Source organism: Limanda limanda, chromosome 14 (assembly GCF_963576545.1).
Source record: "Limanda limanda chromosome 14, fLimLim1.1, whole genome shotgun sequence".
Lineage (NCBI taxonomy): Eukaryota > Metazoa > Chordata > Actinopteri > Pleuronectiformes > Pleuronectidae > Limanda > Limanda limanda.
In genome coordinates this window covers 1,219,818-1,290,842 of record NC_083649.1, presented here as the reverse complement: position 1 = coordinate 1,290,842, position 71,025 = coordinate 1,219,818, and the positions used below count along the sequence as shown (strand labels likewise).

At 41.2% G+C, this 71,025-nt stretch overlaps 5 protein-coding genes across 8 annotated transcripts in view; all 5 read left to right on the top strand.

The window, feature by feature from the left end:
• The window catches only part of LOC133020003 (hepatitis A virus cellular receptor 1 homolog), a 15,486-nt gene extending 7,353 nt beyond the window's left edge, over positions 1-8,133 (top strand). Inside the window, exon 7 of the mRNA XM_061086601.1 lies at positions 7,956-8,133. Coding sequence (XP_060942584.1) covers positions 7,956-7,959 — 4 coding nt within the window. The 3' untranslated portion in view covers positions 7,960-8,133. The remainder of the gene's footprint in view (positions 1-7,955) is intronic.
• A 3,765-nt stretch (positions 8,134-11,898) lies between these two features.
• Positions 11,899-30,599, top strand: LOC133019723 (T-cell immunoglobulin and mucin domain-containing protein 4-like). The gene is made up of 6 exons (XM_061086281.1): positions 11,899-11,932; positions 14,134-14,484; positions 14,959-15,125; positions 15,211-15,265; positions 15,563-15,590; positions 30,543-30,599. The coding sequence occupies exons 1-6, from the start codon at positions 11,899-11,901 to the stop codon at positions 30,544-30,546; spliced, it is 639 nt and encodes a 212-aa protein (XP_060942264.1). The 3' UTR covers positions 30,547-30,599.
• A 3,531-nt stretch (positions 30,600-34,130) lies between these two features.
• LOC133019060 (T-cell immunoglobulin and mucin domain-containing protein 4-like) lies at positions 34,131-40,329 on the top strand. The gene is made up of 7 exons (XM_061085410.1): positions 34,131-34,182; positions 36,709-37,059; positions 37,519-37,587; positions 37,690-37,745; positions 37,837-37,927; positions 38,212-38,239; positions 39,961-40,329. Exons 1-7 carry the CDS (start codon positions 34,149-34,151, stop codon positions 40,091-40,093), a joined length of 762 nt encoding a protein of 253 aa, XP_060941393.1. The 5' UTR covers positions 34,131-34,148; the 3' UTR covers positions 40,094-40,329.
• A 236-nt stretch (positions 40,330-40,565) lies between these two features.
• On the top strand, positions 40,566-43,249 carry LOC133019058 (interferon-induced transmembrane protein 3-like). Of its 2 annotated transcripts, none has more exons than XM_061085406.1 (4): positions 40,566-40,647; positions 41,695-41,742; positions 41,909-42,225; positions 42,913-43,249. In XM_061085406.1, the coding sequence occupies exons 3-4, from the start codon at positions 41,911-41,913 to the stop codon at positions 43,093-43,095; spliced, it is 498 nt and encodes a 165-aa protein (XP_060941389.1). In that variant the 5' UTR covers positions 40,566-40,647; positions 41,695-41,742; positions 41,909-41,910; the 3' UTR covers positions 43,096-43,249. The 2 variants fall into 2 exon arrangements, with proteins under 2 accessions (XP_060941389.1, XP_060941390.1); XM_061085407.1 differs by having other exon boundaries at positions 41,695-41,787.
• A 9,106-nt stretch (positions 43,250-52,355) lies between these two features.
• On the top strand, positions 52,356-55,404 carry LOC133019367 (interferon-induced transmembrane protein 3-like). 3 transcript variants are annotated; one of them, XM_061085818.1, is made up of 5 exons: positions 52,356-52,399; positions 53,598-53,645; positions 53,812-53,930; positions 53,967-54,182; positions 54,870-55,404. In XM_061085818.1, the coding sequence occupies exons 3-5, from the start codon at positions 53,814-53,816 to the stop codon at positions 55,050-55,052; spliced, it is 516 nt and encodes a 171-aa protein (XP_060941801.1). In that variant the 5' UTR covers positions 52,356-52,399; positions 53,598-53,645; positions 53,812-53,813; the 3' UTR covers positions 55,053-55,404. The 3 variants fall into 3 exon arrangements, with proteins under 3 accessions (XP_060941801.1, XP_060941799.1, XP_060941800.1); XM_061085816.1 differs by having other exon boundaries at positions 53,812-54,182; XM_061085817.1 differs by having other exon boundaries at positions 53,598-53,690; positions 53,812-54,182.
• Positions 55,405-71,025: the final 15,621 nt, after the last annotated feature.

Genomic DNA, 71,025 nt, shown 5'->3' with positions numbered 1-71,025 from the left:
TACAGGAGCGAGCTGTGCAGATTTCAGCTTTTTCAGATCTGCTCCAAGAACAAAATTATCAAGAATTGTCAGTGAGGCTTTTTCAGTCTTTAAGAGTCAATGATCTGGATCTTAGCCTTGTAAAGATCCTTTCGTGGAATTAATACTTGCCAACAGGCCATGTGTTTGAGCTTGCACTGTACCAAGCCAGGCGCAGGGCGTATTGTCGGTCGTGGTGGAGGAGGTGGAGTTAACACCGGATGGGAGTGAGTTGTGGAATTCATGAAGCCCAGTTCCCAGAGTTTGAAAGGAAGACAAACAGAAAAATTATTAATTTACTGCGATGCGTAATTGAGATTAAAGTAGATTATATATATTTATAATTAAATGAAACAAACAAAATAATCGAATCAAAACATACATACCCTCTTTTGGTATTCAACAATTTCATAAAACTTTTGAGGTGTGGTCGGCCAAATCAGTGGACATTAAAAATAAAAGGTTAAACAAGTTGAATTTCAATATGCAACATATATGACAGTGTTTGAGTATTTGAGTTCAAACCATTTTCCAAAATTCATTGACTGCTCCATAACACGATAATTCAGAAGCTTTGACGTCAAACTGTCCTGTGATAAAACAGGAATCACATACAAAATACAAATGTGTGAGAGATTAGATTCAATCAAACGTCTCAGAGTTGACAGCTGAAACAATTCAAAACAATTTAAAAGTTATTCTGCCACAATTTCCTTCATGATGAAATAAAAACAATAATTGGAGCTTAACATCACCTTTCAAATTAAGAGCCTTAGATGTTAAGATAACTGGTGAAACAAAACAACAAAATAAAAACCTTCTTTCCAGAGTTTGAAAGTTAAAGGGTCCAAAATAAATTGAAATCTAATTAAAGATATGACATTCTATAAACTGTGTAAACAGAGGGGCTTGTATTATGGCTTGTGCTTTTCATTTAAGATGAAACCGGCTATGAGTTAAAGTGTATTTGACCTTTAACTGGATTTTAATTTATTCTTCTTCAATGGTGAAACATATTTATTTTAGGACTCTCCAGCGTTACATGGGGGTTGAATCAAACTTCTAGTTTAAATTCCAACTGTAAATAGATTTGACATGTCTTGACTATTGAATTCTTAATGGATGATTTGAATATGGAATTAAAGCAACTACAGGTGAAAACAAAGAAATATCTAATTCTAGGCAGCACAGAATTTAGTTTAAAGTTAAGTTAGAATTTCTCATCCTAATATGATTGAGACAGCTCATATAGAAAGCACATTATTCAGCTCTAAGAAAATAAAATTCAATGAAACAGCATTTCAACAACCAACTACCTGTGTCAGGTAGAAACTAAAGAAAATATTTAAATGATTGGATTTCATGTAGAACTTTAGAGGACAAAACCTTTCTCCTTTCCTCTTATAGATATATTGGAAATATCTGAAAGAACAAATTTGTGCCAAAAAGTCTAATTTTAACAATTCCCTCTGGAATTCTTTACTTCTGAATGAAGCAATAGTAAAAACCAAACAAACAAACAACATAGAAACAAACAACCAAGACTCTTTGTGATCTTAACGCCAGTTGTAAGCTGTAAGGCTGCTGGCCTTCCACAGATGGTTTACCCGACTCCCAAACATTCTTATCTCCCCCTTTTCATCCTCTGATGTGCATGTACTAAATCTTTCTATTCCCACTTCTCTTCCCTACTTTCTTAACCACTCAAGCTTTACATTCTATTATCCATCTCAGAGCAAGATATCACTGGCCAGATTCATCTCACTCCTAAAGATCTTTCTTCCTCCTAAACTTTAACTTTCTTGTCTTACTTCATCTCTCAAACCTTCAGTCAACATCCTTAATCTTTCTTTGGCAAGTCCTAAACACATTTACCCCTCCTACCCATACATACAACATATATCAGATGGCAAGCGCATATACCACCTCTTTTTTAGGAAAAAGTCGTTTTCCAGTCAGTTTGTCGCTCCGTCAGTTTTTTCTGTGTCTTGTGTCAGCTAGCTGACCTTGACACATATTTTCTCTCGTTTCCACACACACAAACACTCCTACTCCCACACACATCTTGGAGTTATCTCCCTGCACACAAGCACACGAACATTCACAGCCCAAGCGCACTCTCTGCCACGTTTTTTTTTAAATTTCGGGCAGAGACCGCACTCCCTCTTTTGAGATACAACGGGCCACGACCCAACGTTTTCTACCAGTCACTCAGTCCAACAGCCACACACTTCCATTCATACTAGTTACTTCACATCCTCTCTATATTATATAATCTAAAGTAGTATAATAATTTTTATATAAGTAATTTCCTCTTTCAAATCCTTATTTGTAACAGCCTTCCGTTATTTGTGCGCAATTGAAACAATGGTGTGTCTGGTTTGTAAAGCTCCTGTTGCATTATTAAAATCAGTTCTTATTTCAGCCAATGGGCGGGAAGGTGAAGGTGCTGGGGTACAATGTGTCAGGTGGTGCCAAGGTGCGCCTGATTTACCTTTGACCTGGGCCGAGTGTGAAGTAACCTCCTTCACTTCGTACGGTCCAGTCCACCTGGGTTCTGGCCACTTTCTCTTTATCGTGAACCTTGACTCTTACCCAGTCACCAACTTTTACCTTCGGTTCTGCAGCTTCCTCCGGATCAGTCGCCAGGGCCCTGGTGACCTGATTGGAGAGAGCTGCAGTAAGAGCAGTTAAAATCTTCATATAACTTGACATTTCAATCTCAAAACATCCACAGGTGGCACGTGACCTCCATCCCTGGGTGGTGTCAGGGCTCCAACACTGATTGTCATATATATTGTCTTTTTAAGTGGGATACCGAATTTGAGTTAGCTACTGCTCACACAACAAACCTGCAGATCAGGCATAGTTATTTACAGTGTGTGTGTAAAATTTGAACTACTACTCAAACACAGACCTGGAGATCAGGCACAGTTATTTACAGTGTTTGTGTAAAATTTTATTTTAGAGTGAGAGACCTTATTGGTGTGAAAATTGAAACTAGTACTCAAACACAGACCTGGAGATCAGGCAGTTATTTACAGTGTTTGTGTAAAATTTGAACTAAAATACAACCGTCACCATTGCATAATACACAGCATTTTCAGACCATTTTAATTACTTTGTTAAATTTATCATATGTACTTGTATACACCTCAGTACTACTGATCAAAAATTTGGGTTTTCTATCACGACAATATGCAGATTTCAATTAAATAGGCTCTGCTCACCTTTTAATAGTACAGCGCTGTTTGATCAGTTTCCCAAGGCGATACAAGTCACTTCAGGACGGTTCTTTCCCGTCCGAGAGACGGCCTCCTCCCCGACCTGTTGTTTCCACTCCGCTCTTCCAATCGTCTTAAACCATCCTCTGCTACCATTTTGTTGCGGGTGGAAATCAAAGGCAGGAGGCGTCTTTCTCAAGTTCAAATTAAGCAGGTTTATTCAGAGGTCACAGGTCAGGAAACTGCGGTGTCTAGCAAATGATCATGCATGGTCCACTGATCCTGTACAGGAAAAAATGGCGCTGAGGCAGAGTACGCAGAAAGCTTATATATTGATACTGGGCATGACAGAGGTTCTTCTTGGATTGGGATTGGTCGGATCTCGTCGGGTCGTCCTCCTGGCGTCGTTTGGTCCTCCTCCTGGCGTTGCGTGATGACGTGCAAGCCGTGTTGCGGTTACTAAAGTTCATGAGCATATTGCCTCGCGTGTGCGCTTATTTTATGTGTGTGTGAAGTGAAGTGAGGTCATAGAAAACTGTGAGAAAGGCATGAAAACCTCTAGTCTAATCTGTCCGCTGTGTGTGTGTGAACTGAACTGATCTCAATCTGATCCTCTTATTTCAGTCAGTGAACATGTGTTGTTGGTGTGTTGGTGTGGACGGAGGAGGTTCTAATTTGAACTGTATCAGTGTGGGTGGAGCCTCAGTCTGTGTTACAGGCTTTTCTCCTCTCACAGTAAAGGTCTTTTCACACCAAGTCTGTATTCTTCAATTTCAAACCATCATCCAATAAAATCCTCGCACACTGAAACCTTGCACAGGGAGTCTGATGTGTTTTATTATTCTTTTTGTTCTAAGTGGATCAGCGACGAGGATTTTGTCGTCCTCTCACTTGCTGAAAAAGAAAAAGGAAACATTGGCTCCGTTTAATCCTGAGCAGTCAATTTCTTCTTCTGAACAACGAGCTGAGAAATGGTCCTGATGGTTTCCAAGTCTTTTTGAGTCGTCCAGTTTGATTTGCTTCCAGCTCAGACACCACACATCGAGGAGAAGAAAACTAATTTCTGTGGTCCAGTTGATTTCGGAGTCAGCATTTAAACGTGTTTGACGCAACTTGAGATTGTGTTATATTTTTTAACGTGTGACAATTTTGCACGCAAAATACTTAGACTTGCTTTGTAAATACAGTCGACTGGGACATGAATGATGGAACACGACACACATGAGCTCACCTTGATCGAGCAGATGAGAGCTGCCAGTCCGAGGCAACACATGTTTGCGTAGAAAAGACTGACTATGTGTAACCGGTCTTTCCTATGTGTCGTGAAACCTGAGTTGTGTCTTTGAATGATGACCGGCACTTGTTCTTTGGTAACAGGACTTTTATTTCTCGGTCTCTGTTCAGATAACAGCAAAACAGAAAACGGCGTCAGTCACAGGCCGGTCTCTGTCACTTCCAGAACATTCTGGTGAGACCGGTGAAAATAAATACAATGACCACTCGCGACCCATAGAGGTCGCCAAACACACGTAAAACACCCAATACAAAATCAATTATATACAAAAACAGAGGGATTTCAAGTGAAATGAAATAATAATTTTAATACCTGCTACATATGGACCAGATGATGTGGTCCCGGGAGGGCTCTGTTGTGATCTGCACAGTGGTATGGTCAACCACTACAGGTCCAACAGGCTGTCCAGGCTGTCCGCCCTGTCCAGGAGGGCCGAACTGTCCAGGAGGGCCGAACTGTCCAGAAGGGCCGAACTGTCCCGGCTGTTCAGGGTACGCATTAAACTTCCCCTCATACAGTGGAACAGCCTCACCTCTCTTACCATCAGGATCCATTTCTGTCAGATATCAATTCCTAAAAGAAATATATTTTTACATTTTTTTTAATTATTCCTAATTTTGCCTGTTTATTTATTCATACCCTGCAAACAAAAGGCACAACAAATCATGGTGCTATGCCTTGCTCTGAAACCAGTTATTAGGCTGGACCTTAAATTCTGTCATTTAAATTTATAAAATAAATAAGTGGACAGAGGACAAAACGTTTTCTAGGGGTTTTGTTTTATTTGTGTGTTGCAGCTACCTTTACAAAGTGGCTTCAGTTAAATAATGTAGGTTATATAATATTTAAAAAAAACATGAAATTAAAATGAAATGAAACATGTTTTGAAACATTTTTATCAAACAGCTCATGAGAGGTAGGTTGTTCACTTTTCAGACAAAGTCCTGAAATATATCTTATACAGCTGAACAAGTACTGATGACATTTGAGCATCAAAAACTCATTTTTAACTCTTTATACTGTAAACGGCACCGTGTAGAACTCAGGTTCCCCTCTGTTATGGGACTGACACTCAAAACTCTGAGTAAACAAACATGTTAACAATGTTCTTATCAAAGAATCACACACGCGTGCTTAGTCCACAGACTAGACTACTGCTTTTTACAATGGATCAACACATGACAAAAATAACTAAAAATTAGGTATCAGATGCAGATCAGAAGCTGGTTAGTCATTTTCTAAGATCTGTGGGCAAGGTTGTACTGGCCTGTGGTCAGTGGTGTATAAAGTACTTGAAAGCCATACTTGAGTAAAAGTACAGATATCTTACCTGAAAGGGACTTCTGTAAAAGTAAAAGTCGCCCGCCAGAAAATGACTTGAGTAAAAGTCTTAAAGTAGCTCATGTTAAATGTACTTAAGTATCAAAAGTTTCTGGTGTTGAAATGTTCTTAATAGGGCTGTCAGTTTAACGCGTTATTAACGGCGTTAACGCAAACCCATTTTAACGCCGTCAATTTTTTTAACTCGAGTTAAAGCAGAGCTGCAGCTGCAGCTTCAGTACCTGTGTTCGCCTCCAGTCTGACCTGCTCTCGCTTTTTGTTTTAATATTTCGCCACCTAAAATATATATTTTAAAGCTATTGTAGCGTCCCACAGGACACGGAACTTCTTCGTGGTTTAGTAACTGGTATTTTCCTCTACACGAACATGTGCACCTCTTGCTGTTACTCAGTCACTCGCAGACATCAACACTTCACTTCCTCAATGATCCCCGATCCCCCCATCCTATTGGTCCAAACAGTCACATGTCCCACCCAGACCCCTTCACTGACCGTCAGACATCAGAACGCTCCTTCAACAGTGTTTTACTGAGCATACGTCAAAACCAAACATAAACATAAACCCAGTCCGTTACACTATTAGGCTGCAGCTATATGTTTTTATTTATTTAAAAATAGGGTACTTCTTATTTCATACATTTTCCACAAATATGGGGAGGACTCAAATAGCCCTACAAAGTTCTGTGTTTCATTTATTTCAAAGTAGGCCGACACTTGCCTGTGTATTTTGTTTGTTTGTTATTTGTTGCTTGTCTGTTTGAGTAGCTGGCTTAAAGCAAAGAAGTAGAAGGCTTACCTTTTATTGGTAACTTAACTGTTATGGTTTTATTGTTTCTGAAATAAGAGGCCTGACTGCTATGTTCACAGCAAACTTGAAAAAAAGAAAATATTAAGCCATGGTTTAACTGCACTATAGGCTGAGTCCTTGTTTACCTGAAATGTGCACTTTATAATTTTATTTTGTACCGCCCTGTTTGGCAATGTTGTTTTTCAATAATATAAAACATTTGCATAAAGCAAGCCAATCCACTTTTCCATTTTGATAAGAGCATTAAAACGAAAGTAAAATTATGGAAAAATAATAAATGAAGGAACATTCAGAATAGATACAAATTTGCGATTAATTGCGATTAATCGCGAGTTAACTATGACAAAATGCGATTAATCGCGATTAAATATTTTAATCGTTTGACAGCTCTAGTTCTTAAGTATCAAAAGAAAATTAAAATGCAAAGTGCTTTTTATAGTAGACCTATACAGACACAAAACAACCCAAAATGTTTCTCCTCAAGATGTATTTCAACTGACTGAAAAATTATAACAACAATGTGCATATAATGTATATAATGTATAATTTTACAACTGTAGATGCTGGTGTTGAAATAGTAATGCACCAGTGCATCTGAACTTCTAGAGACAACAAAGAATTAACTATAAACAAGTGCCTCTTGTGTCTACCAAGAACATTAATAAACCACAGAATAACCACTAAAACATTCTGTAAATATCACTAAACATGGACCTCTCATCAGTAGCAGGAGTGATACACAATGCCCCTTATGATAACTCAGCAAATGGAATCAAGTTCTAGGCACACACAATAAGATAGTTTCTCTTTTGTTAACAACCTGCACAGTGCTAGTACAGAGAGAAAAAAACCACTGGACACAGTCTCGTTCTGCTGCCAAATTTCAGACAGAAAAATAATAAAATGATTAAGTTCCTGCCCACACACATCGCTACTACCCATCGGATTGGCCCTGGCGGAGCCGAGAGGACGATCAAACTGGACTCTAGAGGAAGTAAAACTCGTAACATAGTTTCTGAAGATAGAGAGAGAAAGGTGCACCGTGCGTGTCTCGGCCCAAAATCAGATTTTTTTTTTGCCGTGAGAAATTGTCGTCCTTCTTCATCCATTGTCTTTGGTCAAAGTGTTCAGACTCTGAGCTGCCCTCTACTGGTAGACGTCAGTACTGGGGCAGAAGCGACGCAATGACATCATCAACATTTCTCTGAAAATACACAAGTGAATCATCATATTATGTCGTTGACCGTTTGTTTGTTTTCACCTTTCTCCAGGTGACACAATACGATGCCTGACAGAGGAAGCAGGAAGTGAGGTCACCAACCCCACAGAGCCAATGGTGGCGCTGGTTCAGGTAGAAACCAGCAAGACGTGACCAGTATGATTCTCTTTAACCATCAGAGGCTCCTGTCAATAAATAGATTGATCGTTAAAGCTCCAAGACGTAAACCAACAAGAGCCTCACTGAGCATTGCTGATCCATATTTCACTGATGATAATCTACAGAGGAACAACAGTAAAAACTGAATAATATGATTCAACTCATGAAATTATAATCAATTTAATCAACGAGATGAATACAAGTATTTTACATTTAGACGTCAAACAAAGTTACATTGATTTGTTTAAAAAACAAGACGACCAACAAACGTCTGCTCGTCTTTGAAGCGTCACTCACTCTTCACTCAGAAGAGTAAACATGTTTGTTTGTTTGTTTGTTTGTTTGTTTCATTATTCATTTCTCCTGGTAATGTAAATAGCCATCTTGGCTTGACCTAGGTTACCTGCGTTACCTTGGTTACCTGAGTTACCTGTTACATGTTCTCTGTATTAATATATTGTATCTTCTATGTCTGTTGGTAAACTCATGTATAACAAGTAGAAACTGTGTTTTCAAACATTCAAACACCAGGGGGCGCTTTAAACCCTGAAATAAAGACCTCATGCAACAGCATCTGTTGAGTCCTGGTGATTGGTCATGTGACCGCTCTGTTTCTGGAAGTTCAGCGGAAATAAACTCTTCTAGTTCACCTGGGATTTACCTGAATATTAACATCTGATCTATAGCATAATAATAATAGTAGCAGTAATAATAACAATACAGTTCTGCTGTTGTTCTGAACATTACAGTCTATTATTTATCTATTTAATAACACCAGAAATCTCTGTCTGTCTGTGGAACACATGTTAAAAACTTCTCGACCTTTTCCTGGCTTGATATGGTGGAACCCGGTGGAACCTGATGGAACCTGGTGGAACCTGATGGAACCTGGTGGAACCTGATGGAACCTGGTGGAACCCGGTGGAACCCGGTGGAACCCCGTGGAACCCCGTGGAACCTGGTGGAACCTGGTGGAACCTGATAGAACCACGTGGAACCTGATGGAACCCGGTGGAACCCGGTGGAACCCCGTGGAACCTGGTGGAACCTGATGGAACCTGGTGGAACCTGATGGAACCCGGTGGAACCCGGTGGAACCCGGTGGAACCCGATGGAACCCGGTGGAACCCAGGGCTCTTCTTCAGTCGCTGAAGTCGAGGAAGAGACGGGTCTGAAGCGGTTAAGGCCCCAAAATGCTGTTTCTGGGAGAAGCATTACATCCGTCATGGTTTGGAACTACATTAGAGAATGAATCCTCAGCTCCCACCCGAGAAGAGGGCAAATCATTTGACTCTCCATATGGTTCTTAATCATTTCAAATGTGCCTATTAAATATTTTCTATCTTCTCTTGTCCTCATGAGCTTTAATATTAATTATATTAATATTAATGCTGCTGTCAGAAACCACAGAGGCTTTTGAGTTAGCATCCTAGCACCTGGGTAAAATAAAGAAAGACATAAAATTGAACGTATCCACAACAAGTGCAGGACAATTTCATTTTATCGTCACTTCAGCTGTCGTTCTACTGGTTGAAGAATTTTCACAGACAAGTTGCATGAAAAGGGAAGTAAGAGCAAAAAATAGAATCCGGGAGTAAATGTTTAACGAACACAGAAGCACGGTGAGGAGAAGAGCTGAAGCTGCAGCACAGGAACTCAACCCAGCAACAAAAGTGCAAGCACAACGTTTGAGCTCGAGCACAGGTCGGCGCTGTTTGAGTGTGAGAACGTGAAATCATCCTGATCTCAACCTGAAAAACCACACTGATAAAGAGAGGAAATCTCTCTCTCTCTATCCAAAAGAGCAGAAACAGGGGAAACTCATGTAATTCAGATGATGACAAAAATTAAGCATCAGCTTCATGATTCTTGATTTCTGAAAACACCTGCAAAAATGTCAGTTTGGGCCTTTTACAGTGTGAAGTTCAGTGGTTTTCTGTCAGGAAGTGAAACTCTGAGTCCGATCTGCAGCCACAGCAGGGTCGCCTGCTCGGATAGCAGGAAGCGCCCTGTCATGTCGACATGAGGAAGTCCGGTGTGGACCACAGCCGTCTGTCCTACATGTGATTAAAACATGAAGAAGTGAGGTGAAGAGTGAACATCCCTCAAGCGTCTGTTCTTCAGTCTCAAACTCCTGACGTTCATTCACCACATCGTTAAAACTACAACAGAACCAAGCAACACACTAATGTCTACACACTGGTTAGCATGCTACTAGCTGTTAGTTAGTTAGTTAGTTAGTTAGTTAGTTAGTTAGTTAGTTAGTTAGTTAGTTAGTTAGTTAGTTAGTTAGTTAGTTAGTTAGTTAGTTAGATGGATGGATATATAGATATATGGATGGATAGATAGATAGAGAGAGAGAGAGAGAGAGATTTTTTAGATTTTTAAATACCTACTTTATTCAGTTTTACAGAACAAGACTAGGGCAATCAATTATTCTTTTCCATCAAAGAAACAGAAATTAAAACTGATAAACAAACAACATTAAAATATATTATAGAATATGGCTAAAATGCAATTCATTTTCTTTTAGATCGCTTCTTTGACACACCATATATCCTTAAATGTTTTGAGATTTTGCATTAGCTCATAAAACCTGAAATCAACCACAACTCTCAGGCAGGAAACAGAGCGATGACATTAGTCACTGGTTGTTGCTCGACCTTATTTCTCCTGGTAATGTAAATAGCCATCTTGGCTTGAGCTAGGACGAGGTTCAACATTTTACATACATTTTATCTTTTCTTAACATGCTTAAAACTTAAAGAGAGAGAGAGAGAGAGAGAGAGAGAGAGAGAGAGAGAGAGAGAGAGAGAGAGAGAGAGAGAGAGAGAGAGAGAGAGAGAAAGAGATGATAGATAGATGGGTGGATAGAACAATATAAATATATATAAAAAGAGAGATAGATAGATATATAGATAGAGAGAGAGAGAGAGATAGAAATTTAGATAGATAGATAGATAGATAGATAGATAGATAGATAGAGAGAGAGAGAGAGAGAGAGAGAGAGAGAGAGAGAGAGAGAGAGAGAGAGAGAAAGAGATGATAGATAGATGGGTGGATAGAACAATATAAATATATATAAAAAGAGAGAGAGAGAGAGAGAGAGATAGAAATTTAGATAGATAGATAGATAGATAGATAGATAGATAGATAGATAGATAGATAGATAGATAGATAGATAGATAGATAGATAGATAGATAGATAGATAGATAGATAGATAGATAGATAGATAGATAGATAGATAGATAGATAGATAGATAGATAGATAGATAGATAGATAGAGAGAGAGATAGAGAGATAGAGAGATAGATAGATAGATAGATAGATAGATAGATAGATAGATAGATAGATAGATAGATAGAGAGAGAGAGAGAGAGAGAGAGAGAGAGAGAGAGAGAGAGAGAGAGATAGATAGATAGATAGATAGATAGATAGATAGATAGATAGATAGATAGATAGATAGATAGATAGATAGATAGATAGTTAGATAGATAGATAGATAGATAGATAGATAGATAGATAGATAGATAGATAGATAGATAGATAGATAGATAGATAGATAGATAGATAGATATGCCATTATACCACACTTGTATTATCCCTGCATTTTATTTCTCCTTGTGAAACCGTTAAGATGACATCAGAGCCACAACAGACAGACGGACAAAGTGACACACTGATAAGACAAGGTTTCTTCTTCTCTAGTTTATTTTCCTGCAGAGACTGTGGTGAGCTATCAGAGGAAACTTTTTACAGTGTGTGCAGCTGTGGTGACTCACAGCAGTTGTGTGTTTAAATGTGTGGAGTTAGTGTGCGATGCCACTTTGTCACCATGAAGCTGCTGCTGCTGCTCGCTCTGCTCTCAGGTTCGTGTTGTTTCACATCTTCCTCAGTCTCCTGTCGATCAGACGTCTGTTTTTAATAAAGTGTTAAAAAAGTTCATGTAATTTATTTGTAAAAGATTTTCTCCTCTGAATTTTCTTAGTTTGACTCAGTTTTCGTGTTCATGTGAATATGGGTCAGTATCATAATGATAGTTATTAGTTAATATTAGTTTGTATCATTACGTTAATATTATTTTTCATTATCATGTTGTGCAATAATTGTTAGGAATGATACTATAAGCTGGTGTGCCTTTAGGCGTTCAATAAATTTGGTTATCAAAATAAAATATAAAACATTAATATTTAAAATATTAATATTAAATCATAACTTTAGTTTGTTTTAGTTCTCGCGGGGCACCACCCTTCACAGAAGGGAAAGATAGCCAATTTATTGATTAAAATCAGTCTCATTTAGATCTAGTTCACTTAGAAATCTTAATATTTACTATGAAAGATTATATAATGAACAGTTAAGGTTTATAGAGTTCTTGACAGTGTAACGGTTCGCAAACTTCACTTATGCAACATTAATGAAAGGACAAGGTTAAAAGAAAACATTTATTATAAACATAAGTATTAAGTATAAAACACCAATTACTAAACAAAATACTAAGATGTGTATGTGTGTGTGTGTGTGTGTGAGAGAGGCTCTCAAAATGGTGGCTAACAAAGAGAGTCGCACCTTCCTGTGGTCTTTTAAGATGGTCTCTAAGATAACACCCCCCTTCTTCTGCAGAAGTGGTTTTACGACATGCAGTGGGGGTCTGAGCTAATGAGGTGAGGAGATATGCGTCTCTGTGTGGATGTTAAACAGATATCTGAAAGGGTCAGAGAAATCCTGTGAGGAGCGTATCTAACATTTAACTTTCATCTTACTTGTAACCACAATAACCCCACATATATCAAACTTATAAACACCACACAGAATCAAATAAACAGTCTTGCTTAGCGTAGTATAATTATTAAGCCCAGATTATGTTACCAGTCCAAGGACAGGGAGAAAGTTGCTGTGCGCTTCTCTATCCGGTTGTTGGATAGAGAATATTTGAGCTGGAGGAATCCGGTTCCTCCACTCGCCGATGCAGGAGGAATGGCCGGCAGCCTGTTGTCCTCAGTGGTGGCCGGTGGAGAAGAGAGCTGCTGGAGGAGGGATTGGAGAAAGAGAGAGACTCTGGAGGAGGCCTGCTCTTAAATAGGCCCAGTGGCCTCCAGGTCATGTGGCCAATGTGCCAATTGACCAATTGGCAGCTGATCCTGGTAGAAATTTGCACCTATGTGTGAAGATGCTGAAACAGAGGAACTTGTAGCCTCCTGGGAGACGGAGTTATTTGACCTTCTCAGGACAAAGAGAACACATTGCACTCTGGGAGATTGAGTTCGCTCCAGTCCATGCAGCGTGTGGCTTTTTCAAGACACAGACCATGTGCTTTCAGATTTTTGACTACACATATAGGCTTGAAAGAGAGGCCTGCTTTTTGCACAAAAACCATGTCCCAACAATCATGTGTATGTTTGTGATTATGATGTCATAGTGAAACTAAGAGATGTTATATTACAATTGGATAAATCCAACATCAGCTGACAATGAACCACAGAGCTGCAGGTTTTATTTTTATCTTCATCACAAACACAGAGACACAGAAACTTCTCTCAGTTCCCGAAAGGTTCTGAAGGAGCTGTTTGTGTGTTGCTCTGCACATTCCCTGCAAAATGTGTGGAAGCTTCACAGAGAGCGAGTGGACGTGTGGACGAGGTTTCTAACACGTGACGTGAAACTGGAAGAACACAAAGATCTCAGGATGAAGAAGAGGAGCCGGACACGTAGAAGACGAAGACGTCCACTTGGAAACACGAGGAGATTCCAGATCTTCTGGTGATGAGGCCGACGCCGGTGTGGAGGAGCTGGAAACAACAACACTGATCTTTCCACAGCAGAGTTTATACGTCATGTCCGGCCTCCTGCTGTTCTACAGGCTCCGCCCCTGCTGCTCTACAGGCTCCGCCCCTCGCCTGATGTTCCCACATGTTCCTGTTGGTGTGAACGAGTTGGACCCAGCAACCTGCTGCTGTTTCACAAACACTCACTACACAACATGTCCAGATACTGTTTTACTGAGTTCATGTCAGAAAGAAACTAATGAAATCTGCCACAGAGTGAATTCTGTCTCTGTCTGTGTCCTCAGTTGGTGAAGGTGTCAGAGGCAGCAGCGTTGCCGTCCGAGCCGGTGGCAACGTCACTCTGTCGTGTCGCTACGACATGAAGGATCAAAAGCAGCTGTCAGTTTGCTGGAATCGAGGAGACATACCATCGCGTATATGCGACAATGAGCTCATCGCCACAGACGGGCTCAGCGTGAGAGAGGACAGCAGAAGGTCCAGCAGGTATCAGCTGCTGGGACAACTGGACCGGGGGGACGTGTCCCTGACCATCCTGAACGTCACCGAGTCGGACGCTGGACGATACGGCTGCAGAGTGGACATCCCCGGCTTGTTCAATGATGCAAAACATCACTTTGACTTGACTGTTGACTCAGGTGAGACAGGAACCTCAGGGGTGGGGCTTGCAGCGTTGAAGATTCCTCATTGGTCGAACACATCATTGTTTTATTTCAGGTTTTTTTAATAAACTTTGTTACTTCATCTCTTTTCTGATCGACGGCAGCTCGATGTGAAACCCCATGTTGACTATAGCGTTCTACATTATGCCACCTGGAGGACTGGAGTGGAACAGCTGGTTTTAGCCGTCAGCTGTTGATGCATCAGCAGCGTCATACATCTGAGCTTTAAGTGATTCCACAGTGGTGTTTGGGTCTGAAGGAACCTTTAAGCTCCTGGGACTAAAGCTCCTGGGACTAAAGCTCCTGGGACTAAAGTTTGCATAATTCACGTCCAGCGACTGATCACGATGTCACATGACATTACAATAGGAAGATTTTTCTGGGTTTCAGACCAGGAGAGGACTTCTGTAATCCTATCCTGATTCTTCATGTTGTGTGTTGATGTTTCAGATCCACAGACGACCACATCAGTGACCTCAGAGACGTCCACACTGCAGACAACCGTCACACACACTGCAGGTCCTCCAACACACACACTAAATGATGGAGAAGCCTCATCGTTCCCCTCATTTCTTCGTCCTGCAGGTCACATGAACGCCACAGAAACCGTCATCAGAGTGAGAAATAAAGATTCACTGTCACTGCTAAGGCTAACAATAATCATTGCACAAGAAATTCAGTGTGTGTGTGTGTGTGTTACAGTGTGTCATGTTCGGGTTGATAGTGTTGGTCACAGCGGGCGGAGTCGTCGTCCTCGGTAAGTTCAGAGTCACCACACAGTCACAATTTAATAAAAACACTTTCATCCAGTGAAAATTAAATATTCAGTCAGTTGATTTATTACTATAAAAGAATCTCCACATTATCAGTTTAAGATAGATAAAGAACTTGAGACTGCAGACTGAAATCTATTCACATCCATGTTGATTATTTATTTATTTTTCTTTTAAAGTCTTCACGAGTGAATATTTAAATATTGCTAGAACAGTGAGTTTCTTCTTCATGGTTATGTAGTAAACACTTCCTGCTGTTTCTGCCTGTTTTGTTTCTGTAGTGAGAAAATGGATGCGACTTCACAAAGTGTAAGTTTCATCCCGACACTCAAAGTGAGAAGCAAACTTTCTGTTTCCTGTCCTGGAGGTTGTGTTTTAATAACAGCGGCTGGTGCTTCTCTCTGTTGTGAAGTGATGACTCAGCAGAGACTTCATTAATAGTCAGTTTGACCTCAAGGTGGAAACGCCTCATGTGTCATCACCACATGTGACCACGGCACCGGTCCGCTCAGCGTCGTCTTCACAAGAATCCCACGATTCCGTTTGTCAAAGTGAAACTCAGACATGAGAGGAAACCATGAGGCACATTATTGATGAAAAAACGCAGAGATGATTTCTTCTCTTGATTTGGCAACAACATGATGCAGAGCTGCCAACTTTTCAAAAAACCTTGGAGAGAGATTTTGTCGGGGGTGACAACATTTTTGCACGCGAATTTAAATCTAAATGTTAAATTTAAATCTAAATGTTAAATTTAAATCTAAATGTTAAATTTAAATCTAAATGTTAAATCTGAATCTAAATCTAAATGTTAAATCTAAATGTTAAATCTAAACCTAAATCTAAATTTTAAATCTAAATGTTTCGGGTAAAACTAAATATTTAACTAATATGCAAATTCAAATGCCGGTAACAGGAAGTAGTAACAAAATAAAAGCTCGAGGAGGTCAGATTGTGTTTATTGTGGCAAATAACGCATAAATCTTATCCGGGGAAATGGACTAGTCTTGGACATGGATTATCGTGATATTAACTACATAAAATAACAAACACGTTTGGAGAAGCTTTATTTGAAGAGTACTTTGAGTTTTTAGTGTCACTTTTATGAAGGATGCGGGGCTTATGACCTGTAGCCACTATAGCCAGCCACAAGGAGGTTACTTCCTGTTACCGGCATTTGAATTTGCATATTAGTTAAATATTTAGTTTCACCCGAAACATTTAGATTTAACATTTAGATTTAGATTTAACATTTAGATTTAACATTTAGATTTATATTTAACATTTAGATTTAACATTTAGATTTAGATTCAGATTTAACATTAAGATTTAGATTTAATTTAGTTTTAGATTCAGATTTAACATTTAGATTTAAAATTAACATTTAGATTTAGATTTAACATTTAGATTTAGATTTAGATTTAGATTTAGATTTTAGATTTAACATTTAGATTTAAATTTAACATTTAGTTTTAGATTTAGCATTTAGATTTAACATTTAAGTGTAACATTTAACATTTGGATTTAAATATTTAAAATATCTCTAAGTTGACAAATATTGTTGTAAATGTGCAAAAAAAGTGACTGTTATTTTCAGTGTGAGCTGCTTTACAAACGGCACCCCATACACTGTTGCAGTTAATGTTGGAGCAACAAGTAAGTATATGCTTGAAAAAAATGATTACATGAAGTTTTTACTGCAGGCTGATAACATCAAAAGTATTGATATTATTAGCGCTGCACTTCAGCCTCCGGTGTGAACAGCCAAGCTTTAGGCGCGCTAGGGATTATTGCTTTGGCGTGGCTTCGGCGTCCCGTGTGAACCCGGCATAACTCTTCTACCGTCGCTAACTTCGTGACTCCTATAATCTTTGGGGTAAATTGGATGTCTATGCAGCGAATAGGGCGCTCCGTAGCGGCATCTACCGTCGGGGAGATTGAACAGGAACCAATGTGTCTCGGCCCAAAATCAATTTTTGGCGTGAGAAATTGGGTGTGTGGCGTGAGTGCGTGTGAAAACATGCAAAAGCGTGAGAGGTGGCAGCTCTGTACCAGTGAGCTAACATTCACAGTGAGCTAACCACTGATGTTGTTTTATTTGTTGTGATGTTGGAATCTTCTTCAGGTCCAGCCTGGTCTTGATCCGCTCACTTCCTCCTCCAAGTTGCTCTGGACTCACATCCCCCTCTTCTTCTTCTCTTCCTTTCAGCTGCAGGGTTTTTATCAGCAGTTTCAGCTCTTTCACTGGTCACTTTGTGTTTACAGCTCCTGATCGGTGGAACCAGCTCCCCAATCACATCAGCACAGAAGGTCCACACATCTACTCAGACTTCACCTTGAATACAAGTTTAAACTAACTCTTTAGTAGCACTTTAATGTCACTTACTTATAGCACTTTGTAGTTTGGCTTTTTGAAGAAATTCTACTTTCTTGATTCTTGTTGTTCTGGGTTTGTTCCCTCACGGTTGATGCACTGATTGTGAGTCGCTCTGGTTTTAGTTTTCAAACGCTGGTTTAACATGAGCACGTGTCGTTGTGCGTTCAGTTGGTGAACGAGCGTCTGTGGCAGCTTTAAATCACTTGTCACTGATTTATTAACGTTGAATCTTCTCTCTCATAACTGTTCTTAGCTTTTTGCAGCTGTCGTCCTGTTTCAGATTTAAGTCTGAAATGTTCTGTAACAATTTGATCAAATCACACGGGTTAGGAAACTCTTTTATTGTCAAATAAAACAGTATAAACACACAAACACAAATCAGTCGTGTTCACATGTTTAAGGTATAAAATGTGTATGAAATGTGAATAAAATGTGCATAAAATGTGTATAAAATGTGACAGATCAAAGGAACGTAGCAGCAGACGACGTCTCTGCTCGTTCACAACCTGCTGCCCCAAAAGCCATAGATGAATAGTGAGATGTATGGTTGATAGATCAAGAGAATAATAGAAATGATGATGAAGACGATAACCAGAGATGCAACGACGATGTTGAGTGTGCGGGCGGTGGAGCCGTGGTGTCGGGCACCAACCATATCTCCAGCCATCTTCCGGTCTCTGGCCTGAAAAAACAAAAAGCATTTTCATGTTCAAAGTTGATTCATCATCAAACATAAAAATTACAAAAACTGAACTGATCTCAATCTGATCCTCTTATTTCAGTCAGTGAACATGTGTTGTTGGTGTGTTGGTGTGGACGGAGGAGGTTCTAATTTGAACTGTATCAGTGTGGGTGGAGCCTCAGTCTGTGTTACCTCTCACAGTAAAGGTCTTTTCACACCAAGTCTGTATTTTTCAATTTCAAACCATCATCCAATAAAATCCTCTCACACTGAAACCTTGCACAGGGAGTCTGATGTGTTTTATTATTCTTTTTGTTCTAAGTGGAGCAGCGACGAGGATTTTGTCGTCCTCTCACTTGCTGAAAAAGAAAAAGGAAACATTGGCTCCGTCCAATCCTGAGCAGTCAATTTCTGCTTCTGAACAACGAGCTGAGAAATGGTCCTGATGGATTCCAAGTCTATTTGAGTCGTCCAGTTTGATTTGCTTCCAGCTCGGACACCACACATCGAGGAGAGGAAAACTAATTTCTGTGGTCCAGTTGATTTCGGAGTCAGTATTTCAACGTGTTTGACGCAACTTGAGATTGTGTTATTTTTTTTAACGTGTGACAATTTTGCACGCAAAATACTTAGACTTGCTTTGTAAATACAGTCGACTGGGACATGAATGATGGAACACGTCACACATGAGCTCACCTTGATCGAGCAGATGAGAGCTGCCAGTCCGAGGCAACACATGTTTGCGTAGAAAAGACTGACTATGTGTAACCGGTCTTTCCTATGTGTCGTGAAACCTGCGTTGTGTCTTTGAATGATGACCGGCACTTGTTCTTTGGTAACAGGACTTTTATTTCTCGGTCTCTGTTCAGATAACAGCAAAACAGAAAACGGCGTCAGTCACAGGCCGGTCTCTGTCACTTCCAGAACATTCTGGTGAGACCGGTGAAAATAAATACAATGACCACTCGCGACCCATAGAGGTCGCCAAACACACGTAAAACACCCAATACAAAATCAATTATATACAAAAACAGAGGGATTTCTGGTGAAATGAAATAATAATTTTAATACCTGCTACATTCACCCCTCCTGAATTACACCAAAATCCTGATTGCGTACCTAACAGGATAAAACATGTACAAGGGAGACAACTGACTTCCTGTCAATACTGGAACGGGTCCACTTAAAGAATACAATCTTTATTTTCAGCTGCATAAGCTACCTGGTAACCAGGTTCAGAGAAATAAAAGGATGATCAAGCCTCACATCTCTCATAGAACAGTATGGTGCCGTATACACCAAACCACCCGACCTTCTGAGTCCCAAAGTGTACATGTTAGAGAAAAAGAAAAAAAAACACATTAATAACAGTATCTCAAACCAAGAAGATATACTGGAAAGATAAAAAAATAACCCCTCTAAAACAAGTTAAGAAGAGACTGTGATCTCTTACTGATGGAATTCGCCAACCCCCTTAAAGTGAATGGCGTCTGAGCCATTGTCTCCACCAAACGGTTAACCTTCTTAACAACTCTACCAGCACGTGTCCTAACTACACCCTGTGTGTCTAGTGCTGTGTCTGCTTGGCTATCTCGGTTGTGTTCGATGTCAACTGTCGGTACTGCAACATCAACGTCAGTCTGTAGTCTGAGAGAGTTGTGAGTGTCGCCGTCTTTGTGACTTATTCCTCCACACCCAACTTCAGCACCTTCCTGACATGATTGACTGATGTCTGTCTCTTCACTAACCAAGGATTTGCGACTAATGGCATCTCCTGTTCCACTCAGCACTAGGGATGAGTATTGATAAGATTTTAACGATTCCGATTCCTTATCGATTCCTGCTTATCGATTCGATTGCTTATCGATTCTCTTATCGATTCTTTTTGGGCAAGGGGGGGAAAAATGAGCACAAACGGGTTTATTTACATTAATTTTCTTTTATATAATTTTCTATAATGATGCACACCATATACAGTATGTATACATAAACATTTACATTTTTTAAATAACCAAAAACATTCACGTATTCCTCTTGAACTAAAGATAAACCTGACATTCTTCTGTAGAAATTACGATAAAATAAAACTTATATAACTTAAATAAAACTTACTGTTTAATTTAAACATGTTACTAGAAACTACAATGCTCCTTCCTTTTTTAAAAAGGGTATATGAAAACTGAGCTGCCAAAATTAAACTAGCAGTGGCAAATACCATCAAGTCTGCACCAGCAATTGTAATCAACAAAATCAACAATTCTTGTGCAGAAAAATAAGCATGTCTGCTTTCTCCGGAAGGATACGGGATCTCTCAGGACTAATTGTGTCTCCAGCCGTGGAGAACACTCTCTCAGATGGGACTCAGCTAGACCTGACAGCAGGGGTAAAGTGTGTCTCTGGTCCCACCACCAAAGGGTGGCGTTATTCGTAGAGGGGATGGAGGGCAGACTTCTGTACAGCTGGACCTCTTGATGCACTCTCTGGGCCATGGACTCAGGGAGCTGTTGTTGTTGCAGGGACTGCGACGTTACCGCCGAGCGAAGCTGGAGTAGCCGCCGAGCTACTGCGACGTTACCGACGAGCAAAGCCGCAGTAGCCGCCGAGCTACTGCGGGCTGCCGCCGAGCTACGCCGCAGTATCCGGCGAGCTACTGCGACGTTACTGCCGAGCGAAGCCGCAGTAGCCGGCGAGCTACTGCGGCTTCGCTCGGCAGTAGCTCGCCGGCAGTAGCTTCGCTCGGCAGCGGTCACTGGGAACCGTTAGCAGAATCGTTAAAGAATTTCGCTAACGATTCCAAGGAATTGGTTCACTGGGAACCGGTTCTAAACAAGAACCGGTTTTCGATTCCCATCCCTACTCAGCACCCAAGCACCTGTCCTACCCTCTGAACCCTCCTCCCCCAAAGAATTGACAAGATCCACTGAATTAGACTGCTCTTCAGAATCATCAAATGAGCTCTGAACTTCAGGTGTGTCTCCCTCAGCAGATTCGATGGGCAGGAAACTGATATCAAGGATAAGATTGCGATGTACTACTTTTGTGTTCCCCGCATCGTCTTCAAGCTTATATATGTGTGTCTATGGGTTTTTGTCTATGACGGTATATACCGTCGCCGCCCATTTATCTGCAAGCTTTTTCTTTCCTCTCTCACCTTTGTTGGCGAGAAGTACTCTATCACCCTTGTTCAGATAAGTTCCTTTGACTTTTTGATTATAACCACTGGCCTGTTTTTCCTGCTCTGTGATGCAATGTTTTTGCGCAATAGTTACTGCCTCTTGGAGATGGGACATGAGTGTATTCACATAGCTGCTATAGTCAACAACCACAGGGTCCTGTAACACCTGCCTGAACATGACATCAACAGGGAGTCTCGGAACACGGCCCAACATGAGATGGAAGGGAGCGTATCCAGTCGTTTCATGCACTGTTGCGTTATATCAAAAGTCTGTATTTGTTGTGGCCACTTAGCCTTCTCTCTCAATGGCAACGAACGAAGCATATTACCCAGGGTCCTATTGAATCTCTCAGTTCCTCCATTCCCCATTGGGTGGTATGCTGTAGTGTGCGACTTGGAGACTCCTGACAACCTGAGTAGTTCTGCTATAAGCTCACTTTCAAAATTGGCCCCTTGATCTGTGTGGATGCGCTCTGGAAACCCATAGACACAAAAGACATTATCCCACAATTTTTTAGCAACCTGCTTTGCTGTCTGATTTGCGCATGGAAATGCGTGAGCTAACTTTGTGAAGTGATCTGTCAAAACGAGAACATCAACTGAACACTGTTTGCTGTAGTTGAATTGTTCTTGCCTCTCCCTGATGTCCAGCTAGATCATGCACACCCTGCAAGGCCTTTTCTACCAGACATCGAGGTAAAACAAACTGGTGTCTCTTTTGTTTACTTAAGGGATCCTTGGTAATTTTAGATATGACCTCGACCTTTGACGGATCTACCGCCACCCCACTGCCATCTATGATATGACCCAAAAACTTAACAGACGCCTGCATTAAGTGGCACTTTTTAGGACTTAACTTGAGGTTGTGGTCTTGCAAACGTTGAAATACAATCTCCAGTTTCTGTAAAGCCTCCCCCTCAGTTGGTGCAAAAACGAGCAGGTCATCTAAATAGCATAAAAGGATGCTGAAGTTGAGATCACCGAATATACTCAGCATCATGCGCATGAAGGGCGCAGGACTATTGCACAGTCCCTGTGGCATCCTGTTGTACTCATGTAAGCCTATAAGCGTAGTGAAAGCTGTGTATTTTTTGTCCTCCTCAGCCATTGGGATGTTATAGAAGCCAGATGTCAAATCCATTGTGCTGAAAAAGGTGTTTCCTCCCAAAGCAGCTAAACAATCTGATTGATGTGGGAGCAGGTGGGCATCCTTTAAAGTTCTCGCATTCAGCCAACGAAAATCAGTGCAAATTCTCAAACCTCCGTCCTTTTTCCAAACCAACACCAATGGTGAGGCATAATCACTCACAGATTTCCGTATGATCCCCTGCTCTTCCATTTCTGTCAAAACCTGTCGTAGTGTCTGATAATGAGCAGGTGGAACTCTACGATAAGGAAGGCGAAACGGACGATCATCAGAAAGCCGGATCCGATGGACAAAGCCCTTTGTCTCCCCACAGTCCAATGCATGCTTTGAGAAGACGTCATTGTAGCGCTCAAGTAACTGAACTAACTTTTCTTTCCCCTTGTGGTCAGTATGATATGATTTTAAGTCAAAGTCCCTAAGACCAACATCTCGCAGTCTCTGCTCATTGTCTGAAAGATCGGTGAGAGCGACGTGTTCTTCAGGGGCAAATTTCTCAACTTTGCTAGAACCTTGAAAGACCTCAAAATCCTCAACAGCTAAGCAGGGGGACACGTCTGCAAGTTTACAGTTTCTTTTAAGCCTAATGGATCTATCAGACAGATTAGTGACCTTCATGGGGACCCACCTATCACCCCACAGCGGTGTCACAACGCGGCCAACCATGATGTTTCGCGGCATTGATTTGGATGAAGTGGGCTCAACAATAACAGTACTTCCTGGTGACATAGGTGTATCTTTAGGTAGCTTGCCCCAAACTAGGTGTTCTTGCATCGCGAGCAGAATGACAGACTGCCTGAGCTTGACTGTGCCAATCTTATTTGGCAGCTCCTCACCCCTCCAACGGGATGTGTTTGCCATGAGATCTAAGAACTGCTCACTCTCAGGAGATGATGCGGGACTGTTCTTGGTGATGAGACGCCAATAATCATCACTGTTTTTCAACTGGTGCATAAGGAACTTGATCACATTTGTCCCAATGATAAGGTCGTCTAGCTCAGGGGTTCCCAAACTTTTCAGCCCGGGACCTCCAAAATAACGGAGCCAGAGACTGGGGACCCCCAACGACACTGGAGGTGGTTTATAATGTTGCGCACAGCCACGCACATGCACTATGCGTGCGTGCGTGCGTGCGTGCATGCTTGTGCATGTCTGCTCAGGTAGCCTCTCCTTCTCCGCTAGCCTGTCCTGTTCCTGTGGCCTCCTCGATTTGGTTGGTATTAATCAACGTTTCATTGTGACTGTCAATCATTTTCAGCTGCTTTCCAAAAGAGTTTTGGCCAGCTACCGTGTGACTGGTGCTGCTGTAAATTGAACTGTCGCTAACCTGTGTCATAAGATAAAAAAAGGAAAAAAGGAAAAAAAGGGGAGAAAAAAGAAAAAAACTGATGGGAAATGTGTAAGCTATTTTACTTAGTGACTCTTATTTTGAAGAGGGGTTGTACCGGAAGGATGTGCTGTACTAAACAGCTGCTATGTCTCCTGTGTCTTCTTTAGGCTGAGGCCTTATTCAATACAACGACTAAACGCTCGGCTACAATTGCATGGTTTTATTCTAATATCAACTCATAGGTATATATTCTACAAAAATTTTTTTTTTTTTTTTTTTTTTATAAAAAAAATAAATAATTGTATTTTTTTTTAAATGCATTTCGCGACCCCGCCTCTGTGTCTCGCGACCCCCACTTTGGGAACCCCTGGTCTAGCTGACCTGGTACCACAAGAGCTAAAACAATGCAACTCTCCCCATACACTTTCAGTTCAACCTCGTACATACATTTTGGGTTGGTGAGTTTTCCTCCACAACCCACCAAAACCACTTCCTCATCCATTTGTTTAGGTTCTGACAATATGTTCTCTATGAGCATCTTTTTCTCTGCTTCCTCACTGAATGTACAAGCCATGGAACCTGAGTCTAGCATTCCTCTCATCTGGAATTTATTATTTACACTGACTGGAGCATAGAACAGATCATCGTATGGTTCAACTCTTTGTGTGTTCTGAGCTATCACTTTCACACCAGCTGGTGCTGTACTGCACGCCTTCACAAAACACTGTTCATGTCCATTGTCGCTTTTGAGGGTTTGTTTACTGTCACCCACACATCCCATCAAGTTTGCGACCTGATGCTCCTGTCTGAAATGGTTATTCGGACAGTTTCTCTTTATGTGGCCAGGCTTAAAACAAGACAAACACAAGCGCTCGTGTCTACAGTGAGCAAGAGTGGAGTGCTCAACAGATCTACAAACCCTGCAGAACCTCTTTTGTAACTGGTCAGGTGAGTGCTGTCTAACTTCTGCCTGATTGTTTTGAGCAAGTGTACGGTCGAGGAGGCCAATGAGAGTCTTAATGCAATTGTCATCAATCTGAGAGTTAGGTGTGGCACTAACTTCCAACTGGACAGGAGGCGACACTGCACAGCTGGCTGAAGCTGACACATCCACAGCAGTTGTTTGAGCGTGAGCTGTCACATTTCTAGCTGATATAAGGAAACTTGGCTCGGTAAACAACTTTTCCTTAAGTTCAATTTGATAACGATCAACATGCTCCTGTATCTCACTAGCGGTCCACTTGTCTGGTGCTTTGAACTTTAACACTGCAGCAAGAGAGGGATCTGGACAAAACTTTACGAACATCATGGTCACCTCTCGACTAGGATCCTCGATGTGTCGCCCTTGTCTCCTCAAGCCCTCCTCAGCTGCGTCGACAGCCTTGTTAAGGCGAATCCAATATTCCACTGGGTTCTCTCCTGATACAGGCACTGTGCTATAGAAGTCAGCAAGAGGCATACTTGAACATGTTGCATCACCAAAATGTTGTTTCAGAATGTTCATTATCGCTTTTGGGTTCTCCTGGGGTTTCAGTGATGGGTTGCTACGTAAAGTTATCTTCACTACGTCTTTAGCTTTACCCATTAGCTTGGATAGGATCTCTTCATACTGCACATCCAGTCGTACACCCCTCTTTCTCAAATATGTGTCCATAAGCTCCTCCCACTCATTTACAGAGTGCTTGTCTGAACCATCTCCTCTGAAAACAGGAGGCTCTCTCACATGGGACTGCATGACTAGCTTCACTCCAGTGAGGTTAAGAGAGTCAGTGAGTGTCTGGCCTGCACCTGAGTTCTGAACCTGTGCGCCCTCATCAGCCTCACCCCCCCCCCCCCCCCCTTTAACTGAGCTGAGAGAGTCTGCACCAATGTAACCGGTCTTTCCTATGTGTCGTGAAACCAGTGATAATTTTGGCAGCTATTTTTGATTTAGTCTTAGTCTTTAGACGAAAATGCATATTAGTTTTAGTCTAGTTTAGTCATTTTTATCCTTCTTAGTTTTAGTCAAGTTTTCGTCGACGAAAACTCAGAACATTTTAGTCTAGTTTTAGTCACATTTAATAGCCACATTAAACTCCTTATCTTCCCTTCTCAGGCCCAGGGAACCCCTGTGTTGTGTCTACAACTGCATACTAGTCTAGCTTGCAGTACTTAGGTTGTCCATTAGATGTCCCTCCTATAGGTCTATAGCAGGGGTCGGCAACCTTTACTATCAAAAGAGCCATTTTGCCCCCTCTTTCCCCAAATAAAATTTGTCTGGAGCCGCAAAACATATTTGATAACAAAGCTAATAAAGTTTTATATAAAGTTATACTATACTAATCTGTACATTATTGCTTTTATGAAATTATAGAACAACAATAAAGAAAACTGTTGACATTTTATTTATTTTTACCTGTTACAACAAAGGGAAACACCAAATGCTTATGAAGAGGAGAAGAAAATACACAGGCAAGTGTAGGCCTACTTTGAAATAAATTAAACGCAGAACTATGTAGGGTTATTTGAGTCATCCCCATATTTGTGGGAAATGTATGAAATAAGAAGTACCCTATTTTGAAATAAATAAAAACATATAGCTGCAGCCTATATATTTTAGTTGGCGAAATGTGAAAACAAAAAGTGAAAGCAGATCAGACCGGAGGAGGAAACTGAAGCTCGGTAGAAACCAGCTGCAGCTTCTGCTCTGATCCAGAAGCTGCAGCTGATCTCAGAGCAGCTGAGACCAGAGGAACTCTGTGTTTTCACTGTTTCCATAGTTAAGAAGCAGCCGGTGAGTCAGTGACCGGCTGCTTCACGTGAACGAGCTCTGATCTCACTGTCTCTCTGAGCGAGTGCGCGGGGGCGGAGCCTCGGGACCGGAGCGCTATCTGGGAGCACACACACACACACGCACACGCACACAGGCACACACACTCGCCGCTCCGGGTACTTCATGACGGCCTGATACGATTACGTTTTTAAAAATTGTTGTGACTTAGTCAACCGCCAACATTTTCGTTTCGTCTCGTCTCGTTAACGAAAATTAAAATAGATTTCGTCATAGTTTTTATTTTCAAAGATCCGTTTTCGTTACGTCTTCATCTCGTCTTAGTCATGGGAAAAGGGGCGTTAACGAATATTTTTCGTTATCGTTATCGTCAACGAAATTAACACTGCGTGAAACCTGCGTTGTGTCTTTGAATGATGACCGGCACTTGTTCTTTGGTAACAGGACTTTTATTTCTCGGTCTCTGTTCAGATAACAGCAAAACAGAAAACGGCGTCAGTCACAGGCCGGTCTCTGTCACTTCCAGAACATTCTGGTGAGACCGGTGAAAATAAATACAATGACCACTCGTGACCTATAGAGGTCGCGAAACACACGTATAACACCCAATACAAAATCAATTATATACAAAAACAGAGGGATTTCAAGTGAAATGAAATAATAATTTTAATACCTGCTACATATGGACCAGATGATGTGGTCCCGGGAGGGCTCTGTGGTGATCTGCACAGTGGTATGGTCAACCACTACAGGTCCAACAGGCTGTCCAGGCTGTCCAGGCTGTCCAGGAGGGCCGAACTGTCCATAAGGGCCGAACTGTCCCGGCTGTTCAGGGTACGCATTAAACTTCCCCTCATACAGTGGAACAGCCTCACCTCTCTTACCATCAGGATCCATTTCTGTCAGATATCAATTCCTAAAAGAAATATATTTTTACATTTTTTTTAATTATTCCTAATTTTGCCTGTTTATTTATTCATACCCTGCAAACAAAAGGCACAACAAATCATGGTGCTATGCCTTGCTCTGAAACCAGTTATTATGCTGGACCTTAAATTCTGTCATTTAAATTTATAAAATAAATAAGTGGACAGAGGACAAAACGTTTTCTAGGGGTTTTGTTTTATTTGTGTGTTGCACCTACCTTTACAAAGTGGCTTCAGTTAAATAATGTAGGCTATATAATATTTAAAAAAAACATGAAATTAAAATGAAATGAAACATGTTTTGAAACATTTTTATCAAACAGCTCATGAGAGGTAGGTTGTTCACTTTTCAGACAAAGTCCTGAAATATATCTTATACAGCTGAACAAGTACTGATGACATTTGAGCATCAAAAACTCATTTTTAACTCTTTATACTGTAAACGGCACCGTGTGGAACTCAGGTTCCCCTCTGTTATGGGACGGACACTCAAAACTCTGAGTGAACAAACATGTAAACAATGTTCTTATCAAAGAATCACACACGCGTGCTTAGTCCACAGACTAGACTACTGCTTTTTACAATGGATCAACACATGACAAAAATAACAAAAAATTAGGTATCAGATGCAGATCAGAAGCTGGTTAGTCATTTTCTAAGATCTGTGGGCAAGGTTGTACTGGCCTGTGGCCAGTGGTGTATAAAGTACTTGAAAGCCATACTCACCTCATTGAGTAAAAGTACAGATATCTTACCTGAAAGGGACTTCTGTAAAAGTAAAAGTCGCCCGCCAGAAAATGACTTGAGTAAAAGTCTTAAAGTAGCTCATGTTAAATGTACTTAAGTATCAAAAGTTTCTGGTGTTGAAATGTTCTTAATAGGGCTGTCAGTTTAACGCGTTATTAACGGCGTTAACGCAAACCCATTTTAACGCCGTCAATTTTTTTAACTGGAGTTAAAGCAGAGCTGCAGCTGCAGCTTCAGTATCTGTGTTCGCCTCCAGTCTGACCTGCTCTCGCTTTTTGTTTTAATATTTCGCCACCTAAAATATATATTTTAAAGCTATTGTAGCGTCCCACAGGACACGGAACTTCTTCGTGGTTTAGTAACTGGTATTTTCCTCTACACAAACATGTGCACCTCTTGCTGTTACTCAGTCACTCGCACACATCAACACTTCACTTCCTCAATGATCCCCGATCCCCCCATCCTATTGGTCCAAACAGTCACATGTCCCACCCAGACCCCTTCACTGACCCTCAGACATCAGAACGCTCCTTCAACAGTGTTTTACTGAGCATACGTCAAAACCAAACATAAACATAAACCCAGTCCGTTACACTATTAGGCTGCAGCTATATGTTTTTATTTATTTAAAAATAGGGTACTTCTTATTTCATACATTTTCCACAAATATGGGGAGGACTCAAATAGCCCTACAAAGTTCTGTGTTTCATTTATTTCAAAGTAGGCCGACACTTGCCTGTGTATTTTGTTTGTTTGTTATTTTGTTGCTTGTCTGTTTGAGTAGCTGGCTGAAAGCAAAGAAGTAGTAGGCTTACCTTTTATTGGTAACCAAACTGTTATGGTTCATTGTTTCTGAAATAAGAGGCCTGACTGCTATGTTCACAGCAAACTTGAAAAAAAGAAAATATTAAGCCATGGTTTAACTGCACTATAGGCTGAGTCCTTGCTCACCTGAAATGTGAACTTTATAATTTTATTTTGTACCGCCCTGTTTGGCAATGTTGTTTTTCAATAATATAAAACATTTGCATAAAGCAAGCCAATCCACTTTTCCATGTTGATAAGAGCATTAAAACAAAAGTAAAATTATGGAAAAATAATAAATGAAGGAACATTCAGAATAGATACAAATTTGCGATTAATTGCGATTAATCGCGAGTTAACTATGACAAAATGCGATTAATCGCGATTAAATATTTTAATCGTTTGACAGCTCTAGTTCTTAAGTATCAAAAGAAAATTAAAATGCAAAGTGCTTTTTATAGTAGACCTATACAGACACAAAACAACCCAAAATGTTTCTCCTCAAGATGTATTTCAACTGACTGAAAAATTATAACAACAATGTGCATATAATGTATATAATGTATAATTTTACAAATTTTGAACCCTACTGTAGATGCTGGTGTTGAAATAGTAATGCACCAGTGCATCTGAACTTCTAGAGACAACAAATAATCAACTATAAACAAGTGCCTCTTGTGTCTACCAAGAACATTAATAAACCACAGAATAACCACTAAAACATTCTGTAAATATCACTAAACATGGACCTCTCATCAGTAGCAGGAGTGATACACAATGCCCCTTATGATAACTCAGCAAATGGAATCAAGTTCTAGGCACACACAATAAGATAGTTTCTCTTTTGTTAACAACCTGCACAGTGCTAGTACAGATAGAAAAAAACCACTGGACACAGTCTCGTTCTGCTGCCAAATTTCAGACAGAAAAATAATAAAATGATTAAGTTCCTGCCCACACACATCGCTACTACCCATCGGATTGGCCCTGGCGGAGCCGAGAGGACGATCAAACTGGACTCTAGAGGAAGTAAAACTCGTAACATAGTTTCTGAAGATAGAGAGAGAGAGGTGCACCGTGCGCGTCTCGGCCCAAAATCAGATTTTTTTTTTGGCGTGAGAAATTGTCGTCCTTCTTCATCCATTGTCTTTGGTCAGAGTGTTCAGACTCTGAGCTGCCCTCTACTGGTAGACGTCAGTACTGGGGCAGAAGCGACGCAATGACATCATCAACATTTCTCTGAAAATACACAAGTGAATCATCATATTATGTCGTTGACCGTTTGTTTGTTTTCACCTTTCTCCAGGTGACACAATACGATGCCTGACAGAGGAAGCAGGAAGTGAGGTCACCAACCCCACAGATCCAATGGTGGCGCTGGTTCAGGTAGAAACCAGCAAGACGTGACCAGTATGATTCTCTTTAACCATCAGAGGCTCCTGTCAATAAATAGATTGATCGTTAAAGCTCCAAGACGTAAACCAACAAGAGCCTCACTGAGCATTGCTGATCCATATTTCACTGATAATAATCTACAGAGGAACAACAGTAAAAACTGAATAATATGATTCAACTCATGAAATTATAATCAATTTAATCAACGAGATGAATACAAGTATTTTACATTTAGACGTCAAACAAAGTTACATTGATTTGTTTAAAAAACAAGACGACCAACAAACGTCTGCTCGTCTTTGAAATGTCACTCACTCTTCACTCAGAAGAGTAAACATGTTTGTTTGTTTGTTTGTTTGTTTCATTATTCATTTCTCCTGGTAATGTAAATAGCCATCTTGGCTTGACCTAGGTTACCTGCGTTACCTTGGTTACCTGAGTTACCTGTTACATGTTCTCTGTATTAATATATTGTATCTTCTATGTCTGTTGGTAAACTCATGTATAACAAGTAGAAACTGTGTTTTCAAACATTCAAACACCAGGGGGCGCTTTAAACCCTGAAATAAAGACCTCATGCAACAGCATCTGTTGAGTCCTGGTGATTGGTCATGTGACCGCTCTGTTTCTGGAAGTTCAGCGGAAATAAACTCTTCTAGTTCACCTGGGATTTACCTGAAAATTAACATCTGATCTATAGCATAATAATAATAGTAGCAGTATTAATAATAACAATAATAAAGTCCTGCTGTTGTTCTGAACATTACAGTCTATTATTTATCTATTTAATAACTCCAGAAATCTCTGTCTGTCTGTGGAACACATGTTAAAAACTTCTCGACCTTTTCCTGGCTTGATATGGTGGAACCTGGTGGAACCTGATGGAACCTGATGGAACCCGGTGGAACCCCGTGGAACCCGGTGGAACCTGATGGAACCTGGTGGAACCCCGTGGAACCTGGTGGAACCTGATGGAACCCGGTGGAACCCGGTGGAACCTGGTGGAACCTGATAGAACCACGTGGAACCCGGTGGAACCCAGGGCTCTTCTTCAGTCGCTGAAGTCGAGGAAGAGACGGGTCTGAAGCGGTTAAGGCCCCAAAATGCTGTTTCTGGGAGAAGCATTACATCCGTCATGGTTTGGAACTACATTAGAGAATGAATCCTCAGCTCCCACCTGAGAAGAGGGCAAATCATTTGACTCTCCATATGGTTCTTAATCATTTCAAATGTGCGTATTAAATATTTTCTATCTTCTCTTGGCCTCATGAGCTTTAATATTAATTATATTAATATTAATGCTGCTGTCAGAAACCACAGAGGCTTATGAGTTAGCATCCTAGCACCTGGGTAAAATAAAGAAAGACATAAAATTGAACGTATCCACAACAAGTGCAGGACAATTTCATTTTATCGTCACTTCAGCTGTCGTTCTACTGGTTGGAGAATCTTCACAGACAAGTTCCATGAAAAGGGAAGTAAGAGCAAAAAATAGAATCCGGGAGTAAATGTTTAACAAACACAGAAGCACGGTGAGGAGAAGAGCTGAAGCTGCAGCACAGGAACTCAACCAAGCAACAAAAGTGCAAGCACAACGTTTGAGCTCGAGCACAGGTCGGCGCTGCTTGAGTGTGAGAACGTGAAATCATCCTGATCTCAACCTGAAAAACCACACTGATAAAGAGAGGAAATCTCTCTCTCTCTATCCAAAAGAGCAGAAACAGGGGAAACTCATGTAATTCAGATGATGACAAAAATGAAGCATCAGCTTCATGATTCTTGATTTCTGAAAACACCTGCAAAAATGTCAGTTTGGGCCTTTTACAGTGTGAAGTTCAGTGGTTTTCTGTCAGGAAGTGAAACTCTGAGTCCGATCTGCAGCCACAGCAGGGTCGCCTGCTCGGATATCAGGAAGCGCCCTGTCATGTCGACATGAGGAAGTCCGGTGTGGACCACAGCCGTCTGTCCTACATAAGATTAAAACATGAAGAAGTGAGGTGAAGAGTGAACATCCCTCAAGCGTCTGTTCTTCAGTCTCAAACTCCTGACGTTCATTCACCACATTGTTAAAACTACAACAGAACCAAGCAACACACTAATGTCTACACACTGGTTAGCATGCTGCTAGCTGTTTAGGAGGCTACTAGCTGTTAGTTGGTTAGTTAGTTAGTTAGTTAGTTAGTTAGTTAGTTAGTTAGTTAGTTAGTTAGTTAGTTAGTTAGTTAGTTAGTTAGTTAGTTAGTTAGTTAGATGGATGGATGGATGGATATATAGATATATGGATGGATAGATAGATAGAGAGAGAGAGAGAGAGAGAGAGAGAGAGAGATTTTTTAGATTTTTAAATACCTACTTTATTCAGTTTTACAGAACAAGACTAGGGCAATCAATTATTCTTTTCCATCAAAGAAACAGAAATTAAAACTGATAAACAAACAACATTAAAATATATTATAGAATATGACTAAAATGCAATTCATTTTCTTTTAGATTGCTTCTTTGACACACCATATATCCTTAAGTGTTTCGAGATTTTGCATTAGCTCATAAAACCTGAAATCAACCACAACTCTGGCTTTTACCGCAGGGCAGGAAACAGAGCGATGACATTAGTCCCTGGTTGTTGCTCGACCTTATTTCTCCTGGTGATGTAAATAGCCATCTTGGCTTGACCTAGGACGAAGTTCTAAATTTTACTTACATTTTATCTTTTCTTAACATGCTTAAAACTTAAAGAGAGAGAGAGAGCGAGAGAGAGAGAGAGAGAGAGAGAGAGAGAGAGAGAGAGAGAGAGAGAAAGAGATGATAGATAGATGGGTGGATAGAACAATATAAATATATATAAAAAGAGAGATAGATAGATATATAGATAGAGAGAGAGCGAGAGATAGAAATTTAGATAGATAGATAGATAGATAGAGAGAGAGAGAGAGAGAGAGAGAGAGAGATAGATAGATAGATAGATAGATAGATAGATAGATAGATAGATAGATAGATAGATAGATAGATAGATAGATAGATAGATAGATAGATAGATAGATAGATAGAGAGAGAGAGAGAGAGAGAGAGAGAGAGAGATAGATAGATAGATAGATAGATAGATAGATAGATAGATAGATAGATAGATAGATAGATAGATAGATAGATAGATAGATAGATAGATAGATAGATAGATAGATAGATAGATAGATAGATAGATAGATAGATAGATAGATAGATAGATAGATAGATAGATAGATAGATAGATAGATAGATATGCCCTTAAACCACACTTGTATTATCTCTGCTTATGCATTTTATTTCTCCTTGTGAAACTGTTAAGATGACATCAGAGCCACAAACAGACGGACAAAGTGACACACTGACAAGACAAGGTTTCTTCTTCTCTAGTTTATTTTCCTGCAGAGACTGTGGTGAGCTATCAGAGGAAACTTTTTACAGTGTGTGCAGCTGTGGTGACTCACAGCAGTTGTGTGTTTAAATGTGTGAAGTTAGAGTGCGATGCCACTTTGTCACCATGAAGCTGCTGCTGCTGCTCGCTCTGCTCTCAGGTTCGTGTTGCTTCACATCTTCCTCAGTCTCCTGTCGATCAGACGTCTGTTTTTAATAAAGTGTTAAAAAAGTAATTTATTTGTAAAAAAAATGTCTCCTCTGAATTTTTTCAGTTTGACTCAGTTTTCGTGTTCATGTTAATATGGGTCATTATAATAATGTTAGTTATTAGTTAATATTTGTTTGTATCATTATGTTAATATTATTTTTCATTATTATGTGTATGTTTGTGATTATGATGTCATAATGAAACTAAGAGATGTTATATTTCAATTGGATAAATCCAACATCAGCTGACAATGAACCACAGAGCTGCAGGTTTTATTTTTATCTTCATCACAAACACAGAGACACAGAAACTTCTCTCAGTTCCCGAAAGGTTCTGAAGGAGCTGTTTGTGTGTTGCTCTGCACATTCCCTGCAAAATGTGTGGAAGCTTCACAGAGAGCGAGTGGACGAGGTTTCTAACACGTGACGTGAAACTGAAGAACTCAAAGATCTCAGGATGAAGAAGAGGAGCCGGACACGTAGAAGACGAAGACGTCCACTTAGAAACACGAGGAGATTTCCAGATCCAGACAGGCTCTTTACCTGTGTACAACTGGTTTTAATTCTATATTTTGCTTTTCAAGTATACATAGGCCTTATGTGTGATGCTATTCATATGTGATGAATAATTTCTTGTTGATACAAAGCCAAACTTTATGGGCTGTTAAGTCCCATTAATATATACACTACCGTTCAAAAGTTTGGGATCTTTTAGAAATTACCTAATTTTTCAAAGAAAAGCAATGTTTCAATGAAGATAACATTAAATGAATCAGATATACACTCTATACATTGTTAATGTGGTAAATAACTATTCTATGTGGAAACGTCTGGTTTATAATGAAATATCTACATAGATGTATAGAGTTCCATTTCCAGCAACTATCATTCCAGTGTTCTAATGGTTCATTGTGTTTGCTTATCGCCTTAGAAGACTAATGGATGATTAGAAAACACTTGTGTGCAATTCTGTTAGCACATCTGAAAACTGTTGAGCTGGTGAGAGAAGCTATAAAACTTCCTTTAAGCTAGTTGAGTATCTGGAGCATCACATGTGTGGGTTTGATTATATCTATCTCCACTGGCATCCAATACAAAGTCCTTCTCCTCACTAACAAAGCCTCCATAACAAGTCCCCATCCCACCGATTATGGCCAGAAAAAGAGAACTTTCATGTGAAACTTGCCAGTCTATTCTTGTTCTTAGAAATGAGAACATGAATGTCCTACAACGGTGTGAACTACTCCCTTCAGAGAACAGCACCAACAGCTCTAACCAGAGTAGAAAGAGAAGTGGGAGGGGCCCCGGTGCACAACTCTGCAAGAAGAGAAGTATATTAGAGTCTCTAGTTTGAGAAGTAGACGCCTCACAGGTCCTCAACTGGCAGCTTCTTTAAATGGTTCCCGCAAAACACCAGAGTCAACGTCTCCAGTGAAGAAGCGACTCCGGGATGCTGGCCTTCTAGGCAGAGTGGCAAAGAGAAATCCATATCTGAGACTGGCCAATAAAAAGAAAAGATTGATATGGGCAAAACAACAAAGACATTGGACAGAGGAAGATTGGAAAAAAATGTTATGGACAGACGAATCAAAGTTAGAGGTGTTTGGATCAGACAGAAGAACATTTGTGAGACGCAGAACAGGTGAGAAGATATTGGAAGAGTTCCTGACGCCATCTGTCCAGCCTGGTGGAGGTCATGTGATGCTCTGGAGCTGCTTTGGTGCTCCCACAACAGGACAATGACCCAAAGCACACCTCCACATGATGCAAGCACTATTTAGGGAAATAGTGCTGCAGGCAGCTGGTATATTCTGTCTGTAATGGAGTGGCCAGCGCAGTCACCAGATCTCAACCCCACTAATTGCTGCAAATGGAGCATTCTTTGACGAAAGCAAAGATTGAAGAAAAAAATTAATATTTCATATAAAAATCATCATTTCTAACCTTGTCAATGTCTTGACTATATTTTATATTCATTTTGCAACTCATTTGATAAATAAAAGTGAGTTTTCATGGAAAACACGAAATTATCTGGGTGACTCCAAACTTTTGAACATACATAATCAATCAAGTTGTTGTCTTTTAATAGCTTTGTGTTACACTGACATTCTGTGACTGTTCTTCCTTTTTGTGGGTTTCACCAGAGCTTTGTGTACTTTATATATCTCAAACCTGAATGCTCTGCTTTACCAAATTGTGAGAAAACTGGAAAATCCAGAAAAAGTATTTCCTATATTTTAAATACAAAATACATGTATTGTATTTTGTTACATTTTCTGGCACCAGTATTTTGTATTTTATTTTGATACATTTATTTGAGGGGTATTTTGTATTTTGTATCAAAATACATTTTGATGTATTTTTGCCCATCTCTGACTACACAGCATGTCCAGATACTGTTTTACTGAGTTCATGTCAGAAAGAAACTAATGAAATCTGCCACAAAGAGTGAATTCCGTCTCTGTCTGTGTCCTCAGGTGGTGAAGGTGTCAGCGGTAGCAGCGTTGCCGGCCGAGTCGGTGGCAACGTCACTCTGTCGTGTGGCTACAACATGAGAAAACACAAGCCGCTGTCAGTTTGCTGGAATCGAGGAGACATACCATATTCTCAATGCAACAATGAGCTCATCGCCACAGACGGGCTCAGCGTGAGAGAGGACAGCAGAAGGTCCAGCAGGTATCAGCTGCTGGGACAACTGGACCGGGGGGACGTGTCCCTGACCATCCTGAACGTCACCGAGTCGGACGCTGGACGATACGGCTGCAGAGTGCACATCCCCGGCATGTTCAATGATGAAAAACATCACTTTGACTTGACTGTTGACTCAGGTGAGACAGGAACCTCAGGGGTGGGGCTTGCAGCGTTGAAGATTCCTCATTGGTCGAACACATCATTGTTTTATTTCAGGTTTTTTTAATAAACTTTGTTACTTCATCTCTTTTCTGATCGGCGGCAGCTCGATGTGAAACCCCATGTTGACTATAGCGTTCTACACTATGCCACCTGGAGGACTGGAGTGGAACAGCTGGTTTTAGCCGTCAGCTGTTGATGCATCAGCAGCGTCATACATCTGAGCTTTAAGTGATTCCACAGTGGTGTTTGGGTCTGAAGGAACCTTTAAGCTCCTGGGACTAAAGCTCCTGGGACTAAAGTTTGCATAATTCACGTCCAGCGACTGATCACGATGTCACATGACATTACAATAGGAAGATTTTTCTGGGTTTCAGACCAGGAGAGGACTTCTGTAATTCTGTGCTGATGCTTCATGTTGTGTGTTGATGTTTCAGATCCACAGACGACCACATCAGTGACCTCAGAGACGTCCACACTGCAGACAACCGACACACACACTGCAGGTCCTCCAACACACACACACACACACACACACACACACACACACACACACACACTAAATGATGGAGAAGCCTCATCGTCCGCCTCATTTCTTCGTCCTGCAGGTCACATGAACGCCACAGAAACCATCCTGACTTCCTCCTTTAGCAGCGTCATCAGAGTGAGAAATAAAGATTCACTGTAACTGCTTAGGCTAACAATAATCATTACACAAGAAATTCAGTGTGTGTGTGTGTGTGTTTGTGTTACAGCAGCAGGAGAGCAGCAGTGTGACCGTGGCTCTGGTGTGTGTCATGTTCGGGTTGATAGTGTTGGTCACAGCGGGCGGAGTCGTCGTCCTCGGTAAGTTCAGAGTCACCACACAGTCACTATTTAATAAAAGCACTTTCATCCATCCAGTGAAAATTAAATATTCAGTCAGTTGATTTATTACTTTAAAAGAATCTCCACATTATCAGTTTAAGATAGATAAAGAACTTTAAAAGAAAAATAAATAAATAATCAACATTGATGTGAATAGATTTCAGTCTGGAGTGAAGATTTAAATATTGCTAGAACAGTGAGTTTCTTCTTCATGGTTATGTAGTAAACACTTCCTGCTGTTTCTGCCTGTTTTGTTTCTGTAGTGAGAAAATGGATGCGCCTTCACAAAGTGTAAGTTTCATCCTGACACTCAAAGTGAGAAGCAAACTTTCTGTTTCCTGTCCTGGAGGTTGTGTTGTAATAACAGCGGCTGGTGCTTCTCGCTGTTGTGAAGTGATGACTCAGCAGAGACTTCATTAATCGTCAGTTTGACCTCAAGGTGGAAACGCCTCATGTGTCATCACCACATGTGACCACGGCACCGGTCCGCTCAGCGTCGTCTTCACAAGAATCCCACGATTCCGTTTGTCAAAGTGAAACTCAGACATGAGAGGAAACCATGAGGCACATTATTGATGAAAAAACGCAGAGATGATTTCTTCTCTTGATTTGGCAAAAACATGATGATTTGAATTCAAAACATGTTTAAGGAATTTATCATTGAAATTTCCAAAAGGAATTTGCCCCAATTCAGAGGGGCCGCCTCCATCAGAGGACACAATCTGCACAACACACGAAGAAGATGTTCTTTGAAAACCGAAATTAGACATTCTTCTCTACGAAGGTTTTCCTACATCCGTCACCAGCTTGTCAAACTCTTACTGTGGCATCATTATCTGTTAGCTCACTGTGGCTGTTAGCTCACTGTTAGCTGTTAGCTTATTGTAGCTGTTAGGTCACTGTGTCTGTTAGGTCACTGTTAGCTCATTGTAGCTGTTAGCTCACTGTTAGCTGTTAGCTTATTGTAGCTGTTAGGTCACTGTGTCTGTTAGTTCACTGTTAGCTCATTGTGGCTGTTAGCTGTTAGCTCTTTGTAGCTTTTAGCTCACTCTGGCTGTAATGTCAGCTCACTGTTAGCTGTTGCTCATTGTGGCTGTTAGCTCACTGTACATGTCAGCTTACTGTTAGCTCATTGTGGCTGTTAGCTCACTGTTAGCTGTTAGCTCATTGTAGCTGTAAGCTCACTGTGGCTGTAAGCTCACTGTGGCTGTTAGCTTATTGTAGCTGTTAGCACACTGTGCATGTCAGCTCAGTGTTGGCTATAAGCTCATTGTAGCTGTTAGCTCAGCGTTAGCTGTTAGCTCATTGTAGCTGTTAGCTCACTGTAGCTGTTAGCTCACTGTTAGCTGTTAGCTCACTGTGGCTGTTAGCTGACTGTAGCTGTTAGCTCACTGTTAGCTGTTAGCTCATTGTAGCTGTTAGCTCACTGTGGCTGTAAGCTTATTGTAGCTGTTAGCTCACTGTGGCTGTTAGCTCACTGTTAGCTGTTAGCTCACTGTAGCTGTTAGCTCACTGTTAGCTGTTAGCTCACTGTGGCTGTTAGCTGACTGTAGTTGTTAGCTCACTGTTAGCTGTTAGCTCACTGTGGCTGTTAGCTGTTGGCCCACTGTGGCTGTTAGCTCACTGTTAGCTGTCAGCTCACTGTGGCTGTTAGCTGTTAGCTCACTGTGGCTGTTAGCTAACTGTGGCTGTTAGCTGTTGGCCCACTGTGGCTGTTAGCTCACTGTTAGCTGTCAGCTCACTGTGGCTGTTAGCTGTTAGCTCACTGTTAGCTGTCAGCTCACTGTGGCTGTTAGCTGTTAGCTCACTGTGGCTGTTAGCTGTTGGCCCACTGTGGCTGTTAGCTCACTGTTAGCTGTCAGCTCACTGTAGCTGTTAGCTCACTGTTAGCTGTTAGCTCACTGTTAGCTGTTAGCTCACTGTGGCTGTTCCCAGCACTATTTGATCAAATCATTTGTAGTTTTGGTGAAATGACGTAGCGCCTGTAAAGCTAGTTCCTCTCTGTGTTCCAGCCGTCAGCAGCAGCTCAACAGTTCCATCCAGTTCAGTTCCACGCTGCAGCTCCAAAGTCGGGATTCTGCAGTGGAGAACATTTATCAGATTGAAGAAGGCGTCGCCAGAGGTGTGTACGAGTACTGCCCCTGAAGCGTGTGGCTCCGCCCACTGCCCTGCCTGGGGTCAGGTCCGTCCCTCACAGCATCAGAGACAGTGTGGACATGGACATTCCAGGCCTCTGAGGTCACACTGCTGGACATTTAGGAGAAGAATAGTAACAACCATCGAGGCTCATGGGTAATGAGCGCCAGTTGTTGTCAGAGAGACGACATGTCACAACAGGTTTTCATGTATTTATCAGATTAATAATAAACATGTGTTTATCAGATGTGACTCGTATGATTTCTGTGGAACAATGACAGCAACTGGGACACGACGACGTTCACTCTCCACACAGACCTGTTGGTTTGTAGTAAATCTGGTTATATATATATTCACTGATGGTCTTTATATACAGTCACTGATCATCTTATAAACAGTCTCTCATAGTCTGTATAAACAGAGCAGCTGTTGGCCGTTCCCAGTTGCTCTTCCTGTTTTTCCTGAAGATGATGATGATGATGATGATGATGAAGATGATGATGATGTAACGCTCCACTCGTCCTATCAGAGCAGCAGAGCAGAGTCTGATGTCGGTGGCTGAGGTAAGATCGTCTCTTCTTCTCTGCTTTAAACCCTGTTTAGTCTCTTAGTTCTTCGTGTTTCTTCTTCGTGTCTGAAAATGAATCTCAAACAAACTGTTTACATTGAACTTTGAACTTTTATTTAACAAAGTCAATAACAAGAGTCCGTCAGTTTGGTGTGTGTGCACGTGTGTGTGGGTGGATGTGCACGTGCATGTTCCTGTACTCATGTCTCTGTGGGGACCATTTTAAGCATAGACCCTACAGAGTGAAGACATTTTGAATGGTCCTCACTTTTATTTGACTGTTTGATGGTTATGACTTGGTTCCAGGGTTAGAATCAGGTTTAGGTTTAGGTTAGGTCTAAACATTTAGTTGAGATGGTTAAGGTTAGGGGCTCAGGAATGTACTATGTAAGTGAGTGTCCCCAGTAAGATAGAAATACAAACGTACTGAGAGATGATCACGTGTAAGTCCATGGGGGGTCGGTTAGTTAGTAATTAGTAAATTAGTTAGTTAGTTAGTTAGTTAGTAATTAGTAAGTGAGTGAGTTAGTTAGTTAGTTAGTTAGTTAGTTATTTAGTTAGTTAGTTAGTTAGTTAGTTAGTTAGTTAGTTAGTTAGTTAGTTAGTTAGTTAGTTAGTTAGTAATTAGTACGTTAGTTAGTTCGTTAGTTAGTAATTAGTAAGTTCGTTAGTTAGTTCGTTAGTTAGTTCGTTAGTTAGTTAGTTAGTTTATCAGATTTTATTTCGGTTATGGTTAAAAATGAGAAGCGGTGGTGGCTGAAGGTCGGTGGTTCGATCACAGTCTTCCCCATCTGTCTGCCGTAGTGTCCTTGGGCAAGATACTGAACCCCCAAATTGCCCCTGATAATATAAATAAAGTATATTATTTATATTAGTATATTATGGATAAAGTAATATCCATGGAGGCACTGTATGAATGTGAGTGTGAATGGAAAAGAACCTGTACTGTAAAGTGCTGTGAGTGTCATTAAGACTAGAAAGGATCTTTATATTACAGAGCATTCACCATAAAGTATTGGTCCGTTCCTCTCTGGTGTTTCAGGGTCTTTCATCCAGACGTGTGTGACTCTTCATCAACGGACGACAGCAGGTCAGACGTGAACGTTTGCTCCTTGTGGCTGCTCATGTTTTAAAGGTTTCAAATGTGACACTGGAGGAGGATCTAAAGGAGGATTTGTTGAATGCAGAACATGAAGTGAGTCTGAAAACTCTTCAGGACATTTTTTAACTTGTGTACTGTTTGTTCCATCTGACAGAAATGGATCCTGATGGTAAGAGACGTGAGGCTGTTCCACTGTATGAGGGGAAGTTTAATGGGTACCCTGAACAGCCGGGACAGTTCGGCCCTCCTGGACAGTTCGGCCCTCCTGGACAGTTCGGCCCTCCTGGACAGTTCGGCCCTCCTGGACAGGGCGGACAGCCTGGACAGCCTGTTGGACCTGTAGTGGTTGACCATACCACAGTGCAGATCTCCACTGAGCCCCCCCGGGACCACATCGTCTGGTCCATACTCAGTCTTTTCTACGCAAACATTTGTTGCCTCGGACTGGCAGCTCTCATCTGCTCGATCAAGGTGAGCTCATGTGTGACGTGTTCCATCATTCATGTCCCAGTCGACTGTATTTACAAAGCAAGTCCAAGTATTTTGCGTGCAAAATTGTCACACGTTAAAAAATATAACACAATCTCAAGTTGCGTCAAACACGTTGAAATACTGACTCCGAAATTAACTGGACCACAGAAATTAGTTTTCCTCTCCTCGATGTGTGGTGTCTGAGCTGGAAGCAAATCAAACTGGACGACTCAAAAAGACTTGGAATCCATCAGGACCATTTCTCAGCTCGTTGTTCAGAAGCAGAAATTGACTGCTCAGTATTGGACGGAGCCAATGTTTCCTTTTTCTTTTTCAGCAAGTGAGAGGACGACAAAATCCTCGTCGCTGCTCGACTTAGAACAAAAAGAATAATAAAACACATCAGACTCCCTGTGCAAGGTTTCAGTGTGAGAGGATTTTATTGGATGATGGTTTGAAATTGAAGAATACAGACTTGGTGTGAAAAGACCTTTACTGTGAGAGGTAACACAGACTGAGGCTCCACCCACACTGATACAGTTCAAATTAGAACCTCCTCCGTCCACACCAACAACACATGTTCACTGACTGAAATAAGAGGATCAGATTGAGATCAGTTCAGTTTTTGTAATTTTTATGTTTGATGATGAATCAACTTTGAACATGAAAATGCTTTGGTTCTTTCAGGCCAGAGACCGGAAGATGGCTGGAGATATGGTTGGTGCCCGACACCACGGCTCCACCGCCCGCACACTCAACATCGTCGTTGCATCTCTGGTTATCGTCTGCATCATCATTTCTATTATTCTCTTGATCTATCAACCATATAACTCAATGTACATCTACGGCTTTTGGGGCGGCAGGTTGTAAACGAGCTGAGTCGTCAGCTGCTGCTGCTACGTTCCTTTGATCTGTCACATTTTATACACATTTTATACACATTTTATACCTTAAACATGTGAACACGACTGATTTGTGTTTGTGTGTCCAAACTGTTTCATTTGACAATAAAAGAGTTTCCTAACCCGTGTGATTTGATCAAATTGTTACAGAACATTTCAGACTTAAATCTGAAACAGGACGACAGCTACAAAAAGCTAAGAACAGTTATGAGAGAGCAGATTCAACGTTAATAAATCAGTGACAAGTGATTTAAAGCTGCCACAGACGCTCGTTCATTATTATTCAGGAAGTACCTTTTCAAAATAAAAGAAACCATTTCAAAATAAATGTATCAAAACTTTGATTTGTTGTGCCTTGTGTTTGCAGGGTATGAACAAAATAAACAGGGAAAATTAGCAATAATAAAACACAATAAAAAAACTACTACTAAACTTACTTTAGTAATTGATACATATGAAGTACAGTTTAAGGCAAGGGGAGGTGATTGATAAAGTTTTCTTTAAAATACAAGTTAAGTCTTTCATTCTCACTTTCCACCTTAAAACTATGAAATTAACTGAACTATGAACTAGTTCAGAATTTAAATGGTGAACTATGAACGTGAACTATTCATGTTTACTTGTATGAACTGAATTTTGAACTAGTTCATGAGGTGTGAACTAGCTCAACACTGGTGGTAGATGCTGCTTAGAGTGGATGATGGAGTCGATGTCACGAGAGCTAGAGAAGGATGATATTGCGAACAACCAACAAGCGGAAGCATCAAACTTTCTGCCAGTTGAGATTAAAGCAGATGAAGAAAACCCGTGGCCTCATCTCAGCAAGATGTTTGTAGACTAGTGCTCTAAAGGTGGACCAAAGTTTAACCAAAGTTTAAATATACAGTGGGACAGCGACATTTAAACTTTTTATTTTAGCTGTCATGTGGTTCATGTCTTGACATGTCCTCCCAAAAGTTCTTAAATGTTGTGTTGACATGTTAAATGTTTGACATGTTTAATGTCATTGCACTTATATTTGTAAAGATTCTACTTTAATTAAAAATAACTGTTTTTGGATTGGATTTATGACCCCTTGTCCTTTTTTGCACTGTATAGGAGCGGCCCCCATCAAGTTGTTGGAAGTAACTAAGTAACTTTTACTTAAAGTACATTTTAAATGAATTACTTTTTACTTTTACTTGAGTAGATTTTTAGATGGGTACTTTTACTTGTACTTAAGTACAATTTCATCAAAGTAAAGGTACTTTTACTTGAGAACAATATTTCAGTACTTTTTACACCTCTGGTTAGCTGTTAGTTCACTGTGGCTGTTAGCTGTTGGCCCACTGTGGCTGTTAGCTCACTGTTGGCTGTTAGCTCACTGTTGGCTGTTAGCTCATTGTAGCTTTTAGCTCACTCTGGCTGTAAGCCGTCAGCTCACTGTTAGCTGTTAGCTCACTGTTAGCTTATTGTAGCTGTTAGGTCACTGTGTCTGTTAGGTCACTGTTAGCTTGTTGTAGCTTTTAGCTCACTGTACATGTCAGCTGTCAGGTGACTGTGGCTGTTGCTCATTGTGGCTGTTAGCTCACTGTACATGTCAGCTTACTGTTAGCTCATTGTTAGCTGTTAGCTCATTGTGGCTGTAAGCTGTTAGCTCACTGTGCATGTCAGCTCAGTGGTGGCTATAAGCTCATTGTAGCTGTTAGCTCAGCGTTAGCTGTTAGCTCATTGTAGCTGTTAGCTCACTGTGGCTGTTAGCTCACTGTTAGCTGTTAGCTCACTGTAGCTGTTAGCTGACTGTAGCTGTTACCTCACTGTTAGCTGTTAGCTCACTGTTGCTGTTAGCTGTTAGCTCACTGTGGCTGTTAGCTCACTGTTAGCTGTCAGCTCACTGTGGCTGTTAGCTGTTAGCTCACTGTTAGCTGTTAGCTCACTGTGGCTGTTAGCTCACTGTTAGCTGTTAGCTCACTGTGGCTGTTAGCTCACTGTTAGCTGTTAGCTCACTGTGGCTGTTAGCTCACTGTTAGCTCATTGTGGCTGTTAGCTCACTGTTAGCTATTAGCTCACTGTGGCTGTTAGCTCACTGTGGCTGTTAGCTGTTGGCCCACTGTGGCTGTTAGCTCACTGTTAGCTGTCAGCTCACTGTTAGCTGTTAGCTCACTGTTAGCTGTTAGCTCACTGTGGCTGTTCCCAGCACTATTTGATCAAATCATTTGTAGTTTTGGTGAAATGACGTAGCGCCTGTAAAGCTAGTTCCTCTCTGTGTTCCAGCCGTCAGCAGCAGCTCAACAGTTCCATCCAGTTCAGTTCCACGCTGCAGCTCCAAAGTCGGGATTCTGCAGTGGAGAACATTTATTATTACATTACATTACATTTCATTTAGCTGACGCTTTTATCCAAAGCGACTTACAATAAGTGCATTCAACCCTGAGGGTACAAACTAAGAACAACAAGAATCAAGACAGTAAAATTTCTTCGAAATAAAGCAAAACTACAGAGTGCTATAAGTAAGTGCCATTTTAGTGCTACCAAAGTGTTAGTTTTCAAAAGTGGTTAGTTTTTTTTTTTGTTTTTTTTTTTATTGTTCAAGGTACAGTCGGAAGAGGTGTGTTTTTAGTTTTCGGCGAAAGATGTGTAAACTTTCAGATGTCCGGATGTCGAATGGGAGCTCATTCCACCATTTAGGAGCTAGGACAGCAAACAGTCGTGATGTTGATGAGTGTTTAGCAGTGAAGGAGGAACGAGTCGTTTAGCTGAAGCAGATCCCGAAGCAGAGAAGACCCCCGACATACAAATGGGTCCACTCAAACCAAATCAAGCCATATCAACCTTCCCCAATCTCAGGAGCAGAGGCCACCCCCACATCAGAAAGGGGGGAGGCAGCCCAACTCCTAGATGAAACCCACTGAACCACTCACAGCATCAATAGTTGCATGCGTTAAATTCAACCCGCCAGCATGCACTAGTAACAATTTTCATTCCATTTGCAATATTAACTAGGGTTTATTTGTTTCAGGATGATGCTCCTTTGGATCCTCGGCATATTCCTCAGTCCCAAAATGGTTCAACCGGTTCAGGTGGTTGAGCAAGGCCCGCCAACCGGGATTGTTCTCCAAAACACACCTGGACTCCTCATCACGCGTTGCGGACTTTACACTCAAAGAGTCTACGTCCGACTGGACCCCTGGGATGTGTATAGACATCACATCCGTAACCCCCCACAGCCGACTGAGGGGAGGTTAAGTGCGATCCAAACGCATGATACAGTGGGACATGCCAAGCAGACCACTAGGCATATGCTCGAGCAACTGCAAAAGTTGTTGGTCACTGAGAAAGACCTCAGTAACCAAAAGAGACCAAAAAGGTTCCTCGGGGCCCCAGTCCTTGCCGCGTCCGCTATCGGGTCACTGTTTTCTATTGGCCTATCAGCAGCCAACTCAATCAGCATCGGTGCGCTCCAAAGACATATGAGTGAACTAGACGACGAAATGCCAGAAATCCAACAGAGACTTAACCTCCAACAAAACCAGTTACAGGACCTGGGAAAAACACTCCAGGGCACTGTACTGGCTGTCAACCTCCATTCTGCTCTCCTAAACAATACCCTGCATGCCTTAGACACTCTGTCAATTATCGTGAGGGACGATATAACATATGTTCAAGTAGTTAAAGACTTAATGCAGGACCTCTTAAGAGAAGTTAGTTCCACTGTCAACAGCTTAAGTGCCGGTAGGATCCCCACCTATCTAGTGTCTTTAGATCTTGTTGGAAGAATCTTGCAGTCAGCTACCACTACGATCGTGCAGCCCTCTCAGGTACACCTGGCATTTAGTCTTGGCAGCGCAATCCCTATATCAGTTGATCCACAGAACCTCGAAATAGGATTCATTGTCAACCTACCTATCATTGAACAACAGAACGTGTACCACCTAAAGACCGTTCTCAATGTAGGATTCTGGCAGGGAAACACACATGTTAACCTTAAAACACCACCATTACTCGCCTACCATGACGAAAACCCCTCGCTCTATCTCATCCCAAATTTAAGTTTGTGCACAAAAACGAAGGACATACATTGGATTTGTCCTAGCACCCCCTTTATCAGGGATGTTACTAATTACCTCTGTGGTCTGCGAGCCAATGCTCCAGAACAAAAGTGCCAAGGCAGCATGTCCACCAGATCTGAGGAAACCCCTACAAGAGTAGAGCGAGCTGGTGACAAATGGTTGGTTAACACACCCGCCACTGAAGCCATAATGGCCTATGACCGTCATGATTCATCCACTAAACTAAGGCTGTTAAACCAGACGATGTTCTTGGTGGTTCCTCAAGGAGCCACTGTACATATTGGTGACATTGTCCTCCATCACCTCAACTCCGACAGACACGACGTGGAGATTGAGATCATGGACGCCTTTCAGGGTCACAACCTTACGATTGACACAACTATCCGACAACAGCTTATAGCTGAAGGAACCAAAGAGGTAAAGTTCAACGTTAGGTCAACTGGACTTACCACCGAATTTGGTAAAAACTTTCATCGGATGTCAACAATTACAGAACATCCCATTAGCATGATCGCGCTGGGACTGCTCCTTAGTGGATGGGTTATAACGATAGGTGTGGCTTTCCTTCTGCACCGATACATTCAGAAACTCCAAGCGAAATTGGACTCACTCCTTTTCGTTCCACAAAGAAAGGCTAAGAAAGCTCCCCGGTCTACCCAAGACATCCCACTTGTCTAAGAAAGTTTCTTTCTATCTCTTTGGCGCCGCTTTTCCTTTCCTTTCTTTTCATTTCACCTTTCGTATCAATTCATAGGTATGTTACAATTACTGCCGATAACATTGTGTGAAACTGAAATTGTGTGCTGTGTTTTAGAAATACTAGATACTCACTCTGTCAAGGTTATGCTTTCGTCTGCCCAGACATATATGCCCTCTCTCTGCCAAAGACACATCTCATGTAAAATGAACTGACTTTCACTGTTCCCACTTCACTCAAGGATTATCCCATGGATTATAATTGGACTGTAGACCCTTGTTTGCTCTGAAAACTGCGATCAACGTCCCACTCTCCAGACCAAAGGGGGGATGTTGGGGGCCTAACAGGAACAAAGGCCCCAGAACTGAGGCCTTGTGTGACATTCCGATCCATGTAACAGTATTTTGGAGGGAAAAGTTTGAGCTTCCCCAAACTACAGTGACCCCTGCTGTGTCTCTAGCCGCGCCTCAGATTTGATCTCTGACCCCCCTATTGGCCTGAGACCTTTAGCCCCGCCGGAGGGGGGGAGCCAGCTCACAGATACTATTTAACTTCCCACTCATCTCAAATCTTTCTTTCCAGTTCCAGATACAGTAGAACTACCATCTCAGCTTAGTTCTTAGTGTAGAGGACACAAAGGAAACACATCTTGCAGCTGTTTGACCTTTCTTAAGTTTTACTTCTAAAACTTTATCTTTTTGTAGTTCACTTTAGTCTAAAGCTACCCTTTTCTAATCCAGTTTAAGCTTAACTTATTCTTTTTTAGTACATCGGAAGCTTATTTTTCCTTATTTTTCCTTAAAGCTTTTAATTTGAACAAGCTTCTTTTTAAGTTGCTTTTATTTTGAAGAGAGCGCGGCAGAGAATCCCCTCACTCGCTGGCCGAGCTCAGAGACATTTCCCCCGCCATCTACGGACCATCCGGACACGGGTGTCCCTTCCTGCAGACGGGCACAGACTTTGCCAAGGAGAACGAAAAGCATCCTCTCCGTTTCGGCCCAGCGTCATCCCGCCGCCGTCGCCGCGGCTCCGTGATCATCTTCCTGAGGTCAGGAAATCATCCACTTCCTCCTTCCGGGATTCGCGCTACCCCGGTCGTGCACGAAACCCCGCGAAGCAACACGAAGTAAGAGACATATGTCTGGGCATAGTTTAGTTTTATACTTAGTGTGTCTTATTTGAATGTAACTTGATAGAAAGACCGCCGTGTCGATCTTATTGTGAAAAGCGCGCGGTGACGACCCGGCGCTTCCGGTTTGACTCGGCTCCCTTCAGGTCGGCCTCACTGAGTCGTGAATCTGTTAAAAAGACACCTCTCACGTAACTGGTTTGCCGGTTTCACTGTGAGATCGCCTCTGACGGCGTTTTTAAGATCATCTCCGATCTGTGTTACTACTTGCTCTCTCTCTCTCTCTCTCTCTCTCTCTCTCTCTCTCTCTCTCTGTTGTTCGCTCACATCCCCCGACATACACATCCTCACACACACACACACACACACAGTCACCTTATACATAGTCATTCTGATATCTAGGCCCCTGAACGCACCTCGACGCCGTTCGGCTCTAAGGCTAAACAAAGACAAAGAACCCCATTTCTCCTCTCTCAGCCTTGTCTCACGAGTGTTTAAGTCAGCCATCTTTGACCATCTTGGCTCTAAGCCCTCGACGCCATTCGGCTAAAGCTAAGCTAAGATAAAGAATCCCTTTGTTCTCACTCGGCCTTTGTCTCCAGTGGGTTCAAGTCGGCCATCTTTGATCAGTCTGATTCTAAGCCACATGGTCCGGCGGCCATCGACTGTAATACACATCGAGGCCTGCCTCCATTCAGGACTCTAAACCTCTTAGGCGACTCCGCCATCTTGAGTTGTAGTTCTAGCTTATTACATCACCAATTCTGTAGTCAACCACCAGGGTTAAGCCGGCCCTCTTAAGACTCGTGAGTCATCGACCCCCCTTCTTCCTCTCTCTCTCCCAGACACACACACACACACACACACACTCACACACACACTCACACACACACATACACATACAAACACAGCTTTATCAGAAGTATTGCAGTGTGATATATTGTGATGAATGTGATGTGGCTGTATTGTGTATAGCGGATTGTGTTAAGTGAAGAATCATTTTGAACAACATTGACTTTTATAGCTTCTTTTTAATAAATCCTCTTTTATACTTAAAGTATTTGGATCTTGTGATTGTTTGTGCATGACATTGTGAACACAGTTGGATAACTATAGCCAGTGCTCGAACTCAAGCCTTCACTGTTAATTATATAATCCTTAATATCCAATATTGAGATTATCAATTTAACTTTATCAGATGAGACTGATATTTATAGACTAAGTTGCTGGTCCCTGTTTACCAGGGTGGTGCCCTCTTCGAGTATTAATATAGATAGTATTATTCTTAAATTGATAATTTTATTGTTTTGACTAATTATTTCATTATTCTTGGTTGATAACCTTAACATTGTTAATTGACAGCTTGTACTTTCTAATTGATAATTACTTGTTTTTCATTAATAGTTTGTTATTCATTGATTGATTATTCTTAAGTTTTCCATTGAGTATTTAATTATTCTTAATTGATAAACTTTATTATTCTCAAATTAGTGATTTAATAATTCTTAATTGTTAAACTTCCTTATTTACTCATTAATAGTTTTATTGTTATTTGATTACTGATCATCTTCAATTAATAATCTAATTATTTTTAGATAAATAATCTTTATTGTTTCAATAATCATATTCCATGATTATTGATAATTAGACAACAACGAGTCACCCTTCTATTGCACAACATAGTGTTTTGAACCGGATGCGGGCAGCCACTGGTAGCCAGTGTAGGGAGCGGAGGAGCGGAGTAGTGCGAGTGAATTTAGGTTGGTTAAAAACCAGTCGAGCTGCTGCATTCTGGATGAGCTGCAGAGGTCGGATGGCAGTAGCAGGTAGACCTGCCAGGAGGGAGTTACAGTAGTCGAGGCGTGAGATGACCAGGGCCTGGACCAGAACCTGCACCGCCTTCTGAGTGAGAAGGGGGCGTATTCTCCGGATGTTGTAAAACATGAATCTACAGGACCGCGTTGTTGCAGTAATGTTGGCAGAAAGGGAGAGTTGGCAGTCGAGTGTCACACCCAGGTTCCTAGCAGTCTGAGTGGGGGTCAGCACGGAGTTGTCAAAGTTGATAGTCAGGTCATGGGTGGGAGAGTTTGTCCCTGGAAGGAAAAGTATTTCAGTCTTGTCAAGATTAATCTTCAGGTGGTGAGCGGTCATCCACTGAGAGATGTCAGTCAGACAGGCAGAGATTCGTGCTGCTACCTGTGTTTCTGATCGGGGAAAAGACAGGATTAGTTGGGTGTCATCAGCATAGCTATGGTAGGAAAAGCCATGTGAGTGAATGACAGAGCAGAGAGTGTTGGTGTACAAAGAAAAGAGGAGAGGACCCAGGACAGAACCTTGAGGGACCCCAGTAGTGAGAGGACAAGGTTTAGAAACAGATCCTCTCCAAGTTACCCGATAAGTGCGTTCGTTGAGGTAGGAAGAGAGCAGGGAGAGAGCAGAGCCTGAGATACCCAGGTCCTGAAGGGATGAGATCAGGATCTGGTGGTTCACTGTGTCAAATGCAGCAGAGAGGTCTAGAAGGATAAGGACAGAGGAGAGAGAATCTGCTCTAGCAGTGTGAAGCTACTCAGAGACAGCAAGGAGGGCAGTCTCAGTTGAGTGACCTGCCTTGAAACCAGACTGGCGAGGGTCAAGAAGATTATTGTGGTTCAGATAGGAGGAGAGTTGATTAAAGATTGCACGCTCGAGAGTTTTGGAAACAAAGGGAAGAAGAGAGACAGGTCTGTAGTTATTTACTGCAGACGGGTCGAGGGTGGGTTTCTTCAGGAGAGGATTTACTCTTGCCTCCTTCAGAGATTGAAGAAGGCGTCGCCAGAGGTGTGTACGAGTACTGCCCCTGAAGCGTGTGGCTCCGCCCACTGCCCTGCCTGGGGTCAGGTCCGTCCCTCACAGCATCAGAGACAGTGTGGACATGGACATTCCAGACCTCTGATGTCACACTGCTGGACATTTAGGAGAAGAATAGTAACAACCAGCGAGGCTCATGGGTAATGAGCGCCAGTTGTTGTCAGAGAGACGACATGTCACAACAGGTTTTCATGTATTTATCAGATTAATAATAAACGTTCGTTTATCAGATGTGACTCGTATGATTTCTGTGGAACAATGACAGCAACTGGGACACGACGACGTTCACTCTCCACACAGACCTGTTGGTTTGTAGTAAATCTGGTTATATATATATTCACTGATGGTCTTTATATACAGTCACTGATCATCTTATAAACAGTCTCTCATAGTCTGTATAAACAGAGCAGCTGTTGGCCGTTGCTAGTTTCGCTTCCTGTTTTTCTTGAAGATGATGATGCTGAAGATGATGATGATGAAGATGATGATGATGTAACGCTCCCCTCGTCCTATCAGAGCAGCAGAGCAGAGTCTGATGTCGGTGGCTGAGGTAAGATCGTCTCTTCTTCTCTGCTTTAAACCCTGTTTAGTCTCTTAGTTCTTCGTGTTTCTTCTTCGTGTCTGAAAATGAAACTCAAACAAACTGTTTACATTGAACTTTGAACTTTTATTTAACAAAGTCAATAACAAGAGTCCGTCAGTTTGGTGTGTGTGCACATGCATGTTCCTGTACTCATGTCTCTGTGGGGACCATTTTAAGCATAGACCCTACAGAGTGAGGACATTTTGAGTGGTCCTCACTTTTATTTGACTGTTTGATGGTTATGACTTGGTTCCAGGGTTAGAATCAGGTTTAGGTTTAGGTTAGGTTTAAACATTTAGTTGAGATGGTTAAGGTTAGGGGCTCAGGAATGTACTATGTAAATGAGTGTCCCCAGTAAGATAGAAATACAAACGTACTGAGAGATGATCACGTGCAGGATCACGATTAGTTAGTTCCTAAATGGTGGAATGAGCTCCCACTCGACATCCGGACATCTGAAAGTTTACACATCTTTCGCCGAAAACTAAAAACACACCTCTTCCGACTGTACCTTGAATAAAAAATAAATAAATAAATTAAAAAAAAAAAAAAAAAAAAAAAACACTAACCACTTTTGAAAACTAACACTTTGGTAGCACTAAAATGGCACTTACTTATAGCACTCTGTAGTTTTGCTTTATTTCGAAGAAATTTTACTGTCTTGATTCTTGTTGTTCTTGGTTTGTACCCTCAGGGTTGAATGCACTTATTGTAAGTCGCTTTGGATAAAAGCGTCAGCTAAATGAAATGTAATGTAATGTAATGTAGTTAGTTAGTTAGTTAGTTAGTTAGTTAGTTAGTTAGTTAGTTAGTTAGTTAGTCAGTTAGTTAGTTAGTTAGTTAGTTAGTTAGTTAGTTAGTTAGTTAGTTTATCAGATTTTATTTCGGTTATGGTTAAAAATGAGAAGCGGTGGTGGCTGAAGGTCGGTGGTTCGATCACAGTCTTCCCCATCTGTCTGCCGTAGTGTCCTTGGGCAAGATACTGAACCCCCAAATTGCCCCTGATAGAAAAAGTAATATCCATGGAGGCACAGTATGAATGTGAGTGTGAATGGAAAAGAACCTGTACTGTAAAGTGCTGTGAGTGTCATTAAGACTAGAAAGGATCTTTATATTACAGAGCATTCACCATAAAGTATTGGTCCGTTCCTCTCTGGTGTTTCAGGGTCTTTCATCCAGACGTGTGTGACTCTTCATCAACGGACGACAGCAGGTCAGACGTGAACGTTTGCTCCTTGTGGCTGCTCATGTTTTAAAGGTTTCAAATGTGACACTGGAGGAGGATCTAAAGGAGGATTTGTTGAATGCAGAACATGAAGTGAGTCTGAAAACTCTTCAGGACATTTTTTAACTTGTGTACTGTTTGTTCTATCTGACAGAAATGGATCCTGATGGTAAGAGAGGTGAGGCTGTTCCACTGTATGAGGGGCAGTTTAATGGGTACCCTGAACAGCCGGGACAGTTCGGCCCTCCTGGACAGTTCGGCCCTCCTGGACAGTTCGGCTCTCCTGGACAGTTCGGCCCTCCTGGACAGGGCGGACAGCCTGGACAGTTCGGCCCTCCTGGACAGTTCGGCCCTCCTGGACAGGGCGGACAGCCTGGACAGCCTGTTGGACCTGTAGTGGTTGACCATACCACAGTGCAGATCTCCACTGAGCCCCCCCGGGACCACATCGTCTGGTCCATACTCAGTCTTTTCTACGCAAACATTTGTTGCCTCGGACTGGCAGCTCTCATCTGCTCGATCAAGGTGAGCTCATGTGTGACGTGTTCCATCATTCATGTCCCAGTCGACTGTATTTACAAAGCAAGTCCAAGTATTTCGCGTGCAAAATTGTCACACGTTAAAAAATATAACACAATCTCAATTTGCGTCAAACACGTTGAAATACTGACTCCGAAATCAACTGGACCACAGAAATTAGTTTTCCTCTCCTCGATGTGTGGTGTCTGAGCTGGAAGCAAATCAAACTGGACGACTCAAATAGACTTGGAATCCATCAGGACCATTTCTCAGCTCGTTGTTCAGAAGCAGAAATTGACTGCTCAGTATTGGACGGAGCCAATGTTTCCTTTTTCTTTTTCAGCAAGTGAGAGGACGACAAAATCCTCGTCGCTGCTCGACTTAGAACAAAAAGAATAATAAAACACATCAGACTCCCTGTGCAAGGTTTCAGTGTGAGAGGATTTTATTGGATGATGGTTTGAAATTGAAGAATACAGACTTGGTGTGAAAAGACCTTTACTGTGAGAGGTAACACAGACTGAGGCTCCACCCACACTGATACAGTTCAAATTAGAACCTCCTCCGTCCACACCAACAACACATGTTCACTGACTGAAATAAGAGGATCAGATTGAGATCAGTTCAGTTTTTGTAATTTTTAAGTTTGATGATGAATCAACTTTGAACATGAAAATGCTTTGGTTCTTTCAGGCCAGAGACCGGAAGATGGCTGGAGATATGGTTGGTGCCCGACACCACGGCTCCACCGCCCGCACACTCAACATCGTCGTTGCATCTCTGGTTATCGTCTGCATCATCATTTCTATTATTCTCTTGATCGATGAACCATATGACTCAATGTACATCTACGACTTTTGGGGCGGCAGCTTGTAAACGAGCTGAGTCGTCAGCTGCTGCCGCTACGTTCCTTTGATCTGTCACATTTTATACCTTAAACATGTGAACACGACTGATTTGTGTTTGTGTGTCCAAACTGTTTCATTTGACAATAAAAGAGTTTCCTAACCCGTGTGATTTGATCAAATTGTTACAGAACATTTCAGACTTAAATCTGAAACAGGACGACAGCTACAAAAAGCTAAGAACAGTTATGAGAGAGCAGATTCAACGTTAATAAATCAGTGACAAGTGATTTAAAGCTGCCACAGACGCTCGTTCATTATTATTCAGGAAGTACCTTTTCAAAATAAAAGAAACCATTTCAAAATAAATGTATCAAAACTTTGATTTGATTGCCTTTTGTTTGCAGGGTATGAACAAAATAAACAGGGAAAATTAGCAATAATAAAACACAACCAGATCTAGATGTGTCCATTACGCACGACAAGCGCTAGGGAGCGATCGAGATGGACGGCCTCACGCAGGAGGCTGCTCCGATTGGACGGCCGCGGTGGCTGTTTAACTCGTTTAGCCAATCAGGGAGCTTGCTGTGTCACACCTCCCGACGCTGTACTGGGAAAGCCCGCCCCCCAGTCCAGTGGATCGCCAGCGGCAGCCACGCAGACGTCAGGGAGAGAGCAGGGTAAAAAGAGCCAGGAGAAAATCCAGTTCACACAACCAGTATCTTCATGTGTCACAGCAGAGAAAGCCTAGCACGGCTGTTTCATGCATTTTCATTCTCTGAGGCCTGACGTGCTGTGGAGCTCTGGTGCAGCAGGGTGGATGTGACGCAACGAGTCATAATCCCAGCAGAAGGGAAGAGGCCAGACACATGTCAGCAAAGAGAGAACTATTGAATTAATGTGCTCAGGCCTCTGGGCATGGCCGGTCAGGGCTGAGCTCACACACGAGCTTCAGGTAGGAACCAGGGCAGGAATCTAAAGAACACCCTTCCTGCTCAGATGCACAGAGAGGATCCATTCCTGTTTCTGTGACTTCTTTGCTCCCCGGCAGCTGCTAAACCAATCTGCCATGAATTAGCCTCTAATTAGCACTGATGCTCTTAATGAGAGCATAACATTTGTGCTGCTTGGTTATTGTAGCTGGAAGGTATCAGATTTGGAGATGTAGGGGTGGGGGGGGGGGGGCGGTCATCAATGATTCATATTGAACATATCTTCTCAAAGGGAAGGACCGTTTAACATTCCCCTTGAGTGTGCCTTGCCCCTGGAGGTGGCAGGTTGTGGCACATATCAAAGGCAGCCACAGAGGGGGGGGGCCCTCCAGAAACATAGGGCGCTCATCCCCACAGCCGCGTGTGTTTAACATGCACTCCTCCGTGCATTCAGGTTGGAACCCTTTTGTCTGCCTTTTACCCCCACACCTGTGCCTTGAAGCTGCCACAGGCCGGCCTGCTCTGTGTCTCTGCAGCCTGGGCCCACTGCACGATAATGTAGGTCATCATCATCATCGTCTGTGTTTTCCATCCGGGCGGAGAGGGCTGTGTCTCTGCTGCTCTGCATCCTCTGGAGAGCGAAAGCACAGTCTTTTTTTTAATCCAAAAGGATTATTTAGGATTATTTGAAAACATATGTCTCCACTTTGGGTCACTTTGGTGGATTTCTGCTCTCAACAGCTCAAAAGCCACTTCCAAGTGAAGTGGGCTCAAACGAGGCTCCAAAACAGTTTAGTACAGTGCACTCTAATCAGCCTTAATGTTTTAGAGGTCCAGCATCAGACACTGGTGTTGATTTAGATGTGCATTTGAATGCCTTCATCATTGTGGGAAATTTCCTAACGTGTGTGTTTTTGTTGTTACCTGACCTTTAATAACTGACTGCAGGCACAGAGCTTTGTCTGCGCTCTGGACTGGATTCGTAAAATTCAGCGTCTCCTCTTTTTCATGGACTCGTTGGCTGGATTTTGAAATATAATGAAGTCATTCAGCGAGTGCCAAATAGAGGTTGTTTTCTCCTTATTCAAGGCTGGGTTTGGACAGGAAAGTTTGGTTTTCTACTGACGACTTTGCCATGTTGGAGATATTTCCCTTGAGTGAACTCAGGGCTGTGGGCAGAGAAGCTTTGATTAACAGTGAATATTTGTATTCACCGATTCTTTTATTTTTCTTGGCTTTATACACAAGAATACAAGAATCAGCCAATGAAAAACTCCTTGTGTATTAGTTTTTGATTGTAGAATGCACACCCCCATGCAGCTGCGGAAAAACCAAGGACACGACCTCAGTGTCATCAGTTGTAGCCTGGTTTGGCTTGAACAATGGCCGCCACTGCTTGGAAATAATGTGGCAAACAAGCTGTTTTATTGTGAAAGTCTCGAGTGGATTGCAATGAAGTAAACATGCCACATTTCTAAATCCAAGTTGCTCATCATGACTTTCCTGAGGGACTTGTCCATCCATTTTGGGGTCAAACTTATAATGGCTCGTTTCCTTCATTTCATCCATTAATTGCAGGTAAATGTAAGAAAATGAATCACAATAAAGCACATTTCATGTATCCGTCCCTTCACTGTTGACCAAAACAAGAGACACTATTTCTTTTGGTGGTGTTGACGTAGCTTCCCAACGTTGACAATGTTGAACAAACATGGTTGTGTTCAGGCAGGTTGTGTTTATGGTCGCTCATGCTATCCGTTGTGTTATTGCTCACTGGTGAATCCTGTGTTTTCCACCACTCTTAAAACAAAGGTGGGAGCTAATCAACCCATTACTGACATTTTGACATGTTAGAGTGGTGTGGAAACAGGTTTCTATCAGCCACCCTCTGTTTCCTGTTGTTTCTGAGACAATTTGAGCCTGGAATAGTAGTGCCCACTAATCATTGTTGAGTCTAGGCATCACCAGTGAGTCAAATATAGTTTTAGTTAAATACAGCTATCTGCACATTCAAAATAACAATGCACTTACTGTATTGGCAAAATCCAAAGCTCAGGGTGAAATTGCAGCCATTCCGCACTGATTACTTCCCTCGCTCCAGGGGGTGAGACACTGTTCCCTAACGCTCGGTTTTAAACTCAACCTTTGTGGTGACAGAAATTGCTCACATCAGGGGACCATGGCATCCAGGCCACAGTCTCACCCACATGAGGTGCACAAATGTGTTTATGTACTGGTGGTTGCAGTAAATAAAAAATGATTGAACAAAGTGGCAGGCGGCATTCAACTCCTGAAATTACATCTTGACCTCTGTTATATTTACTGCCTGAGGGGGCAGCAGAGAGCAAAATGTCCAAATGTGTTGTGGGGGAAAAGCAACAGTTTCACAACTATGGAAAGTTAAGTGAGATCAGCTTCAGAAACTGATTCCTGTTTTTTTCATCTCTGTTATTTTTAGTCATGCTGTAGAGATGCAAATGTCTGACATTTTGGTCCACCTCAGTTGTTTGAACTTAAATATCTCAACAACTATAGTTAGGACATGTTGATGGTCCCCAGAGGATGAACCCTACTGAGTGTGGTTATCCCATGACTTTTCCCCTTCAGTCACAATGAGGTTACAAATTGTAGTTTCCAGTTAATCTCAACAACTATTGGATATGGAATTTTGTTCAGACATTGATGGTCCCCAGAGGATGAATCTTACTCAGTTTGGTGATCCCACAACTTTGCTTCTAGTGTCACAAGGAGGTAAACAACTGTGTTCTTTAGTTCATTTGAATAACTATGGATATTAATTGTTGTTCAGACATTGATGGTGCCCAGAGGATGAATCGTATCGAGTTTTCCTCTAGTGTCACCATGAGTTTCCAAATTTTGGTTGTTATTGTGAAATATCTCAATTATTGGATGGATTGCCATGAAAATTGCTTCACACATTGACAGACCCGTCAGGATGAACTGTAATAACTGTGGAGAACAACTGGGTTTTCATTTAGCGCCAGCATCAGGTCAAAATGTCCAAATATCTAATTCCTCAGTTTATGAATAACCATGTGAAAACACCTTTTCAACTGTCTTAGCTGTTGGTTCTGACACGTGCCAACAAGCAAGTGCTAACATGCAAAACCTTGGGTGGTGAACATAGCACACATTGTACTTACTTAACACCAGGATGTTAGCATTGTCATTTTGAGCACGTAATCACATAGACGCAAACTTTTAACTCTGTCGTCTTGTTTTCGAGTCTTGTTTTCATCATGTAGGAGCTGAGGGGCATAAAAGCCCTTTTTTTGCAGCCTCAAACAGCAGGATCAGGTGTCTGAGGAATGCTGCTAACCAGGTGGCCTATTTCTCTGTGTGTCTCACAGGTGTGTGTGTTTCAGGACAGGACAATGTAAGTTGGCTTGGTTTGGGTCCAACTAGTGGGGGATTCCCCGAGCACAATCTGCCCATCAACGGGTGGGACCTGCATGTTGCTACGGTGTTGCGGGCGTCTGGCTGCACCCCACTACTCCCTTGTTGCGGCTGAGTGGATCTAGTTCAGTGAGGAAGTCATTAATCTCCATATAGGTGACATGTCGGCGGGGAAGAGAGGAAAGAAAAAACAAAAACAAACTGAACTAAGGGAAGTTTTGTCCCTAATTTATGGCCACTAACACCTGCTAATCTACTGGTAGTTGGTAACCTAAATTGTGCAGAAGACCTTCAAAAGTACAAGGGATATTCACCATCTGGTCCTATATTCTAAATGGCCACTTTAAATTATCTGTGCTCTTTTACTGGTAAAACTACCTGTAGGAGGACTTTTAGCTGAATGTGTTGTTCATTTAAGGTCCAATTATAATATGAAAACCCTGGTACAAGTGTATCAAAGAAAAAATGTGGAATATGGCCAAAATGGCCACTAAATGCAATATAGCAGGCTTCCTGTTGTGTTTTTCCAATTGCACCCAGAGACTTTTTTGTTTGTCTGGTCATGATACACCTGTATATCGATTTTTGTGAAGACAGGTCAATGGGAACACCTTCCGGGGGTCTCGGGGGGCACTGTTGAGCCATTTTGCGACGCCCATTGAAAATTCCTTCAGAATACGTAAATTTTCACCACTTTCTAACTTTCTGCAAATTTTGGTAAGAAGTTGAGCATGTTAAAGCCCTCAAAAAGCCAATTCATTTGCCTGAATAATAACAATAATAATAATAACAAGTACATCAAAGTAAAAACGTGAAATATGGCCAAAATGGCCACTAAATCCAAAATGGCGGACTTCCTGTTGAGTTTTGCATAACGCACTGATATACTTTTTTGTGCGTCTGGTCACGATACACAACTGGGTATTTTTTTCGTGAGGATCGGTGAATGCTAAATGAGGGGCTTTTCTGTAGGTGGCGCTGTTGAGCTATTTTGCCACGCCCACTTCCAAATCCTCAAGAATACGTAAATTTTCACCGCCTCCTAATTTACTGCAAAGTTTAAAACATTTTTGAACACGTTAAAGCCCTCAAAAAGCCAATCACTTTGTATGAAGAAAAATAATAATAAAAATAATAATAATAATCTTTTCAATTTCAATAGGGCCTCCCACCGGAGGTGCTCGGGCCCTAATAATAATAATAATCTTTTCAATTTCAATAGGGCCTCCCACCGGAGGTGCTCGGGCCCTAATAATAATCTTTTCAATTTCAATAGGGCCTCACACCAGAGGTGCTCGGGCCCTAAATAATAATAAGAATAATCCTTACAATTTCAATAGGGCCTCTCACCATTCGGTGCTCGGGCCCTAATTAAGAGAACAACGAATAACAAAACCCAACAACAAACGGCTGTTGTGCCTTTTCACTTGTGTTTTCTGATTTGTTGTAATGTCAATCATTGTGGTACATTACTGTGATTTCATGTGTTTTCCTCATATGTCATTGAGATGTCTACTTCAGGGTCCTCATGGGCACCACACACACACACACACACACACACACACACACACACACACACACACACACACACACACACACACACACACACACACACACACACACACACACACACACGAACTTCATCCTTTACTAGTGAACTGAGCCCAAAACAGAACAAATCGATGTTTGCCACAAACTGAGCAGTTCACACAAAACACACAGAAGAAGCATCGACTTTCACGTTAGTCTTGTAAAAAAGAAACTGTGAGATAAACGTTGAACAATTGCAATAAATAAAACTGCTTATAAAGGGATTTAAAGTCTGCCTATAACGCTCAGCATTACACAACTTTAAATACAAAACTGCATCTGGTTTCAAAAGTAGGATTTGGGTTCGGACAGAAGATTTGTGTGTTTCGGACAAAGAAAATGAAGTTCAGGTACAAAAGTAAAGATTTATTGGGAGTTAAATGACGATATACTGAGAGCTTCACGTCTGTTTCTCCGCTCCTGCCTCAGGCCTCAGGATGTGGCCCTGGGCAGTTGCTCACTCTGCTGCTAATGAAAAGAAGAAGACAACTCTTTACTCCTAATGAACTGTTCACTTGTAATGTTAGCTCATAATGGGGATGAGCAACAGGAGTTCATAGTTTGCCCACCTTTTTATTCCACATCTCTGGCGGCGGAGCCCCGGTAGAGACGTTGCCATACGACCTAATTATCTCTCATTAGCGGCCTCAGTAATTACAGAACGCTTCTCCAGCTCCAACTCCTCTGTCTCACATCGGAGGGGATTTCAATTACGCCTGGTCTCTGCAGCTCAGCCACACTGTCGCCTGTTCAGCCGAGCGGAGCCGAGCCGCGGAGCCGCCGGGCACACGGGGGAAAGTCCCAGGAAAAGGATGTTTCTGCAGCTGGGATTCATTCATTTCATATCAAGCAGCCGTCAACGAGACAGGACAACAAGACGGCTGGAGGAGGACTCGTCTTCCAGCAAGAGGAGGAAGATGAGCTTTTAGGCCGTCACGGGTAAATAGCGATATGCAGAAGTCTCCGGGTCCTGAGTGACAGATGCCTCCATCAGGTCGGATTCGTCAAACATAACTCAGAGGGGGGAGATTCAAGATTCAAGATTCAAGATTTTTATTATCCAATGCACAAGAATAACATTAAGCCGTCGCTGGCAATGAAATGCTTGAGTCACAGGCTCTCTGCTAGCAATGCTCAAATAAAAAATAAAAATGAAATAGAAATAGTACAAAATAGAATAAAATAGAATATAAAAATGTTTAAATAGAAAATAAAATGTATATATCTAAAAAATATATATATAAAATAAATATATACAGGAGCAGTATCAAATGTGATTCAACTTGTAACAAGAATAATATAAAATTTTTAGGGCTGCAAAGCAGCACTGGGTGGGCCCGAGCACATCCATTTTGAAGCGTTGCATGCTTTTTGTCTGAAAAAACTAAAATAACCAGTTCTGAGAGAGAGAGACGTAACCTTTGCAAAACATAAAGTTTCCTTTGATCTAGGAAGACTGAAATCAAAGGATTCATGGTCCATGTATGTCCGCGTTACAGAACATCGTGTTTTAATGGCGTGTAATCAAACTTTGACGCCACGCCACGGTCACACCGTGTGATTAAAAAAAAATCCGTCAGTCAGTTTTTATCTCCATCTTGTTGTGATGACACTCATCTCAATTTGAAGTTGATCCGATGAAAACCCTGGTACAAGTGTATCAAAGAAAAAATGTGGAATATGGCCAAAATGGCCACTAAATGCAAAATAGCAGGCTTCCTGTTGTGTTTTTCCAATTGCACCAAGAGACTTTTTTGTTTGTCTGGTCATGATACACCTGTATATCGATTTTTGTGAAGATAGGTCAATGGGAACACCTTCCGGGGGTCTCGGGCTGTCTCGGGGGGCACCGTTGAGCCATTTTGCGACGCCCATTGAAAATTCCTTCAGAATACGTAAATTTTCACCACTTTCTAACTTTCTGCAAATTTTGGTAAGAAGTTGAGCATGTTAAAGCCCTCAAAAAGCCAATTCATTTGCCTGAATAATAATAATAATAATAATCATTACAATTTCAATAGGGTCTCACCAGACACCTTTGATGTCTGTGCTCGGGCCCTAATAATAATCCTTACAATTTCAATAGGGTCTCACCAGACACCTTTGATGTCTGTGCTCGGGCCCTAAATAATCCTTACAATTTCAATAGGGTCTCACCAGACACCTTTGATGTCTGTGCTCGGGCCATAATGAAAAATAAATTTTCACCACTTTCTAACTTTCTGCAAATTTTGGTAAGAAGTTGAGCATGTTAAAGCCCTCAAAAAGCCAATTCATTTGCCTGAATAATAATACTAATAAGAAGAAGAAAATAATAATAATAATAATAATAATAATAATTGAAAATTCCTTCAGAATACGTAAATTTTCACCACTTTCTAACTTTCTGCAAATTTTGGTAAGAAGTTGAGCATGTTAAAGCCCTCAAAAAGCCAATTCATTTGCCTGAATAATAACAATAATAATAATAATAATAATCCTTACAATTTCAATAGGGTCTCACCAGACACCTTTGATGTCTGTGCTCGGGCCATAATGAAAAATAAATTTTCACCACTTTCTAACTTTCTGCAAATTTTGGTAAGAAGTTGAGCATGTTAAAGCCCTCAAAAAGCCAATTCATTTGCCTGAATAATAATAATAATAAATTTAAAATTTTTAGGGCTGCAAAGCAGCACTGGGTGGGCCCGAGCACATCCATTTTGAAGCGTTGCTTGCTTTTTGTCTGAAAAAACAAAAATAACCAGTTCTGAGAGAGAGAGAGACGTAACCTTTGCAAGACATAAAGTTTCCTTTGATCTAGGAAGACTGAAATCAAAGGATTCATGGTCCATGTATGTCCGCGTTACAGAACATCGTGTTTTAATGGCGTGTAATCAAACTTTGACGCCAAGCCACGGTCACACCGTGTGATTAAAAAAAAATCCGTCAGTCAGTTTTTATCTCCATCTTGTTGTGATGACACTCATCTCAATTTGAAGTTGATCCGATGAAAACCCTGGTACAAGTGTATCAAAGAAAAAATGTGGAATATGGCCAAAATGGCCACTAAATGCAAAATAGCAGGCTTCCTGTTGTGTTTTTCCAATTGCACCAAGAGACTTTTTTGTTTGTCTGGTCATGATACACCTGTATATCGATTTTTGTGAAGATAGGTCAATGGGAACACCTTCCGGGGGTCTCGGGCTGTCTCGGGGGGCACCGTTGAGCCATTTTGCGACGCCCATTGAAAATTCCTTCAGAATACGTAAATTTTCACCACTTTCTAACTTTCTGCAAATTTTGGTAAGAAGTTGAGCATGTTAAAGCCCTCAAAAAGCCAATTCATTTGCCTGAATAATAATAATAATCATTACAATTTCAATAGGGTCTCACCAGACACCTTTGATGTCTGTGCTCGGGCCCTAATAATAATCCTTACAATTTCAATAGGGTCTCACCAGACACCTTTGATGTCTGTGCTCGGGCCCTAAATAATCCTTACAATTTCAATAGGGTCTCACCAGACACCTTTGATGTCTGTGCTCGGGCCATAATGAAAAATAAATTTTCACCACTTTCTAACTTTCTGCAAATTTTGGTAAGAAGTTGAGCATGTTAAAGCCCTCAAAAAGCCAATTCATTTGCCTGAATAATAATACTAATAAGAAGAAGAAAATAATAATAATAATAATAATAATAATAATTGAAAATTCCTTCAGAATACGTAAATTTTCACCACTTTCTAACTTTCTGCAAATTTTGGTAAGAAGTTGAGCATGTTAAAGCCCTCAAAAAGCCAATTCATTTGCCTGAATAATAACAATAATAATAATAATAATAATCCTTACAATTTCAATAGGGTCTCACCAGACACCTTTGATGTCTGTGCTCGGGCCATAATGAAAAATAAATTTTCACCACTTTCTAACTTTCTGCAAATTTTGGTAAGAAGTTGAGCATGTTAAAGCCCTCAAAAAGCCAATTCATTTGCCTGAATAATAATAATAATAAATTTAAAATTTTTAGGGCTGCAAAGCAGCACTGGGTGGGCCCGAGCACATCCATTTTGAAGCGTTGCTTGGTTTTTGTCTGAAAAAACAAAAATAACCAGTTCTGAGAGAGAGAGAGACGTAACCTTTGCAAGACATAAAGTTTCCTTTGATCTAGGAAGACTGAAATCAAAGGATTCATGGTCCATGTATGTCCGCGTTACAGAACATCGTGTTTTAATGGCGTGTAATCAAACTTTGACGCCACGCCACGGTCACACCGTTTGATTAAAAAAAAATCCGTCAGTCAGTTTTTATCTCCATCTTGTTTTGATGACACTCATTTCAATTTGAAGTTGATCCGATGAAAACCCTGGTACAAGTGTATCAAAGAAAAAATGTGGAATATGGCCAAAATGGCCACTAAATGCAAAATAGCAGGCTTCCTGTTGTGTTTTTCCAATTGCACCAAGAGACTTTTTTGTTTGTCTGGTCATGATACACCTGTATATCGATTTTTGTGAAGATAGGTCAATGGGAACACCTTCCGGGGGTCTCGGGCTGTCTCGGGGGGCACCGTTGAGTCATTTTGCGACGCCCATTGAAAATTCCTTCAGAATACGTAAATTTTCACCACTTTCTAACTTTCTGCAAATTTTGGTAAGAAGTTGAGCATGTTAAAGCCCTCAAAAAGCCAATTCATTTGCCTGAATAATAATAATAATAATAATTAACAGTGAATATTTTTATTCACCGATTATTTTATTTTTCTTGGCTTTATACACAAGAATACAAGAATCAGCCAATGAAAAACTCCTTGTGTATTAGTTTTTGATTGTAGAATGCACACCCCCATGCAGCTGCGGAAAAACCAAGGACACGACCTCAGTGTCATCAGTTGTAGCCTGGTTTGGCTTGAACAATGGCCGCCACTGCTTGGAAATAATGTGGCAAACAAGCTGTTTTATTGTGAAAGTCTCGAGTGGATTGCAATGAAGTAAACATGCCACATTTCTAAATCCAAGTTGCTCATCATGACTTTCCTGAGGGACTTGTCCATCCATTTTGGGGTCAAACTTATAATGGCTCGTTTCCTTCATTTCATCCATTAATTGCAGGTAAATGTAAGAAAATGAATCACAATAAAGCACATTTCATGTATCCGTCCCTTCACTGTTGACCAAAACAAGAGACACTATTTCTTTTGGTGGTGTTGACGTAGCTTCCCAACGTTGACAATGTTGAACAAACATGGTTGTGTTCAGGCAGGTTGTGTTTATGGTCGCTCATGCTATCCGTTGTGTTATTGCTCACTGGTGAATCCTGTGTTTTCCACCACTCTTAAAACAAAGGTGGGAGCTAATCAACCCATTACTGACATTTTGACATGTAAGAGTGGTGTGGAAACAGGTTTCTATCAGCCACCCTCTGTTTCCTGTTGTTTCTGAGACAATTTGAGCCTGGAATAGTAGTGCCCACTAATCATTGTTGAGTCTAGGCATCACCAGTGAGTCAAATATAGTTTTAGTTAAATACAGCTATCTGCAAATTCAAAATAACAATGCACTTACTGTATTGGCAAAATCCAAAGCTCAGGGTAAAATTGCAGCCATTCCGCACTGATTACTTCCCTCGCTCCAGGGGGTGAGACACTGTTCCCTAACGCTCGGTTTTAAACTCAACCTTTGTGGTGACAGAAATTGCTCACATCAGGGGACCATGGCATCCAGGCCACAGTCTCACCCACATGAGGTGCACAAATGTGTTTATGTACTGGTGGTTGCAGTAAATAAAAAATGATTGAACAAAGTGGCAGGCGGCATTCAACTCCTGAAATTACATCTTGACCTCTGTTATATTTACTGCCTGAGGGGGCAGCAGAGAGCAAAATGTCCAAATGTGTTGTGGGGGAAAAGCAACAGTTTCACAACTATGGAAAGTTAAGTGAGATCAGCTTCAGAAACTGATTCCTGTTTTTTTCATCTCTGTTATTTTTAGTCATGCTGTAGAGATGCAAATGTCTGACAGTAAGTTGGTTGGTCCACCTCAGTTGTTTGAACTTAAATATCTCAACAACTATAGTTAGGACATGTTGATGGTCCCCAGAGGATGAACCCTACTGAGTGTGGTTATCCCATGACTTTTCCCCTTCAGTCACAATGAGGTTACAAATTGTAGTTTCCAGTTAATCTCAACAACTATTGGATATGGAATTTTGTTCAGACATTGATGGTCCCCAGAGGATGAATCTTACTCAGTTTGGTGATCCCACAACTTTGCTTCTAGTGTCACAAGGAGGTAAACAACTGTGTTCTTTAGTTCATTTGAATAACTATGGATATTAATTGTTGTTCAGACATTGATGGTGCCCAGAGGATGAATCGTATCGAGTTTTCCTCTAGTGTCACCATGAGTTTCCAAATTTTGGTTGTTATTGTGAAATATCTCAATTATTGGATGGATTGCCATGAAAATTGCTTCACACATTGACAGACCCGTCAGGATGAACTGTAATAACTGTGGAGAACAACTGGGTTTTCATTTAGCGCCAGCATCAGGTCAAAATGTCCAAATATCTAATTCCTCAGTTTATGAATAACCATGTGAAAACACCTTTTCAACTGTCTTAGCTGTTGGTTCTGACACGTGCCAACAAGCAAGTGCTAACATGCAAAACCTTGGGTGGTGAACATAGCACACATTGTACTTACTTAACACCAGGATGTTAGCATTGTCATTTTGAGCACGTAATCACATAGACGCAAACTTTTAACTCTGTCGTCTTGTTTTCGAGTCTTGTTTTCATCATGTAGGAGCTGAGGGGCGTAAAAGCCCTTTTTTTGCAGCCTCAAACAGCAGGATCAGGTGTCTGAGGAATGCTGCTAACCAGGTGGCCTATTTCTCTGTGTGTCTCACAGGTGTGTGTGTTTCAGGACAGGACAATGTAAGTTGGCTTGGTTTGGGTCCAACTAGTGGGGGATTCCCCGAGCACAATCTGCCCATCAACGGGTGGGACCTGCATGTTGCTACGGTGTTGCGGGCGTCTGGCTGCACCCCACTACTCCCTTGTTGCGGCTGAGTGGATCTAGTTCAGTGAGGAAGTCATTAATCTCCATATAGGTGACATGTCGGCGGGGAAGAGAGGAAAGAAAAAACAAAAACAAACTGAACTAAGGGAAGTTTTGTCCCTAATTTATGGCCACTAACACCTGCTAATCTACTGGTAGTTGGTAACCTAAATTGTGCAGAAGACCTTCAAAAGTACAAGGGATATTCACCATCTGGTCCTATATTCTAAATGGCCACTTTAAATTATCTGTGCTCTTTTACTGGTAAAACTACCTGTAGGAGGACTTTTAGCTGAATGTGTTGTTCATTTAAGGTCCAATTATAATATGAAAACCCTGGTACAAGTGTATCAAAGAAAAAATGTGGAATATGGCCAAAATGGCCACTAAATGCAATATAGCAGGCTTCCTGTTGTGTTTTTCCAATTGCACCCAGAGACTTTTTTGTTTGTCTGGTCATGATACACCTGTATATCGATTTTTGTGAAGACAGGTCAATGGGAACACCTTCCGGGGGTCTCGGGGGGCACTGTTGAGCCATTTTGCGACGCCCATTGAAAATTCCTTCAGAATACGTAAATTTTCACCACTTTCTAACTTTCTGCAAATTTTGGTAAGAAGTTGAGCATGTTAAAGCCCTCAAAAAGCCAATTCATTTGCCTGAATAATAATAATAATATTAAGAAGAAGAAAATAATAATAATAATAATAATAATAATTGAAAATTCCTTCAGAATACGTAAATTTTCACCACTTTCTAACTTTCTGCAAATTTTGGTAAGAAGTTGAGCATGTTAAAGCCCTCAAAAAGCCAATTCATTTGCCTGAATAATAACAATAATAATAATAATAATAATCCTTACAATTTCAATAGGGTCTCACCAGACACCTTTGATGTCTGTGCTCGGGCCATAATGAAAAATAAATTTTCACCACTTTCTAACTTTCTGCAAATTTTGGTAAGAAGTTGAGCATGTTAAAGCCCTCAAAAAGCCAATTCATTTGCCTGAATAATAATAATAATAAGAAGAAGAAAATAATAATAATAATAATAATAATAATTGAAAATTCCTTCAGAATACGTAAATTTTCACCACTTTCTAACTTTCTGCAAATTTTGGTAAGAAGTTGAGCATGTTAAAGCCCTCAAAAAGCCAATTCATTTGCCTGAATAATAACAATAATAATAATAATAATAATCCTTACAATTTCAATAGGGTCTCACCAGACACCTTTGATGTCTGTGCTCGGGCCATAATGAAAAATAAATTTTCACCACTTTCTAACTTTCTGCAAATTTTGGTAAGAAGTTGAGCATGTTAAAGCCCTCAAAAAGCCAATTCATTTGCCTGAATAATAATAATAAATTTAAAATTTTTAAGGCTGCAAAGCAGCACTGGGTGGGCCCGAGCACATCCATTTTGAAGCGTTGAATGCTTTTTGTCTGAAAAAACAAAAATAACCAGTTCTGAGAGAGAAAGAGACGTAACCTTTGCAAGACATAAAGTTTCCTTTGATCTAGGAAGACTGAAATCAAAGGATTCATGGTCCATGTATGTCCGCGTTACAGAACATCGTGTTTTAATGGCGTGTAATCAAACTTTGACGCCACGCCACGGTCACACCGTGTGATTAAAAAAAAATCCGTCAGTCAGTTTTTATCTCCATCTTGTTTTGATGACACTCATTTCAATTTGAAGTTGATCCGATGAAAACCCTGGTACAAGTGTATCAAAGAAAAAATGTGGAATATGGCCAAAATGGCCACTAAATGCAAAATAGCAGGCTTCCTGTTGTGTTTTTCCAATTGCACCAAGAGACTTTTTTGTTTGTCTGGTCATGATACACCTGTATATCGATTTTTGTGAAGATAGGTCAATGGGAACACCTTCCGGGGGTCTCGGGCTGTCTCGGGGGGCACCGTTGAGTCATTTTGCGACGCCCATTGAAAATTCCTTCAGAATACGTAAATTTTCACCACTTTCTAACTTTCTGCAAATTTTGGTAAGAAGTTGAGCATGTTAAAGCCCTCAAAAAGCCAATTCATTTGCCTGAATAATAATAATAATAATAATTAACAGTGAATATTTTTATTCACCGATTCTTTTATTTTTCTTGGCTTTATACACAAGAATACAAGAATCAGCCAATGAAAAACTCCTTGTGTATTAGTTTTTGATTGTAGAATGCACACCCCCATGCAGCTGCGGAAAAACCAAGGACACGACCTCAGTGTCATCAGTTGTAGCCTGGTTTGGCTTGAACAATGGCCGCCACTGCTTGGAAATAATGTGGCAAACAAGCTGTTTTATTGTGAAAGTCTCGAGTGGATTGCAATGAAGTAAACATGCCACATTTCTAAATCCAAGTTGCTCATCATGACTTTCCTGAGGGACTTGTCCATCCATTTTGGGGTCAAACTTATAATGGCTCGTTTCCTTCATTTCATCCATTAATTGCAGGTAAATGTAAGAAAATGAATCACAATAAAGCACATTTCATGTATCCGTCCCTTCACTGTTGACCAAAACAAGAGACACTATTTCTTTTGGTGGTGTTGACGTAGCTTCCCAACGTTGACAATGTTGAACAAACATGGTTGTGTTCAGGCAGGTTGTGTTTATGGTCGCTCATGCTATCCGTTGTGTTATTGCTCACTGGTGAATCCTGTGTTTTCCACCACTCTTAAAACAAAGGTGGGAGCTAATCAACCCATTACTGACATTTTGACATGTTAGAGTGGTGTGGAAACAGGTTTCTATCAGCCACCCTCTGTTTCCTGTTGTTTCTGAGACAATTTGAGCCTGGAATAGTAGTGCCCACTAATCATTGTTGAGTCTAGGCATCACCAGTGAGTCAAATATAGTTTTAGTTAAATACAGCTATCTGCACATTCAAAATAACAATGCACTTACTGTATTGGCAAAATCCAAAGCTCAGGGTGAAATTGCAGCCATTCCGCACTGATTACTTCCCTCGCTCCAGGGGGTGAGACACTGTTCCCTAACGCTCGGTTTTAAACTCAA

What these genes read in the sequence shown, in the direction of transcription:
- LOC133019367 (XM_061085816.1), top strand. Translation starts at nt 53,814, where the DNA reads ATGGATCCTGATGGTAAGAGAGGTGAGGCTGTTCCACTGTATGAGGGG. An exon ending in CTCTCATCTGCTCGATCAAG is followed by an intron (nt 54,183 to 54,869) that starts GTGAGCTCATGT and finishes TGGTTCTTTCAG; the next exon opens with GCCAGAGACCGGAAGATGGC.
- LOC133019060 (XM_061085410.1), top strand. Translation starts at nt 34,149, where the DNA reads ATGAAGCTGCTGCTGCTGCTCGCTCTGCTCTCAG. An exon ending in AACCGACACACACACTGCAG is followed by an intron (nt 37,588 to 37,689) that starts GTCCTCCAACAC and finishes TTCGTCCTGCAG; the next exon opens with GTCACATGAACGCCACAGAA. An exon ending in CCTTTAGCAGCGTCATCAGA is followed by an intron (nt 37,746 to 37,836) that starts GTGAGAAATAAA and finishes TTTGTGTTACAG; the next exon opens with CAGCAGGAGAGCAGCAGTGT.
- LOC133019723 (XM_061086281.1), top strand. Translation starts at nt 11,899, where the DNA reads ATGAAGCTGCTGCTGCTGCTCGCTCTGCTCTCAG. An exon ending in GCTGCTCGCTCTGCTCTCAG is followed by an intron (nt 11,933 to 14,133) that starts GTTCGTGTTGTT and finishes CTGTGTCCTCAG; the next exon opens with TTGGTGAAGGTGTCAGAGGC. An exon ending in GGGCGGAGTCGTCGTCCTCG is followed by an intron (nt 15,266 to 15,562) that starts GTAAGTTCAGAG and finishes TTGTTTCTGTAG; the next exon opens with TGAGAAAATGGATGCGACTT.
- LOC133019058 (XM_061085406.1), top strand. Translation starts at nt 41,911, where the DNA reads ATGGATCCTGATGGTAAGAGACGTGAGGCTGTTCCACTGTATGAGGGG. An exon ending in CTCTCATCTGCTCGATCAAG is followed by an intron (nt 42,226 to 42,912) that starts GTGAGCTCATGT and finishes TGGTTCTTTCAG; the next exon opens with GCCAGAGACCGGAAGATGGC.